Source organism: Lactuca serriola, chromosome 3 (genome assembly GCF_051521515.1).
Source record: "Lactuca serriola cultivar US96UC23 chromosome 3, Lser_US96UC23_V15, whole genome shotgun sequence".
Taxonomy (NCBI): domain Eukaryota; kingdom Viridiplantae; phylum Streptophyta; class Magnoliopsida; order Asterales; family Asteraceae; genus Lactuca; species Lactuca serriola.
This window is the reverse complement of record NC_136410.1, coordinates 304,584,711-304,656,799: the sequence shown is the minus strand read 5'-3', so window position 1 is coordinate 304,656,799 and position 72,089 is coordinate 304,584,711.

Sequence of the window (72,089 nt, the reverse complement as noted above, 5' to 3'; positions counted from 1 at the left end):
ATGGCAGATTTGAAATTTTCTGAAAACCACAACATACCTGCTTTCCTATTTGATCCACCAGCTGCACACCAGGAATTCAATTCCATGATTCATGGACTCAATTAATATTGTCTTGCGCATGCCTTCAGGACTAATCCGATCATCTGTTAAGACTTGATAAAGAAATTCTTGAACAAAGCCTCTGTCCAGAAAAGAGAAGATAGTGAAGATACAGTGGAATCAGTTATTAATGGAAAGAAGATTTTGGTGTCTGAGCAAACCATTCATGAGGTGTTGCAGAACAATGACCAGCCCGGGTTCCCAACTGAGATCTCCATGGAACAAGCAGAAGAAATTGTTGAATGAATGGGATACGAAGGAGTGTTTCCTCCTACCATGAGGAAGCTATTGCCTCCTTATTTGCGATTTCTTGCTCACTCCTTCATAATCTGCATCTCAGGCAGGAGAGTTGGTGCTGATGAGATCTCACTACTAAACGCTGGTGCTATAGCTGCTCTTGCCACGGGTCTTGATTTCAACTTCTCAAGATACATTCTGAATGAAATTATGAGCAATTTGGAAGGAACGAGGAAGGATAAATTTTTGATGTTCCCGAGGTTTCTACAAATGATATTTGACCGTAAATATCCAAAGCTAGAAAGAAAAGGAGGAACTTTGGACTTAAAGTCCTTGGCAGCAAATACTTTTGGGCTGATGATACGGAACCGCAATGGTACAAAATTTGATTTCAAAGGAAAATACCCACTGGAGAAATTTGGCCAGTTTGCGGAGATTACTGATGCATCAGAATTAGAAAGCTCATCTGATGATGAAGATATTGAAGACGATGTTATTACAGCCTCTGAACATGAAGAAGAACCCGTTCCACCTGTTGTAATAATTGTCGAGGAACATGTACAAATGACTGATGCGGAGGTGAATAATGATGATGATGATGATGAATATCATATGGATCTAGGTGGTTATCTATCTGGATATGATGATGATGAATTGTTCTTTGACTTTGAGCAGAATGATGATTTAAGGCTAAATAATGAGGATCTCGATGCTTTCTTTGACAATGTCCATGATGTTGTACGACCTGCAACAGAGATAGGGGGAGTTAGTAGTTTTCTCAAAGTGACGCCTCTAACTTTTGATCAGATGACCGACACTTCAGTGAATCTGGATACAACTTCAAGGGTTCCTCCCTTTCCAGTTGCCACTCCAACTACTTTGCCATTTGAAAGTGATCTTATTTTGACACAAGCCTCCCAGCCTCCAATCAAAAGGATAAAAGCCGACCCAAGTCTGGGAGTGCTGATCAGGGAACTAGCTCCGCCAGTCCAACAAGCTTTTGCAACTGCTGCACCAACCCAACCGACCCATGAAGAAAGTCAAGTTTTGAAATAAGGTCCAAGTGTTGCTTGATCTTCTTATGAAGTTGGGAGCTTTTCAGCTCCTCGGGGTTCCTCTCCACCACAACCTACGCATGATGTTGCCTCCGAGAGGCTTACCAGGTTGTTGGCCCAACAAGATTCATATCCTTCACCACAAGGCAAAGGGATATCTATCGGTGAAGGAAGTTCAGAAGGAGTGGACCCATCAATTTCAAAAATTAGAGTAGAGATTGGAATATTAAATCAAACGATTATCGAGAAGGATGTTTTGATTGGAAATCTCGATTTTATAGTTTCCGAACTTGAAGAAGAAAATACTCTAAAATCAAAACAAATTTCTACTCTATAGCTCAACCTTGGAGCCTTGACCACTGGTTACTTCGATCTGAAGAACAAACTGATAGCAGAATTTGGCGACAAATTCGAAACAGCTGTCGAAGAACCAAGTGCAGTCGAGACTTCTAGAAGTGCCCCTGCTAATACATCTCAACCAAATCTGCTTTATAAATCCCCACCAGTCAGAACCACAAGAATTGTTGACCAATTTGAGACAGAACCTACTCAAGCCAATCCAAGCGTTTCTCTCAAACAAGCTCAGAGACAGGTATCTTCACAAAAGAAGAGGAAGTGGCTCTTCATGAAAAACTCAGATCAAAATGTTCATGGAGACCAACCCCAACTGACTGTGATTGGTCTTGGAAAGAAGTGGTTCAGAGATAAATATGGTGATCGGTCAGGAATTGTTTTGTGAGGTTTTCATGACAGACTAAATTGATGGCCAGTGAAGCGAAAGAGCGGTAACATGGATTACTACAGGGACAAAAATGATTTTTCTTCTTTGACAAAGGTGGATATCACTGAGTTTTTTGAAGTTCCATTCTCCAACCCAGCCAATGATCCTCACATAACTGATTTCAAACTCTTTTTGGAGAATCAAGTTAGGAGGAAATTTGATGGGATGAAGACTGCCGAATCCTTTAAAGAGCCAAAGTTGTTGTTGACCCTAAGACCAACAAGAGCTTCAAGAATTTAATGTGGCCCCCTATAAAATAGATGACACAAATTCCTATTGTTAATAAATTTTGTGATGGATCACTGTGCAATATGGAATACTGGGTTTTTGATGAAGCCACAACCTCTGCTATCATCAAATTCCCAAATGTTGTTTTTCGCATAGTTTATAAAAGGGATTTTCTACAATTTGGTGAACGGGATATAAACACTTTGGCTCATCATTAAATCTTCTACAAGCATGAGATCTTTTAGGTTACTGCGAAAGAATTTACAAGCATAATTGCGGAGATTATTGAGAAGAAGATGTGGCTGGGTGTGATTGGAAGGTCTGATGTGCTGGTCATAGAAAAATATTGAACTTATGCTAGCCTCAAACCAAGGGGGAGACTATAAGGTCATATTTTGTTAGTTTGGGCTAGGCATCCATGTGTATAGGTCTTGTTAGTTTTTGTATGGGTATTTGGGGTGTTCACTGTTTGGTGAATCGAAAACATGTTGTTTTCGGTTCATGTGGTGTTTGTGGCTCCAATCTGTTTGCGTCCGTGAACTATTTTCAGTCTACTGTTCACTATAAATATGTGTCAGTCTTGTTAGAGTAGAAAATGGTTGTGTGTGTGTGTGTGTTCCATTGTACCTGACGTTTACAGGTTAATAGAATGTGTCCAATTTGGATCAATTCTGCTTCTACTCCTTGTTTTGATTGATTATGTCTTGTTCAAGAGTTTGATCACTAGCTGGTTCCAAATTTGGGGACTTACAGTAACCACTGCTACAAATTTTCTCTCCAAAAAGACACCTCCGTGACTCACATCTCTAAATACCCTAAACACTATCACCTCCTTATGTTGGGTTTGTTTGATTTTTTTTAGATAGATCAATATATTCATGTTAGAGTTTTGTGATGTTTTTGTTAATTGTGAGTATGAAATTGTCAACTGTTTCGTCTATATGGAAAGGATAGTTGTTTTAGGGTTATTCTTTTAGATATGACTATGATTTCGAGTATCACATACACACAAATTTATATAGATGGTAGTTTTGTGTTAATTATTTCATATTTGGCCATGGGATCTCTTTGTCTCTCACATTCATACTCCACGGATAGATATGGAGCCGTGTCTCCTCTTTCTCACTTTCTTTGTTACAGAAACGAGAAGTAACAATTAAACATGTACTTTATATTTAATTTTATATCTTTATTATAGTTCTTGATTTTGGTTTATTTTATGTCATCCAGGTTCAAACAAAATTAACAAAAACAACTAACAATAGGTATATTTCGAGTTCTATTTCTTTGTAATTATATTTTTCAAATAGAACAAATAGTAATACGGTGCAAAAACACAGGCATATGATGTTGAAATGTATCCAAATGGGAAAAGAAAGCTTATGGTTGTTTAAATGTATTAAGTGTTTCTGTAAATTTTTTAACTTTCTAAATCTGATATGCTAACCAAAACTCTAGATTTTATTGTAATATTGCTTGCTGATTTATTTCCATTTTGCAGGACCGTAATATGGTGAATAGTGAATGTCCCATGGTGATTTAAACTCCCCTGTCGTTTATCTTGATGTAATGACTTGCTTTGAAGAAAAAAAAACGTATTTTAGCTTTATATTTTCATTCCAAATATGCAATGTCACTTTATGGTTTGTGGGTCTTTAATAGATTAAGGTGCTGTTTGTTTTTTTTTGGAAAAAACCTCTCCATACCTCTTATTGTTGCGCGCCGCAGCACACACACAACACTTTCTATAAAACCCCGATTCTCAGGTATTGATTTTGTTGGGTTTTGAGCATTCTAACACTCCTAAGTGTACATGCAACCCTAAATACCTTGGATCTATGTTTTCTCTATTATACATGCAAATATGAACATCCAAGGTATTATCCTAATCTAGCATACAAAACAATGAATATAACAAGATATAATACATACCTCTTTGATGTAGAATGTCTTCATGAAGCTTGAGTGCCTAGTGCCCCAAGTGTGACACCTCAAATGGTTCACACAACATCAATTGGTTTTGGAATAACCTTGAGAGAAATGTAGAACACTTGAAATCAGCTAGGCCTTCCTAGAATGATACTAGTGCCCTTTTTGGTCAAGAATAAGATACATATATAGTTAGGGTTACACCATGTAAACCCTAATTGACATGGCCTTTCATTTCCATGATCCATGGGTACAAAAACACCATGGAGCATCCATGAAGCATCATATGGGTTTTAGCCCAACTAGATAATCCATGGAGCATTAGCCCACTATATAAGTATGGATGATTTACACAATCAACCCATATATTTAATTAGTCTTCTTTTGATCACTTAATTAATCCTAGATTAATTCTTGATCAATACTAATTAAATAATCTTATTAATATATTAGAACTTATAATATATTAACCAACCTTAAGTGTTATTTCTCTCATTATAGTCTATCCAAATGCATGATGTCATGCAACCCAAATGGACCATGCCGGGTCGGGTCAAGTTTTACCATTTATAGTTATGGACTTAGACATTAATCCAACAGATTTATGGTTATAAATTTTCATGATTCAAGGTCTACTCGACGAGTTTGTTGCCCTGACTCGTCGAGTAGCAACGGGTTGGTCCACGTGTTTAAGTGACCTACTCGCGGAGTCCAAGAAGGGACTCGACGAGTAGGAGTTGGAGGATGAAACCCTAATTTCAAGGTTTTGCACCCTATTTAAGGGATCATTAGCCTCCTTTGGCCTCCTTGCAGTCCCTTGAGAGCTCAACAAAAATGTTAATATGTGTGCGTGTGCTCCATTGGTGTGTTTTATGCTTTGGAAGAGGATTCTTGGTGAGAAGAGCTTGGAGAGCAAGTTACTAGAAGCAAGGAACATGTGGCAATCAGAAATCTACCTCAGTTAGCATCAATTGAAGGTATCAAGTCGTTAGCTTGTGCTCATTTACTTCTAGACCTCATTTGGGTGAAGTTTAGGGCTTTTCTAGCATATAAGGAAGCTTTTCTTGTGTATGAGCTAAGATCTGGAGTTGCAACTTTAAATCCGAGCTCTCTTGGGTCTCAAAGTTTATAAAGCTTCCAGCTTTTCCAAGTATGAAACTCTCCTCAAGTGTAAAACTCCATTTCAAGCTTGGTTTTGTCATTACAAGACGTTAGAGCCTTGCATGCATGTAATGTTTGCAACTTTACGTGATAAACATGCCTTGGGAAGATGGATCTGCAATATGGAACCTTAAGATGACTTAATAAGCATCTATATGGATATGGACTGAAGGGAGTTGGCGAGTTGCATGTCCAACTCAGCGAGTTCGATGAAGATTGTCGTGGGCTCGGCGAGTTAGTAGAGTGACTCAACGAGTCAGCTAGGGTTTTCCCAACCTTTGGACACGCATGAACTCGGTGGGTTGCAGGGAAACTCGACGAGTTGGCTAAGGAGCTTACGGCCGTAAACATTAGGAACTCGACGAGTCAGTCAAGTGACTCGGCGAGTTGACGAGTTATGCAAGGAACTCGGGGAGTGGCTAGTTGTACTCGATGTGTTGAGGTCAACATGGACTGTTGACCTTGATCATTGACTTTGACTTTGACCACGGGTTGACTATTTGACTTCTGGGGCATTTTCGGAAATTGGAAATTTAGAAGCATAGTTCTATGGTGAACATAGGTGGTGGAGTTTGTGCTGGTGATCCGAGAGTTTGAGCTTATCTTCAAGTCGACAGTTGCGAGGTGAGTTATCCTCACTATATCAACATAGTCTAAGTGACCAAGGCCGACCCTTTATGGATTGTATCCGGTTATGGCATGATATGTTTATTGGTTACATCCTGGTAGTTAGGATGGTGATATGCTTATGCTTAGTGACATGGTTAGGTTAGTGTCCTGGTTATAGGACAATGCTATGTTAGTGATCGGTTAGGTCTATAACCCCGTTTTGGAATGTTGCTATGATTAGTGATATGGTTGATCGACTGACTGTTATATGATATGAACTAGCTTATGATATTTATGTGCACATGTTTGTTTGATTGGGGGTCGGGTTGAGGCGGTCCTGCTTTATGTTGTAGGCGAACATTCCCGATGAGCGGTCTGGATAGGCTGTAGGCCCTGCAAGGCAGTCCAGTCATGTCGAAGGCTCGGTAGCGGTCCAGATAGGCTGTAGGCCCTGCGAGGCAGTCCAGTCAGGCTGAAGGCTCATTATGCATGTTGTTCTGTATTTTTCGATATGATATGATTATGGTTATATGAGGTTGGTATTTCGGGGAACTCACAAATCTTTCGGACTTACAGTTTCAGTTTATTATTTCAAGTACTTATAGTGATCGCAGAAAGGCGAAGGCATGATCGTACCGCTCCTCCTGCTGTTATGATTTTATGATTTGATACTAGGATACTCTGATATTTATTATTTTGAAAACAAACATTGTAATGTCAAATGGTTTTAAGTGTTTTAGAAAAGTTTAAATTTAGCATGATTTTTATAGGTGTTACACTTTTCATCTCGCAGCTATTTGTTTTTCAGAAGTCTTCGGATTAAATATGCATGTTGTTCTTGGCACAACACTTGTTTTGCCTCTTCCTATCTCTTCCTACCTCTTCTTCTTATTATTTTTTTTGCTAAAATATTATTTATATATTGCTGAAATCTTATTTCACATTTTTTTTTCTTTTTTTTTTTTGTTTATTCTTATTGAATTTTTTTATATTGAATAATAATAACTTGTTGATGAAATATCATTATTTGATGCTAAAATATCTTTATTTTTTGTTAAGTTATCATTATTTTTTGCTAAAATATCAAAAATTCTTCTCGAAATGTCATATATTATTAAATTTTCGGTATTAAAAAACTATTTTTTAGATTATAAAATCAGTTTATTTTAATTTTTTAATATCTGCAACAGCATGCAGATGTTAAAAAACAAACATGATTGTTACTACAGTCTACAGCCGTTTGGTCCACCTCTTCTACTGCAGAGGGTTGCATGGGTGGTCCGCAGACTTTATAGATTTTTGCTTCAAAAAAACAAAGAACACCTAAGTGTTTTTCCCAACACACGTTGTTATAATAAAATTTGATGTTATTTAGTATGTTCTTTTTAGTTTGTTTTGACACCTCCTCTGTGATTTGTGTTCAATGTGTAAGTATTTGTTTTTACATGACCGGAAAAATGAAGTATATCGGGCAATGACTATGATGAGAATCATATATACATCAGGTATGTTATCTTTCGGTCATGAAAATCTTTTCATTTATTTAATTAATCACATCTATGTATGTTTTATATGTGTCATTGTGTTTACGGGTTCTACCTGGTGGTCAAAAATCTGCATGGAGATTGAATATATCCACAATTAAAGATGAAAAAATGCTGCTCAATAACTCAATTTTCCAGTCCAATGGTCATATATAATCTTATATTGCAACCTTTCAAGTCCAATACTTATATACACAACTTTTTGTCATTTAATTTAATTTTTTCAATTGAATGCTCGTGAATTAGAAACATTTGTAGCTTGATCACTTTCTTTCACCAATATATCAACTTTTCAACCCTCATTCTGTTTCAGCTTTAAATTAAATTCTCTTTTTTTCCTCCTTGTAGCTCAGGCTATCCTGACAGTAGAAGATTAATATGAAAACCCATAAAAATGCCCCAAAGTCTATATTTGCTTCTATTTTGCTTTAATAATTTTTTTTCCATCTTTCAATAGAAATGTTATTATCTTTTTAGGCTAGAGTATGGTGTTCTTGTAAGACAAGAGTTTTCCTTTGTAAAGATTGCATTGTATGACGATGAACACCAATATTTTTGTGTATAACGAAGATAACATCTACACTTTGTATGAAAGAAAATGCAACAGTCCTGAGCATTTGTATGTGAGCATATTTGACTGTGAAAGTATTGATTGCAGTTTTCTTATCTTAGTTATGAATCCACATCCTTACTATCTTAACTGGAAAAAGTGGATTTTGATTTGATTTGGATCTTGGCAGATGATGATATGATACCGAAGGAAAGCAACTAGAAGAAATTGGATACTTTAATGTATAGCTTTGTTTATACTATCATTTTCAAATAGTATATTACTTCCATTTATTTTATTTCGTAAGTAAATGTTTGAAACTCATGTACTTTTATTTAGGGCTGCAGAGATACATGGTCCTACTCTCTCTCTTTGTTTGATGCAGGCCTCAATCTCAAAAACAACCTTCACCTTAAAAGCAACCTACAAGTAACCTTTTGGGAACTGTGTTGTTCTTGATACGTAACCAATTAACAGAATCACTTTTGTGTATAGATTTCCATTTCATCAGTTATTTTTTAATTGGCTAAATGCAAGAAATGGCAATATATTTTTCCATTTAGCCCCCTTTTTTATTGTTCCACATATGATATCATATAAGTGTATAGACTTTCAATTTTTATGCTCTATGTTTAAAGGCTGCAGGGTAGTTCGTCGATATGCATATCCACATTTTGAGTGCTTTATAACCATAGAGAAACATGTGGAATATGGAGGAATACGATTTTGATTTCAATATTTATTAGTGCTCATCTGTTTCAATACTAAAAAATAAGATTGTAGAAACTTTTAAGAATATTGTATTCCAAAAGTTATTAACTTGACGTAAGTTCTATTAAAAAGTAAATCATTATGAGATAACGATTAACATATATTTTTTTATAAAACCAATTAAAATCACAAGTTTAACATATGACGTGTTTGGAAATTTATAATAAGTAATTGTTTGATAAATGATTTGAAGACAGTAGCAAATTTATTATAAAAAAATATTCACATCTACCAAAATTGTTTGCCATTGGATTCATAAGTCCCAAAGCTTTGTTTTGAACATTAAATGGATATAATCGTGAATTAAAAAAAATGATATGTGTTGCGATCAGAAAGAGTATTTTGGGGTGTTGTTAGCTTTGTTGCCGATAGAAACACCATTTTTTTTACAAAATGGATAAAAAATTTGAAATAAATAAAAGCTTGGACATTGAAAATGACTTTATGTCACCATTTTTCTTTTATTTTTACAAAATGGAAAAAAAGTTAAAATAAATAAAAGTTTGGACATTGAAAATTGAAAATGACTTTATAGAATATCCTACTATATCGATGATTGTTTCTTTTAAATATAGATGCCTAGGGTTTAGATATAACTTTAGAAATTTAAAAGGAATTATAATTTAAATATAAAAAATGGAGTGATTAATTAAAACAAATTCGAATGACAATCATATCCGTGCATGTTAGATAAATAAATTGAGTACTTGCATACTACACGGTCTTCAATATTTGTGCTATATTTAATAGCTTGTAAATATATTTTTATTAAAAACGTCATGAAATTGTAATATTTAATTGTGCAGGATTATTACTTAATGAAATTTTATAAGATTTATCTTTAAATTGCTGAGATAAATTATTCACCAAATTAAATTGACCATCACTTCCACGCATTACCACATATTATATTAGAAATCAATTCGTAATGTACACGACAAAAGATCTAGATTTTAAGTTACTTTTAAGTTATTAACCGCCGCATCGAATAAAAACCAAAGCAAGTGATGACACCGTATAGGAACCTATTCCGACCGTGCATCTACGTATCTAGATAGAAAGTATTTGTAGAAAGGAATTATCTGACACAAAGAAATCCCTAAAAGGTTGAAACGAACTACCTAATATACAAACTAATCGCCGCATGAAAACTATCTATCGAAAGGAACTATCTTGTGTCGCGGCATAGAGCGGGTACCCTGCCAGTATATATATATATATATATATATATATATATATATATATATATATATATATATATATATATATATATATATATATATATATATATATATATATATATATATATATATATATATATATATATATATATATGGGGGGAGTTAACTTTTTTGACTATAAATGAATATTTTAAATGAATCCATTGAATATCATGAATTATGATTACTTATGAGGCATGTATGAAAGAATTTGGCCGCCTTATATTACCTTTTGACATAACAAAAGTACATTTTTTCTCTTTCGCTTTCTTTTATATGTCTTCTATTTCGTGTTGTAAAGTCGCTATGTTTCTAAATAATTTGTCTAAACCATGTAACGTATTACTTTAATTATAACGGACATGAATTATTAACAAAATTCTCTCTCGTTTTTAAAGAAGCAAACGTAACACATTGAATATATATATATATATATATATATATATATATATATATATATATATATATATATATATAGGGAAAAGGGAATATACATTATAGCCCCACCTAAGCTTAGGTACTAAACCTCTTGAAAATACATTGTTTTACTATATACGGTTAATGGATTCACAATTAATACTTCAAGATGTAAATTCAAGATCGACACAATATGGTTTAGGGTTTAGAGTTTAGGGTTTAGGGTTTAGGTTTATGTTTAGGGTTTAGGGTATAGGGTTTAGGGTATAGGGTTTAGGGTTAGGGTTTAGGGTTTAAGGTTTAGGGTTTAGCTTTAGTGTTTAGGGTTTAAATTTTGGGTTTAGGTTTAGCTTTAGTGTTTAGGGTTTAGTAATGTTCACTTGGATGAAGTAATAAACGATAATCGAGGAAAGAAAACGGAGATGATGAAACGATAATGAAAGAAAGAAATGTTATGGAGAATGATATATTACCAAGTGAAACCAAACCGGGTATATTTAGCATGTTAAAACGACATATTTTAGAGGTTTAGTATCTAAGCTTAGGTGGGGATGTAATGTATATTTCCTATCCCCATATATACATATATATATATATATATATATATATATATATATATATATATATATATATATATATATTTCTTTTTGCCGCAAAAGCTTCTCGCGTACCGGCGCGACGAATGAATGTAATATTCATATGTGACTATATTTTTTTACCGCAACCACTATTGTGCCATACTATTTAATGTGCATGCGTTAACCGTATCTTGTAATCGTTTTTTTGTCAATCATGTAAGCCCTACACAACCTTTACAGTAGAAGTTTTTCATCGAGCTCTTCTAAGACTGCAATTGTTAATCATTCGACACGTTTGATCTTCATTCTATGTTCTTACTTCTTTTACCTATTTTAATCTATTCGATCATTCAAGTTTTATATTCAACAAGTTTAATAAATACATTCACATGTTAAAACTTACATCTGGTGATGTTTGGAATCTTGGAGGTTGTATTAGATATAAGTTCGATACTCATCACAATCCTTAAAAAAACCTAAATTTACATTATTTAATAAAAGAATATAATAAAAACCCATTCTAAATTCATATTTATACAAAAAGCATGCATTCACAACTAATAGTGGATTCACAACTTAATATTTTATGCAAATATTATAACGAATAAGAAAACAAGCTTAGATTCATAACATAATAACAGTGGATTTACAGCTTCATAACTATGAATTCACAACTTAATAGTTGTTAAAACAAATATTAAAAATAGTAAACAACAGAAAAGGAATTAAAAAATCAAATTCATAGTTTAACATAAGAAAAAAACCAATCAAATAAAAACTCAAAATACCTGATGCAAATATGGTGTTGTTTCACTAAAGATCAGATAGAAAAAGATGGAGCTGTGTTGGCGGTGCTACATCGGAGCGGCAAGGCAGTAGTTGTGGTTGAAGTTGACATCGATATCAAATCTAGTATGTCAATCTCGTCAGAAGTTATAGATCTGAAGGCATAAATCATAGATCCTGAAGGGTCCAATTAGTGGTTTGGTCTAGGCTTTCCATTTAATAGGTTCTTTTGGTCATTTGATAGCTTATAGTATTTTGCTTGGAGTTTACGGTCACTGTAATGAGTTTATGGCCGTAAGCCTGTTTACGACCGTAAACCCAAGGCCGGCCCATGATAGTATATATATAGAGGTATGCTAGGTCTTTTGTGGTTGTTGATGCCTCGATATTCTCAGCTCTTGTAAACTGCAAGTTGTACCAGACGTGATTCTAATAGAAAAGCGTGTGCAAGCTTATTTGATTCTCTATTCTACTCGTTCTTATTTGATTAAGTGATTGTATTTGATGTTTGATCACTGGTAAGATCCTTTCAGGACCTTACAATTGATATCAGAGCAGAACCAGCGTCAAAAGCACTATATAATCGATTTTGGACCGAGTTGTCATCTGTTTGTGACTAAAAGTTGGTGATTACTGCAAAAGGGTTCTCAGTTTCGTCAAAAATCTGCAAATTCTCTCAAGTTTAAGAGCTTACGACCTTAGCTTACGGCTGCAAATTCTTCGAAGTTCTTGTACCGTAAATTGTGTTCTTGGGCCGTGAATAAAGAGTATTCATAAACCGGAAACTGATTGTTCTTGGACCGTGAACTTTTGACCGTAAACACCTTACGACTGTAAAGTCGGAGTTTACGGCCGCAAACACTCATCTGACCGTGAACTCTGTTTACGGCCGCAAATATTGTTTTGACTGTGTTTGACCAGAAACTTAATTTAATCATAAATAATTTAATTTATGTTTCATATTAATTAAATAATAATAATGGATTCTCAAAGTCAAACACACCACTACGAGTTGGATTTAGTTATGGGCACAACCACCCGAATTCATAGACTCTTATCCGCTGAAGGTTTCCCAGAATGGAAGTATAGAATTGAGTAGTACATAAAAATGAAGGACTTCAAAATCTGGAGAAGCATAATAAAAGATCCTGTCAGAATAACCACTACTGTTGCAGGGCAAGTGCTTGACAAGAAGACGGAAAACTACACTGATGAAGACTTCGAGAAGGTTGAAGAGCAAGAAAAGGCTTTGGCCACCTTTACCATGGCACTATCTCCAGACATTGCTCAAGGTTTCAAGGAGTACACTTCTGCTAAGGCTTTGTGGGAAGCCCTAATTGAGGTTTATGAAGGGAATGAAGATATGAGGGAGAGTCGCCAAGATATGCTGGACAACGTTTCAATATGTTCAACTACGTTCTTGGAGAAACTCTTGAAGTATAGCTGCAGATGTTCACATCTCTTAACACTGAAATACACAAAGTCTGAGATAAACAAGAAGCTACTGAATGCTCTCCCAAAGTCTTGGGACATGATTGTAGATGTCATCAAGAAGACTAAGGATCTTAGCCGACTCTCTCTTTCTGAAGTGATGGTTGTCATCAAGGCCTGTGATATTGATGACAAGCAGCGAGAGATCAACCATATGAACTCATACTCAGCTGCGAACCTTGGAATCTCTTCTAACAATGCTCTTTCATCTCTCACTTTTTCTTCTGCAGGTCAATCATTTGCTACTCAGCAAGCTCATGTTTAGTCCTTCCCCACTCCATCAACTTCCTCTTCATCAGCCATGCCTTTCTCACATAACCAATCGTTCGTGGCTGCTTAAGTTGCTTCCTCCTCCAATGTGGCTTCTTCTTCAAAAGGAAAGGAGGGTGATGAAAATCTCGCTCTTGCTACAAGGCTTGTCAATTGCTACAATGCACTCGTAGCTGGAGATCTTCCACCCCAACTATCATTTGCCGATCTTGATCAGATTCACCCTGAAGACGTCGAAGAGATGGATATTAAATGGCAAATTGCCATGGTAGTTTTTAGGGCGAACCAGTTTGCCAAGAAGACCGAAAAGGACAACTGGGGGATGAGTGTTGACAAGAAGGTTGGGTTCAGCAAGGGAAAGCTGTGGTGTTTCAACAGCCACGATCCAGGGCATTTTGCTCGTGATTGTCCACACCCAGACAGAAGATTAAATAATGACAGGACAATAGTTGCAGTTGGGAACAATCGAAGCGGTGCTCAGGTAAACAACGAGAAGGCTATGGTTGAACAATCGTTTGACTGGGAGGATCAGAGGCAGGCCCTGAACTTATCTGGACCTGAAAATGCCCACCTGGCACAGGTTAGTGATGATGCTCCGGCAGAGATTGTTGCAGCTGAAGATCAAATGATGGAGCTGCAGTTTGCGTTGAAGGTACCTTCTTCTCATGAACCTAATAAAAACGAGGTAAGTCTACCCTCATGCTCTCAAGCTTGTATTGATTATGTTAAAATTATGCATGAGAAAATTAAGACAGTAGGTAGCGAAGTAGAGAACCTTAAAATTCTCTGTGAACTTAACGACTCATTAAAAAGGGAAGTAGAAGACCTTAGATATGAAGGTTACCAACTCAGAAAAGGTCACAAACTTCTTAAAGCCCAATTAGAATCTAAAATAAAGGACTTTAGGAGATTTAGGAAGACTATAGTAATAAATGCGAAAATTATGACTATATAATGAAACAGAACACTGAACTAGTGACTGAAATTGAATCATTAAATGTCAAATTTGAAATTGCTGATTTTGACTTTAGAAAATTTGATGTATCGAGTGAGGTAGTTGCAAATATAATAGACCACTGCATGCAATTTAAAAGAAATCAGTCAAAGGTTCTAGGGTATAAGTGCCTCCTCCTTTCAATCATACATATCAATTTCAACCCCTATCCAAAGAAGAGATTGCTAATGAACCATTCATGGTTTATGGCAAGCCATCTGGTTTTCTTTTGTGAGGATTTATTAATATTGAAAGTACTAACATTTCTACTTCTCCTGCAGATCAATCCTTGAATCAATCAAAGCACGAAGTTGAAGGATCTGTTTCTAAAATTAAAACTGAGTCTGAACCTGAAGTTTTAGTTTAAAATAAAGAAAATAATTTTTCTGATGTTTCAAGTGACAATGTTTTTTGTGGTGTTTCTGTTTCTTCTGATACTGTTTTGAATGGTTTTAAAGTGTCTGATGCTAGTTTGAATAATTTGGTTGACAATTCTAATATTTGTGATGATAATCTTGAAAAACCACTAGTTTAACAAGCTTCTCCAGCTAATGTACCCTCACTTGTCTCACAACCTAATTCCTGTTCCTGTTCTTGTGAGAGAAGCAAGGGTTTTAGTATGGAAAACAAATGTGATCAATGTCGCACAACTTATAACAATAACAAACAGATTTGTTTCAACTGTGGTGTTGGTGGTCATATAGCTAGAAATTGTCAAAATCGTATGTTTGTACATTTCGAATTTCCAAGAGGAGAGAACGAATTCAGAGGAAGGTCTTTAACTAGAAAGTCCTCTAGAAATTATTCTCAGAATGATGATTGGAAAATTGATCGGAGTAGAAAATGGGCTGTTTTTCAAAAACATAAAAAGGTTTTTCATAACAAAGTCCTAAGCAGTTTGCCAAAACCGAGCATGGCCAAGCCAAGGTCGGTTTTGTCAAGAAGCAACAGTGGGTCTTCAACTAATTCAAGTAGAAAACCAAAATGCTTCAAGAAAACTGATAAATATTCGATTTCAAAACCACCCGAGACTGTTATAAACCTAATTGTCAATGGTTGCCCAAATTAGCTTCCATTTTATCATCTGTGTCCTCTGAAAAATCCATAAATGATAATAAATCTGAGAAGGCATCGGGACCACCCAGGAAAATAATGACCTGGGTTCCTAAATCTAATTAAACCCGCATATCTTGCAGGTAAAGTTGTGGGGGAATGTCGTCAGACCCTGGTTCGTCGACAGCAGCTGCTCCCGGCATATGACAGGAGATATCGCCGAACTGCACGACATTCAATCCTTTAATGGGGGATACATCTCCTTTGCGGGTGGAGAAGGTGGCAAAATCACTCAAAGAGGAACTGTCACAAATGGGGTTTTGAGTTTCGAAAATGTCAACTTTTCTCCGGAATTGAAGCTTAGTTTGTTGAGTGTGTCTAAGATATGCGACAAAGGCTATTCTACACATTTCACTGAGAAGGAATGTATGATTCTCAAGCCAGGATTTGTCATTCCAGAAGAGTGGATTCTTGTAAAATCTAAAAGGGATGGGAATGCCTACATCATTGATATGAATAGCAATCTTCCAGAAAGTTACGTGCCTCTTCTCAAAGATTTCCGAACAAACTGCAATGTTGTGGCGCAGAAGACTTGGTCATGCCAAAGCCAAGAACTTGAATCGTCTTGCAAAGAATGAGATGGTCCGTGGTTTGCCTGTCAAGGACTTTATCATGTTTGAGAAGTGTGTGTCATGTGTGTGACAACCCTAATTTCTCCCAAAAAGCATTGTAAACACTCGAAAGCTAAAAAGCAACGAAATTAACCTTGACAATAAAGTGTTCAAGTATCTAAGTTGGGATACATCAAATTTTTGATATCATGCCAAGGTTTCCAAGAACATAAAGAACGCTCAAAACCGGGTTATATTGAAGAAATTATAACCACTCATATATTTACGACACGACGTTAAAACATTATTTGACGTAAAAAGTAGAATCTCAATGAAATGCATTTTAGCCTTAAGTATCTAAACCAAAGTCATAGATCTCGTTGAAAGGTGAGCGTACATAAAAAGATCGCCCAAATTGGACCTCGTATAAAGAAGTTACGAATTTTCAAAGTTTCGTAACAATAGAAGAGGGCTAAAAACTCGGACTGAAGATCGAGTGTTATTTAGCTATCGCCACCTAAACGGAAGTTGAAGATCTCCTCAGTAGTAATAAAACGATAAAAAGACAGACGAAAACCGACGGCGAATAAAGAACCTATGAATTTTTAACGAACTTTAGGAGGTCCGGCCTATTAAAATTATATCATTAAAAATAAAGTCAAAACTAGCCAACGGAGTCTAAATGAAAGTTGTAGAGCATAATCTCACCTACGCGTGGATATAAAGAACGCGAAAAACGGAGCTCGTACGCGAAAGTTACGGAATTTAGAAGTCGGAAACAGGGATTACGCCCCGCGTACTAGACCCAGAGTTGAGTCCCATTGGCCCGCCCAAGCTACGCTCGGCTAGACCCAGGAGTCCCATCGACCCGCCCAAGCTACGCTTAGCTAGACCCGAGTCGTAAGCCATGACGCCATTTTACGCCTCGCGTACGAGGATTTCCAGCCCTATAAATAGAAGGCATAAGCTCGAGTTTTTGCACACCATTCACCATTCCTCAGTCCTTCTCCCACACCTCTAAGCTCCAGAAGACCTTTCCCTCACCTCGGTTTCCGCACTCGAGCCCCCGACGAAAGATTTACGTTGCAGAGATCCCCGAAGAGCCCGACGACGCAACCATCCGCGGTCGAAGTTCTGCTAAACTCTAGCCTCTCTCTTCAAACTTAACGAGTGAGTTCATACCCCTACTTTTCAATTCTTTTCATGTTTTAGGGGGGAAATACAAGTACATTACAAATCAAAGTATCATTTTTATAATATCGTTCTTATGAGACTTTGATACAAAAATAACCTTATGTTTAAAGGGCTATTATATCACCAAGTTGTTATTACCAAATGGGAAATACTTTTGAGAAACTATAATGAGTGTAGTATTCAAGTGATTCATACGTTTTACATATACATCTCCACAAATGAAATGCTTTCAAAAGAAGTAAAGTCTTTATTATCGTAAATCTGTTTATACCAAGTAATGTGAGACAGCTTCACGTATGTTCGAGTATGCATTTTAACTCCTGTATTATATACCATAATCCCTGGTAGGGGGAGCGTGATACTTGTGTATAGATCTATACGGGATTGACAATCCCACACCTAAGCTGTTAGCTACAGCTAGGCCGGCAGGCCTGGGGTGACAAATGTCATAACAGTTCCAACGCCTGAAGAACGTTGTTACAGGCCATCAATGTCAATAACATGGTTATAAAACTCACATAAAAGTATAAAAACAAGTTTGATTTACGAGATTCATATATGCATTTCAGTTTTCCATTTTATCGTTAACACAAATTTTATCAGTATTATTCAAGTATGGAAAACACAAACGCACTCCAACACGAGAAACTTTTCAAATCATTTATAGAAAAAATTGGATTTTTTGAAAACCTCGTTCATCGGTTTACTATCAAAAAGGACATACTTTTCAATGCAAAACACTTATGAACTCACCAACTTAATTGTTGACACTTTTTCGAAACCACTTGTATTTCTCAGGGAATCAGTAATACAGGTAACCACCAGCCTTTGGAGAAAGGAACACTAAGGATGTTTTATTATGGAACATTTATCATCTCATTGTAATATTCTTTTGCTATTATGTATAACGCAACAACATACGTTTTCATTATATATGTGATGGTTGTGTTACTGTCTTTACAATATTCAATGGTTGTGATACTACGTGAAATCATCCACCCCCGAATGTTTCCGCCATTCTGGTTTGGGGGTGTGACAGATTGGTATCAGAGCATTGTTTATAGTGAACTAAGTATATCGAACCATATACGATATACAAACTATAAATGCAAAGGGGACCAAAAACCCTCTGATGAAACATTTTCATGAACAAAATACATTCTTTTAAAGATATACATTTTTACAAGCATGCATTAATCTCGTATCATAACAAGTTTTACTAAAAAGTATTAAGGCAAGTTACGACACTACAATTGAGCCCCGAGGTATGTAATCAGGTCAAGAATAAATATTGCCTAATCAACTATATTTATCCTGGATTTGACCAACGTACGTCGAGGAATGGTCGTAGTGGACAACAAGCCAAGAACTTACCAAATACAAATCAATTTAGTTTCGCCAAATTGTAATATTATAGGAGTATTATTAAAAATAGTTGTACAAATTATAGTTAAAAATAGTAAGTCGTTAAATAGAATTTTCTTATAAAGTTCTCATACGTCTATCCTAGTACAGACAAATGGCCGGATTCCATTTACCAGGAGATCCCTACTACCCAAACCAAGGCAACGGCGGTTGGATAGAAGAAGACCCGGAGGAAGACCCAGAGGAAATCGAAGAAGAAGTCGGGGAAGAATTCGAAGTCGAAGTCGGAGAGGAATTCGAAGTCGACGAGGAGATCGTGGAAGTTTCTAGCGGAACAGACTCCGAGCCAGAAGTGTACGACCCTCCCATCCCTCATCCTCCCGAAATCAGACCATATCAACCGGGACCCATTCCCATGTGGGGAAGTCACCTCTACTACTGGAGCCGCCAGCAAGGTGTACGCCCTCCTTTCGGCATGTGCCGAGATTTTTACAATGTCAGTGGAGGAAGCTCAGCTGATCGAGCACTTCCTGTTATCGTGAACGCTATAGCTACCCAGAACTACGAGACGGACAGGCAAGCAACCAGAGTTCGCGAGGTCAATGTTGCTACCCAAGGTAACGCCGCTGACATCCGCCGTTCGAAAGGACTACATGAGAATACCCAAATCTACACAGGGACACTTCAGAACCAAATGATAACGGCTCTGGCAGAAATAAGAGAGATGAAGGAACAACAAGCAGATCTTGAGAGGCGACTGATGGGAGTCAAACGGTCGGATGCCGAATCTAGCTCCAAACGTCGCAAGTAGAACTTGTTCAAGCCCCAACAATTTTGTTATAGATTAGGATTTCGGATAAAAGTTTTTCCCTTATTTCCCTTGTTTTCCCTGTTGTATCCGTAATCGGAGATCTCTAGGAGGATCAAATTTTCCCGAACAAAATATGCAATGTAACACACCTCAGGTGTGACCTGTATGTATAAATATGAAGTATTTCTTATTATATACCTCTCAAAAATTTCGAGTTTTAAATTTCTATGCCTACCTTGAAACCATAAACTAAAGTCAAAACAAATTATAAGATACAACTAACACACGATTGTCAAAACATTAGAAACTTATAGTATTCATTCTTATTTTTCCCTACCAGAACATGCCTCCTCGTAGATCAACACGCAGAAACTCAACATCAACACCACCTCCACCACCTCCTCCAATTATGGACACCATTATGTTCCAGACTGCTGTAACCGCTGCTGTAACTGCAGCAATGGCACAAATGAGCAACAACAGATCGGGGGGAGGAACAAACAGTTTTACAAATAGCCAAGGTCAAAGCCGTTCAGGGGTATGCACTTACAAAGACTTCACCAACAGAAAACCTATTCCCTTTTACGGGACTGGGGGAGTATTGGCTCTATCTCAATGGATAGAGAAAACGGAAGCTGTATTCGAAATCTGTGCATGTCCTGAAGAAAGCAAAGTAAAGTTTGCCGCTTTTACTTTCTCTGAACGCGCCCTCACATGGTGGAACGGCCACGTCCAGACACTAACCCTAGTGGTGGCAAACTCCATGGCTTGGGAAAACCTGAAAAGAATGTTCCTTCGAGAATACTGCCCAAGAGGCGACATTCAGAAGCTTGAACAGGAACTGTGGAACCTCTCGATGGTAGGATTGGACATAGTTGGTTACACCAACAGGTTCAGTGACTTAATAACACTTTGCCCAGGAATGTTAACCCTGGAGAGCCAAAAGGTCGAGAGATACATCTGGGGACTATCACCCCAACTTCGAGGAAGTGTGCTAGCTTCCAGACCTTTGACTTTCGCCAGCGCCAAGGAACTAGCGCAATCTCTTGTTGATCATGGTGTCTGTCAAGGAGTCGCGGCTATTATGGCTGAACCAACCAAAGGGAACAGCAAAAATGAAATCAATGCCAACAACAACAACAAGAAGAAACTTTGGAACAAAAGGAAGGGGCAAACTTCGCAAGAACCTTCAAAGAAGCAAATGGTTGCGGTTCATGCTGCTACTACCCCCACCACAACTCCTGCTACCTCTGCGCTAACAAAACCATATGCGGGGATTCTGCCCAAGTGCAGCAAGTGCAACTATCATCACCATGGTATTTGTCGCGAGATGCACTGCAAGAACTGTGACAGGAAAGGGCACACAGCCCGTTTCTGTAAAGCACCGGCACGACCAATCACTCAAGTTTCTGGCACTGGAGTAAGCCGGACGTGTTATGGGTGCGGAGAGATTGGACACTTTAGGAGGGATTGTCCCAAGGAAAGGAATATTGGCGGTGTGGGGAGAGTGCTGGTAGTAGGACAGAGGGAAGCAATAGCGGACCCCACGGTGGTTACGGGTACGTTTCTACACAACAACACTTATGCATGCATACTTTTTGACTGCGGTGCGGAGAGAAGTTTTGTGAGTCATAAATTCAAACACCTACTTAATCAAAAACCCCAACCACTCAATAAAATATTCACTGTAGAAATGGCAAACGGTAAAACAGAACACGCAAACGATTTGTACATAGGGTGCACACTAAATTTAGACGAGCGTTTGTTTCGAGTCGGTCTTATGCCCATTTCCATAAGAAGTTTCGATGTCATCATCGGTATGGACTGGTTGAGCCTTCACCATGCCGATATCCTTTGCCACGAAAGGGCTGTTCGCCTAAATCTGCCGAACGGCGAAACTCTTGTCATTTACGGCGACAAACCTAGTTCAAATTTGCAAATCATTTCCTGTATTAAAGCACAAAAATATCTTCGTAAGGAATATCATGCCTTTCTAGCCCACGTAGTAGACAAGAAACAAGAATCGAAAAACATTAAAGATATTCCGGAAGTCTGCAACTTCCCGGATATTTTCCCAGAAGATCTTCCAGGAATCCCACCGGAACGTCAAGTCGAGTTCAGAATCGACTTAATCCCCGGAGCTACCCCTGTAGCAAAGTCACCTTACCGTTTAGCCCCAGCCGAGATGCAGGAACTATCCAGTCAATTAAACGAGCTGCTGAGCAAGGGATTCATCAGACCGAGCTTCTCACCATGGGGAGCGCCAGTCCTATTCGTGAAAAAGAAGGACGGATCCTTTCGCATGTGCATCGATTATCGGGAACTAAACAAACTCACGATCAAGAACCGATATCCCTTACCGCGCATAGACGATCTATTCGACCAACTTCAGGGAGCAAGCTACTTCTCAAAGATCGATCTAAGATCCGGTTACCACCAACTGCGAGTACTGGAGGGAGACATCCCCAAAACGGCTTTCCGAACACGTTATGGTCACTACGAATTTGTAGTAATGCCCTTCGGATTGACGAATGCTCCAACAGTGTTCATGGACTTGATGAACCGAGTATGTCGTCCCTTCCTGGATAAATTCGTGATCGTCTTCATAGATGATATACTCATCTATTCAAGAAGCCAGGAAGAACACAACAAACATCTCCGCCAAGTACTGGAAACATTAAGGGCAGATAAACTTTACGCAAAATTTTCCAAGTGCGAGTTTTGGATACGGGAAGTGGATTTCCTAGGACATGTTGTAAGCAAAGAAGGAATACACGTGGACCCTTCCAAGATAAAGGCAATAGATAATTGGACTACTCCAAGAACCCCTACAGAAATCCGACAATTTTTGGGACTCGCCGGGTATTACCGAAGATTCATACCGAACTTTTCAAAGATTGCCAAGCCACTTACCACCCTAACCCAGAAGAATGTGACCTTCGACTGGGGAGAAAAACAAGACAGCGCATTTCAGACACTAAAGCGAGCCTTATGTAGTGCGCCCATCCTAACCTTGCCAGAGGGAACGGAGGACTTCGTGGTCTATTGTGATGCATCAAACTAAGGACTTGGGTGTGTCTTAATGCAAAGAGGAAAAGTCATCGCCTATGCCTCAAGGCAACTAAAGACGCACGAAGTGAACTACACAATGCACGATCTTGAGCTAGGAGCAGTCGTCTTCACTCTGAAGATATGGCGACACTATCTCTACGGCACAAAATGTACCATCTTCACTGATCATAAAAGCCTCCAACATATCCTCAATCAGAAGGAACTCAACATGAGACAAAGACGATGGGTAGAACTACTAAGTGATTACGAGTGCGAAATTCAATATCACCCTGGAAAGGCTAATGTAGTGGCTGATGCACTCAGTCGGAAGGAGTACTCAGGTCGCCGAGTGAAGTCCCTAACTGTAACAATCCATTCACACCTGTTCACGCAAATCAAGGAAGCCCAAATAGAAGCCTTGAAATCCGAAAATGTGATAGGAGAAGCCCTAAGGGGAATGGATAAGAACCTTGAGAGCAAGAACAACGGAGTTCGTTATTTCATGGATCGAATTTGGATACCGAAGTTTGGTGGATTCAGAGAAATCGTTATGGACGAAGCCCATAAAACACGATACTCCATACATCCCGGCTCCGAAAAGATGTATCTCGATCTCAAGAAGTTGTACTGGTGGCAAAACATGAAAGCCGAAATTGCTACCTACGTGAGCAAATGCCTGACATGTGCCAAAGTTAAGGTGGAATATCAGAAGCCCTCGGGTTTATTACAACAACCAGAAATACCCGAATGGAAGTGGGAGCGGATAACCATGGATTTCATAACAAAATTACCCAAGACAACAAGCGGACTCGACACCATTTGGGTAATTGTCGACAGGTTAACTAAGTCAGCACATTTCCTACCGATCAAAGAGATGGATAAATTGGAGAAGTTAACAAGGACATACCTCAGAGAAATTGTACGACTGCATGGTGTACCCATATCCATTATCTCGGACCGAGATAGTAGATTCACCTCAAGGTTCTAGCAGTCGCTACAAAAAGCTTTGGGGACAAGACTAGACATGAGTACCGCTTATCACCCACAAACTGACGGCCAGAGAGAGAGAACTATACAAACCCTAGAAGACATGCTGAGAGCTTGCGTAATCGATTTTGGCAAAGCATGGGACACACATCTACTATTGGTCGAGTTCTCGTACAACAATAGCTACCACACCAGTATCAAAGCTGCCCCGTTCGAAGCCCTCTATGGCCGCAAATGCAGGTCACCGTTGTGCTGGGCCGAAGTGGGGGACACACAACTAGCAAAAGGACAAGCAACTGACAACACGCTCACTGGACCAGAAATCATAAGGGAGACCACGGAGAAGATTGTTCAAATCCGAGAACGTCTAAAAGCATCAAGGGATAGACAAAAGAGTTACACAGATAAGAGACGCAAACCCTTGGAATTCCAAGTTGGAGACCATGTCCTACTCAAAGTCTCACCTTGGAGAGGTTTAATACGCTTCGGAAAACGTGGGAAACTGAACCCTAGATACATCGGACCATTCGAGATCCTTGCCAGGATCGGTCCAGTGGCTTACAAACTTAGACTACCTCAGGAGCTCCACAACGTACACCCTACCTTTCACGTATCGAATCTAAAGAAGTGCTTATCCGACGAGACCCTTGTCGTCCCTCTAGACGAAATTGCAATAAATGAAAAACTTCAATTTGTGGAGGAACCAGTAGAGATCATGGATCGAGAAATCAAAAGGACTAAACAAAGCCACATACCCATTGTAAAGGTCCGCTGGAACGCCAAGCAAGGACCTGAATACACCTGGGAACGCGAGGATCAGATGAAACAAAAGTACCCGCATCTTTTTCCTAAAACTGTAAACTCTATCTTAGATTAAATTTCGGGACGAAATTCCCTTAACAGGGGGATGATGTGACAACCCTAATTTCTCCCAAAAAGCATTGTAAACACTCGAAAGCTAAAAAGCAACGAAATTAACCTCGAAAATAAAGTGTTCAAGTATCTAAGTTGGGATACATCAAATATTTGATATCATGCCAAGGTTTCCAAGAACATAAAGAACGCTCAAAACCGGGTTATATTGAAGAAATTATAACCACTCATATATTTACGACACGACGTTAAAACATTATTTGACGTAAAAAGTAGAATCTCAATAAAATGCATTTTAGCCTTAAGTATCTAAACCAAAGTCGTAGATCTCGTTGAAAGGTGAGCGTACATAAAAAGATCGCCCAAATTGGACCTCGTATGAAGAAGTTACGAATTTTCAAAGTTTCGTAACAATAGAAGAGGGCTAAAAACTCGGATTGAAGATCGAGTGTTATTTAGCTATCGCCACCTAAACGGAAGTTGAAGATCTCCTCAGTAGTAATAAAATGATAAAAAGACAGACGAAAACCGACGGCGAATAAAGAACCTATGAATTTTTAACGAACTTTACGAGGTCCGGCCTATTAAAATTATATCATTAAAAATAAAGTCAAAACTAGCCAACGGAGTCTAAATGAAAGTTGTAGAGCATAATCTCACCTACGCGTGGATATAAAGAACGCGAAAAATGGAGCTCGTACGCGAAAGTTACGGAATTTAGAAGTCGGAAACAGGGATTACGCCCCGTGTACTAGACCCAGAGTCGAGTCCCATCGGCCCGCCCAAGCTACGCTCGGCTAGACCCAGGAGTCCCATCGACCCGCCCAAGCTACGCTTAGCTAGACCCGAGTCGTAAGCCATGACGCCATTTTACGCCCCGCGTACTCCGGAAGTACGCGCCGCGTACGAGGATTTCTAGCCCTATAAATAGAAGGCATAAGCTCGAGTTTTTGCACACCATTCACCATTCCTCAGTCCTTCTCCCACACCTCTAAGCTCCATAAGACCTTTCCCTCACCTCGGTTTCCGCACTCGAGCCCCCGACGAAAGATTTACGCTGCAGAGATCCCCGAAGAGCCCGACGACGCAACCATCCGCGGTCGAAGTTCTGCTAAACTCTAGCCTCTCTCTTCAAACTTAACGAGTGAGTTCATACCCCTACTTTTCAATTCTTTTCATGTTTTAGGGGGGAAATACAAGTACATTACAAATCAAAGTATCATTTTTATAATATCGTTCTTATGAGACTTTGATACAAAAATAACCTTATGTTTAAAGGGCTATTATATCACCAAGTTGTTATTACCAAATGGGAAATACTTTTGAGAAACTATAATGAGTGTAGTATTCAAGTGATACATACGTTTTACATATACATCTCGACAAATGAAATGCTTTCAAAAGAAGTAAAGTCTTTTTTAGCGTAAATCTGTTTATACCAAGTAATGTGAGACAGCTTCACGTACGTCCGAGTATGCATTTTAAGTCCTGTATTATATACCATAATCCCTTGTAGGGGGAGCGTGATACTTGTGTATAGATCTATACGGGATTGACAATCCCACACCTAAGCTGTTAGCTACAGCTAGGCCGGCAGGCCTGGGGTGACAAATGTCATAACAGTTCCAACGCCTGAAGAACGTTGTTACAGGCCATCAATGTCAATAACATGGTTATAAAACTCACATAAAAGTATAAAAACAAGTTTGATTTACGAGATTCATATATGCATTTCAGTTTTCCATTTTATCGTTAACACAAATTTTATCACTATTATTCAAGTATGGAAAACACAAACGAACTCCAACACGGGAAACTTTTCAAATCATTTATAGAAAATATTGGATTTTCTGAAAACCTCGTTCATCGGTTTACTATCAAAAAGGACATACTTTTCAATGCAAAACACTTATGAACTCACCAACTTAATTGTTGACACTTTTTCGAAACCACTTGTATTTCTCAGGGAATCAGTAATACAGGTAACCACCAGCTTTTGGAGAAAGGAACACTAAGGATGTTTTATTATGGAACATTTATCATCTCATTGTAATATTCTTTTGCTATTATGTATAACGCAACAACATACGTTTTCATTATATATGTGATGGTTGTGTTACTTTCTTTACAATATTCAATGGTTGTGATACTACGTGAAGTCATCCACCCCCGAATGTTTCCGCCATTCTGGTTTGGGGGTGTGACAATGTGCCCAAGGTAAGCATCATAGAAAACCACACCTGCCAAAACAGGTCAACTCAATTAGTCAGATGCTTCAATTGCTACATATGGATCTGTTCGGACCAGTAAACGTTCTCAACATTAACAAAAATTCCTATTTTTGTGATTGATGATTTCTCACGTTTTACATGGGGTTTCTTTCTATCCAATAAAGCTGGAGTTGCTGATTTGATTAAGAAATTCATTGTGTTAATTAAGAACCAAACTAACAACAAGGTGAAAGTGCTTCGTACTGACAACGGAACAGAGTTTAAGAATTCTGTACTCGATCACTTCTGTGCAGAAAAGGGTATTATGCATCAATACAGCTCCGCTCACACACCTCAAGGACAAGTCTGTTGCACCAACTCCCAATCCACCCGCTGCTCCTGTTTTGGCTATTGGGCAAGGAAGGGGCAAGAAGAGGAAGGCTCTGTCTAAGAGCCACCGCAAAGGAAAGTCCCGAGATGGTTCCTCTTCTAGTGGGACCAAGGTTGATCCTGCTAAACCCAACCCTGACCCGAAGGAGGCAGAGTGCCACCATTGCCACAAAATAAGGCATTGGAAGAGAAGCTACCCAGAATACCTGCAAGCCATCAGGGAAGGAAAGATCAAGCCGTCATTTGCAGGTATTTACACAATTAAATCTAGTGATTCAGTTCATGCTATTTCTTGGGTCCTCGATACCGGGTGTGGTTACCACATTTGTTCTAAATTGCAGGGACTATGAAGAAATAGGGATGTGGAGCGTGGAAGAATAAATCTAATCATGGGAAACAGAAGATCGACGCCTGTGACCAAGATTGGAGTGTATTATTTAGAGCATAGGAATGGATTAAGTTTAGATTTGAATAATTGTTGCTACTCGCCATATATGGAAAGAAACATCATTTCATTTCATGGTTTGTTTAGACAAGGATTTAGATGTTCTTTTAATACTGAGAATGGTTCAATTTATGCTTATCTAAATGGTGTCTTATATTTTGAAGCAATACCGTGTAATGGAATTTATGAAACTGTTATGATTGTAGATAACCTAGGAAATGATGTTTTATGCATGGATTCTTCCAATAGTATGGATAAAGAATGTTTGTGGCATTGTCGTCTTAGACATGTCAACAAGAAGCGCATAGCCCAACTCCAAAAGGATGGAGTGTTGGAGTCATTCGACCTTAGGGAAGATGACACATGTGAGTCTTGTTTGCTTGGAAAGATGACCAAGTCACCCTTCACTGGTACGTGTGAAAGGGGTGAGGGTTTGTTGGATCTGATACATACAGATGTATGTGGACCCTTTAGATCCGCCACAATGGATGAAAACCGCTTCTATGTGACTTTCACCGATGATTATAGTGGATATGGGTATATTTACTTAATAAAGCACAAGTCTGAAACGTTTGAAAAGTTCAAGGAATTCAAACATGAAGTGGAGAATCAATTGGGCAGGAAAATCAAGATGCTTCATTCCGATCGAGGAGGAGAGTACCTAAGTCTTGAATTCCACGACTATCTCAAAGAATGCGGAATAGTTTCGTAGTTGACGCCACCTAGGACACCGCAGTTGTATGGTATGACAAAAATGCGTAATCAAACCTTGTTGGACATGGTTCGTTCTATGATGAGTCGTGCTTCACTACCTTTCTCATTCTGGGGGTATGCCTTAGATACTGCCGCCCATATCCTTAACCGAGTCCCTACTAAGAAGGTTGCCAAAACACCTCACGAAATGTGGACAGGGAAAGCTCCCTCGTTGGCACATATCAAGGTTTGGGGTTGCGAGGATTTCGTAAGACGAGATACTCACGACAAGCTTGAACCTCGTAGTGAGCAATGTATTTTCATCGGCTACCCGCAGAAATCCTTTGGATATCTCTTCTATAGACCGAATGACAACATTGTCTTCATTACGAGGAGAGGGGTTTTCCGAGAGTGAGAACTCATAAGCCAAGGAGACAGTGGGAGGCAGATCGAGCTTGAAGAGATTCAAGAATCGAGTGATGAAGGAACCTCCACCGCTGGCGCTCAACACGAGGAGGAAACTCTGGTTGAACCAATTGATGAGTCCTTACCTCTCAGACGTTCCGAAAGAGCTAGAGTTCAACCCAAGTTTTATTGTTTTAATATTACTACCGAAGGGGACACTTATATTAGTGATGGTACACTAATAAATCTAGATGAACCTAATAGCTATAAGGAAGCCATGGCAGGCCCGGAGTATGCAAAATGGAAAGAGGCAATGTACAGTGAGATTCAATCCATGTATGACAACCAAGTTTGGAATTTGGTTGATAATGTGCCCGGACGTAAGACCGTTGGGTGCAAATGAATCTTCAAGCAGAAGACCGACGTGGATGGAAATGTACACACATATAAGGCGCGATTGGTTGTGAAGGGCTTTACTCAAACTCCCGGAGTTGAATATGATGAGACCTTCTCACCAGTTGCAAAAATAAAGTCTATTAGGGTGATGCTAGCCATTGCTGCATTTCATGATTATGAGATATGGAAAATGGATGTCAAGACCGCTTTCCTTAATGGAAAGTTGGCTGAGGATGTTTACATGGCTCAGCCAGAGGGTTTTGTCGATACGAAGCATCCCAATAGAGTGTGCAAGCTTGAGAAGTCCATTTATGGGCTTAAGCAAGCGTCTCCCAGATGGAATCTTTGCTACGATGAGAAATCCACAGATTTTGGATTTGTACGAAGCGAAGACGAATCATGTGTATATGTCAAAGCTAGTGGGAGTATAGTTAGCTTCCTCGTTTTGTATGTCGATGACATACTACTCATAGGAACCGACGTCCCGACACTACAGGAGGTTAAGTCCTGGCTCGGGAAGTGATTTGCCATGAAGGACCTCAGAGAGGCTTCCTATATTTTGAGAATAAGGATAGTGAGAGAGCGAAGTAAGAGACTAATAGGACTTAGTCAGAACACTTACTTAGAAAAAGTACTAAAACGTTTTAGTATGGAAAATTCGAAGAAAAGAGAATTACCGATACAAAGTAATGCCAAGTTGAGTAAGACTCAAAGTCCAAGTACCGAAGCTGAGATAGCAGAAATGAGCCGAGTACCATACGCTTCCGTGGTTGGCTCAATCATGTATGCTATGACTAGTACTCGCCCTGATGTAGCCTTTTCTTTGAGCATGCTCAGTAGATATCAAGGGAACCCTGGCAGAGCCCATTGGATTGCGGTCAAGAATATCCTTAAGTACCTTCGGAGGACCAAGTAATGGTTTTTAGTCCTTGGAGGGAGTGATGACTTAAAGGTGCGAGGGTATAGTGACGCCAGCTTTGAGACCGACAGGGACAACTACCGTTCGCAGTCGGGTTGGGTCTTTACCCTTAATGGAGGAGCAGTAACTTGGAAAAGTTCCAAGAAGGAAACTGTAGCTGATTCAACATGCGAATCAGAGTACATTGCAGCGAGCGAAGCGTCGAAGGAGGCGATATGGTTGAAGAAGTTCATTGGTGATCTTGGAGTTGTTCCTGCCATAAAGGAGCCTATGAAAATTTTCTGTGATAATGAAGGAGCAGTTGCGTTGACCAAGGAACCAAGGGATCATGGTAGATCTCGACATATCGACAGAAAATACCACTTTATTAGACATCGATTAGAAGAAGGACACCTCGTGGTCAAGAGGATATCATCAGAAGATAACCTAGCAGATCCGCTTACGAAGGGATTGACTAGGGTTAAGCATTTGCAGCATGCTAGGAGTATTGGGCTGAAGGATGATATTTGTTTAGATTAGATAGTTTTAGAAACTTGTAATAGATAAATGTAATTGACATTTGATGATTAAATAAAGGAGTATTATTTATAAGTAAAGTTACTGTCATATGTTAATTGTTTAACTATTGTGTCAATTTGCATGTTTTGACTTCCTGAATGATTGAGTTTATTTAGAATAATCAAATTATTCAAACAGTCCACAATCGTTCATATGTTGGAAGTAGGTATGAATGAAGATTGTCATGAATTGGTATGTAGATTGTCTAAATGGTATTATACATAGCAAAGGGTTGCTACAACGTTCATGAGTGCTTACGATCTAGTTTTGTGCATTGGAACAAACTCGCGCTTGCCGGAATCACTTTAATGTATATGTATATATATATATATATATATATATATATATTATAAGTGATCGCAAGGTGATAATATCATATGGTTTTAAAACCTAGATATATGGTTTGTTATTTGTTAATTGGTTGTACATTGATGATGCGAAACCGCATCAGTAAATTGATGTTATAAAACACATTGTTGTGTATAATTGGTTAGTGAATAAGTAAATGCATATAAGTCAAAGTTTATCTGTTAATTTTATCCTAAGAGGGTAAAAGCAATATCTCGGCCGCTTGATGATTTGATTTGACTTATGTGTCGGGCCTGGTCAGAACTGAATCGATGTGTTCGATTAAGTTCTATGCCGAATAAATCTGAGATCGAGAAACTAAACGTTGGACAATGATTATGTCTGCGTGATGTCTGAACAGAGGAATATACGATCCCTTATCTAAAGGACAGGACTGATAAGATCAGAGTTTGACAGCATCTTTGAGAGCTACGATTGCAAATCGGATTGTGCTTGTATATATAGTTACTAGACTTATCCAAGTGGGAGACTGTTGGAATAGTGTCTAAGGCTGCAACTATATTTGGCAAGTATTTGACCCGGTTGTGCATGCTCCTTTTGGGTTGCCTTCACCATAGCAACTTGACATGATGATTTATAATGAGAGAAGAAATATTATTAATATATTATGAGAATAATATAAGGAATAATAATATTGTTATTTGATTAATATAAGTGATAAATTAATTATGGATTAATTTGGTGAGTTAAAGACATTAATAGAATAAAGGGGCATAAACTGTCAATTGTATGATAGTTGTATTTTGGGCTGTGATTCCTTATGGATAAGGGGTGGACGATTTTAGGGTTTAGAAAATCCTAGAAATCGTCCAAGGCTTATCATTAAGTAGATTGGATTTCTTAGGGACTAATTTATGCAATTAGGGTTTTAAGGGTGAAACCTTAGGAAGCTCACTAGTATAAATACACCCATAGGGTTGAGGAAATTGGCACTCTTGCATTTGAAGAAACCCTGGCTGATTTCTCACCCTCGTCTCTCTCTCTCTCTCTCTCTCTCTTATCACCCTCTTTCTTGTTGGTGTTTGTAATCCATTAGAGGAGTGACATTTGTGACTCTAAGCTCCAAGGACAAGAAGATTCAAGCAAACAATTCAAGGTAATCCTTTAGATCTGTTTTTCATATGTTATGATTGAATGTTTACACTAGATCTATCAATCAAAGTCTTGGATACATTGCATGTTCAATTAGAGAAACCTAGATCCAAGCATTAGGGTTTGTATGTGCACATAGGAATGTTCTTATGGCTCAAACCCATCACTTTGGCCACCTTGACCATGGCACTATCTCCAGACATTGCTGAAGGTTTCAGGGAGTACACTTCTGCTAAGGCTTTGTGGGAAGCCCAAATTGAGGTTGATGAAGGGAACGAAGATATGAGGGAGAGTCGCCAAGATATGCTCTGACAACGTTTCAATATGTTCAACTACATTCTCGAGAAACTCTTGAAGTACAGCTGCAGTGGTTCACATCTCTTAACACTGAAATACAGAAAGTCTGAGATAAACAAGAAGCTACTAAATGCTCTCCTAAAGTTTTGGGACATGAATGTAGATGTCATCAAGAAGACTAAGGATCATATCCGTCTCTCTCTTTCTGAAGTGATGGTTGTCATCAAGGCCTATGATATTGATGACAAGCAGCGAGAGATCAACCATATGAACTCATACTCAGCTGCGAACCTTGGAATCTCTTCTGAAAATGCTCTTTCATCTCTCACTTTTTCTTCTGCAGGTCAATCATTTGCTACTCAGCAAGCTCAGGTTCAGTCCTTCCCCACTCCATCAGCTTTCTCGGCATCAGCCATGCCTTTCTCACATAACCAATCATTCGTAGCTGCTTAAGTTGCTTCCTCCTCCAATGTGGCTTCTTCTTCAAAAGGAAAGGAGGGTGATGAAAATCTCACTCTTGATATAGGGCTTGTCAATTGCTACAATGCACTCCTAGCTGGAGATCTTCCACCCTAACTATCATTTTTCGATCTTGATCAGATTCACCCTGAAGACGTCGAAGAGATGGATATTACATGGCAAATTGCCATGGTAGTTTTTAGGGAAAAATAGTTTGCCAAGAAGACCGGAAAGAACAACTGGGGGATGAGTGTTGACAAGAAGGTTGGGTTCAGCAAGGGACAGCTTTGGTGTTTCAACTACCACGATCCAGGGCATTTTGCTCGTGATTGTCCACAGCCAGACAGAAGATTAAATAATGACAGGACAATAGTTGCAGTTGGGAACAATCGAAGCGGTGATCAGGTCAACAACGAGAAGGCTATGGTTGCACAATCTTTTGACTGGGAGGATCAGATGCAGGCCCTGAACTTATTTGGACCTGAAAGTTCCGACCTAGCATAGCTAGCGATGATGCTCCGGCAGAGATTGTTGCAGCTGAAGATCAAATGATGAAGCTACAGTTTGCGTTGATGGTATCTTCTTCTCATGAACCTAATAAAAACGAGGTAAGTCTACCCTCATTCTCTCAAGCTTGTATTGATTATGTTAAAATTATGCATGAAAAAATTGGGACAGTAGGTAGCAAAGTAGAGAACCTTAAAATTCTCTGTGAACTTAACGACTCACTAAAAAGGGAAGTAGAAGACCTTAGATATGAAGGTTACCAACTCAGAAAAGGTCAAAAACCTCTTAAAGCCCAATTAGAATCTAAAATAAAGGACTTTAGGAGACTTCAGGAAGACTATAGTAATAAATGAGAAAATTATGACTATATAATGAAACAAAACATTGAACTAGTGACTGAAATTGAATCGTTAAAGGGCAAATTTGAAACTGCTGATTTTGACCTTAGAAAATTTGATGTATTGAGTGAGGTAGTTGCAAATATGATAGACCACTGCATGCAATTTAAAAGAAATCAGTCAAAGGGTCTAGGGTATAAGTGCCTCCTCCTTTCAATCATACATATCAGTTTCAACCCCTGTCCAAAGAAGAGATTGCTAATAACCATTCATGGTTTATGGCAAGCCATCTGGTTTTCTTTCGTGAGGATTTATTAATGTTGAAAGTAATAACATTTCTACTTCTCCTGCAGATCAATCCTTGAATCAATCAAAGCAAGAAGTTGAAGGATCTGTTTCTGAAAATAAAACTGAGTCTGAACCTGAAGTTTTAGTTTTAAATAAAGACAATAATTTTTTCTGATGTTTCAAGTGACAATGTTTTTTGTGGTGTTGCTGTTTCTTCTGATACTGTTTTGAATGGTTTTAAAGTGTCTGATGCTAGTTTGGATCATTCGGTTGACAATTCTAATATTTGTGATGATAATCTCGAAAAACCACTAGTTTCACAAGCTTCTCCAGCTAATGTACCCTTACTTGTCTCACAACCTAATTCTTGTTCCTGTTCTTGTGAGAGAAGCAAGGGTGTTAGTATGGAAAACAAATGTGATCAATGTAGCACAAGTTATAACAATAACAAACATATTTGTTTCAACTGTCGTGTTGGTGGTCATATAGCTAGAAATTGTCAAAATCGTATGTTTGTACATTTCGAATTTCCAAGAGGAGAGAATGAATTCAGAGGAAGGTCTTTAACTAGAAAGTCCTCTAGAAATTGTTCTTGGAATGATGATTGGAAAATTGATCGGAGTAGAAAAAGGGCTGTTTATCAAAAACATAAAAAGGTATTTCATAACAAAGTCCCAAGCATTTTGCCGAAACCAAGCATGGCCAAGCCAAGGTCGGTTTTGTCAAGAAGCAGCAGTGGGTCTTCAACTAATTCAAGTAGAAAACCTAAATGCTTCAAGAAAACTGATAAATATTCGATTTCAAAACCACCCGAGACTGTTATAAAACCTAATTATCAATGGTTGCCCAAATTAGCTTCCATTTTATCATCTATGTCCTCTGAAAAATCCATAAATGATAATAAATCTGAGAAGGCATCGGGACCACCCAGGAAAATAATGACCTGGTTTCCTAAATCTAATTAAACCCGCACATCTTGCAGGGATAGTTGTGGGGGAATGTCGTCAGACCTCGGTTCGTCGACAACAGCTGCTCCTGACATATGATAGGAGATATCGCCCAACTGCACGCCATTCAATCCTTTAATGGGGGATACATCTCCTTTGCAGGTGGAGAAGGTGGAAAAATCACTCAAAGAGGAACTGTCACAAATGGGGTTTTGAGTTTCGAAAATGTTAACTTTGCTCCGGAATTGAAGCTTAGTTTGTTAGTGTGTCTAAGATATGCGACAAAGGCTATTCTACACATTTCACTGAGAAGGAATGTATGATTCTCAAGCCAGGATTTGTCATTCTAGAAGAGTGGATTCTTGTAAAATCTAAAAGGGATGGGAATGCCTACATCATTGATATGAATAGCAATCTTCCAGAACAAGTTACGTGCCTCTTCTCAATGATTTACGAACAAACTGCAATGTTATGGCGTAGAAGACTTGGTCATGCCAAAGCCAAAAACTTGAATCGTCTTGCAAAGAATGATATGGTCCATGGTTTGCCTGTCAAGGACTTTATCATGTTTGAGAAGTGTGTGTCATGTGCCCAAGGTAAGCATCATAGAAAACCACACCTGCCAAAACAGGTCAACTCAATTAGTCAGGTGCTTCAATTGCTACATATGGATCTATTCGGACCAGTAAACGTTCTCAGCATTAACAAAAATTCCTATTTTCTAGTCGTGATTGATGATTTCTCACGTTTTACATGGGTTTTCGTTCTATCCAATAAAGCTGGAGTTGCTGATTTGATTAAAATATTCATTGTGTTAATTGAGAACCAAACTAACAACATGGTGAAGGCGCTTCGTACTGACAACGGAACAGAGTTTAAGAATTCTGTACTCGATCACTTCTGTGCAGAAAAGGGTATTATGCATCAATTAAGCTCCACTCACACACCCCAACAAAATGGTGTTGCTGAGAGGAGAAACAAAACTTTGAAAGACGCCGCAAGGACGATGCTGTGTGACTCCAAACTTCCAGTCTTCTTTTGGGCTGAGTCGATAAACACTGCTTGCTACATTCAAACTCACGTGTCGATCAACAAAGCTCAAATGCAAACTCCGTACGAGATTCTATATGGTCACAAGCCCTTAGTCAGTCATTTTCGTGTATTTGGCTGCCCTTGCACCCTTCTTCACTTAGATTCCAACCCAAAGTTCAACGCCAAAGCCGATGACTGTTACTTCATAGGGTATGCTGCTCGCACCACTTATAGGGTCTATAATAAGAAGACAAAGCAAGTTGTAGAATCTTATGACGTGCGTTGGTTGGAAGAAAATGAGACGGATGCTCGAGTAGGTCCGGATTGGTTGTTTGATTACACATCTCTATTCAAATCTATAAATGTGTCTGTCGGTAGCTCATCTGGATCTATCTCTAGCTCGAAGAATGTTTCTGAAAACGGAGACGAAGAAGTTGTATATAGACCTCCAACGGTATCCTCTTCACAACCTGAGCAAGAGACTCCTGCTTCGCCTGAGGGGGAGTCCTTCGCTTCGCCTGAGGGGGAGTCATTTGTACATCCTGATAGTTCGAAATCTCCAGTTCAGAATACTACTCCTGATGCTGAAAGAACACCACTCACTCCTATAGAAAGAGAGTTCATGTCCAAAGACTCTTCCGCTACTACTTCAACATTTATGGAGCTACTCTTTCCTGAAGACTTTTCAAATGAGTTTGTGGCAGAGTCGTCTGGCGTGGCTCAATCAGGGAATGAGGGACGTGTCAATATTCACAATCTTCATGTGCCGCTTAATGACATCAGCCAGGAAATACCCTCAATGATTCAACGTGATCATCTGATCGACAACATCATTGGTCAGCTGGGCGACGGTGTTAAAACCAGAAGTCAGAGTGGAGATGTCAATACCTGTCTTTACTATTGCTTTATTTCTCAAATAGAGCCCAAGAATGTTGAAATGGCTCTGAATGAGCCCAGTTGGGTAGATGCAATGCATGAAGAGTTCCATCAATTTGAAAAACTTGGGCTTTGGAAGTTAGTTGAGTTGCCAAAGGGCAAAAAGTCTCTTGACACACGATGGTTCTATCGAAACAAGCAGGATGATTCAGGGGTTATAGTGCGAAACAAAGCTAGATTGGTGGTCTGCGGGTTTCGACAGGTCGAGGGTATTGATTACACTGAGGTTTATGCTCCAGTAGCTCGCTTGGAGACTATTCGTATCTTCCTAGCATATTCTTCCTACATGAACTTTACCGTTTACCAAATGATTTTGACGATATACAAAAACGATTTTGACGATTCAGAAAGGGCGCAACTTAATGGAAAACTTGATATCTATTATCACTCTTTGCTCCATGATGAAAGATTTTTCAACTTGAAGGGAATTGCCAACCTCTATCATTTGATGGTGGAAACCGGGAAGCACCTCTCTTTTCCTTTGGTTTATAGATTATTAAAACTAGCTTTGGTTTTGCCCGTCGCAACCGCAACCGTTGAACGTTGTTTTTCTGCAATGAAGTTCTTGAAGACCAATTTGCATAATAGAATAGGTGACGATTTTATGAACGGTGCTTTGATTTGTAGTGTAGAAAAAGAAGCACTAGAGAATGTTAAGACTGAAAATGTAATTACTCGCTTTCATAAAATGAAAGATCGAAGAGGTGAACTTTAAAATGTAATTTTGTTATGGAAATTGAACTTTATATCTAATGAAATTGCGGTTTTTATTTTTTTTTCGTTATTGTATATTAAACAAAAAGAAATTTGGGATACCCCTTAAGTTTGACCCTGGCTCCGCCACAGTAATGACGTATGGATAGGCCTATTCGGATAACAATAAAGACTAAATACATGCATAATCAATATTGACACAACACAATAAATATTCCAATAATCTCCCCCTTTGTTTTAATAAGGAAGGAAATTCTCCAGTGCTTTTTACGCTTCTCAACCTTGAACAGTTTCGGCATTAGACCAAGCAAGGTGTTGGGAACCTGAATGTACCATTTTATCATGTCTACGAAGCATTTCTTGGCAGCAACATTGTTCGCTTTGCACTTTTCATTTATTCCGAAACATAGTTTAGACATGACATGTAATAAAGTTGTTTGTCTGGTAATGTAAGGGTTGAAGTCTTGTAAAGAGTCGAATAGTGTTTAGTCTATTTTCGTATGTAACGTATTTACTAAGTTAATTTTGTACGAAGCGTAATAGTATCAGACTTAGTATTTTTTGTACTCTCTTGTTCCCTATAAATAGGGACTGAGCTTTAGTTTAGACTTTGAGAGCTTTTACTAGATTTCAAAGTCTATTTTTGTAACAGAGCTTATAGAGAGAGTAATAAAACTTCAAAGACTTATTTACTTTTTGTGTCCATCACATTGATCATTTTGTTCTTAATCGATTTCTCATATACAATTCTTCTACAATTGGTATCAAAGAAGGAATCAAACTGCAATGATCTGATTTTCGTTCTGAATCATCTGATTTTGAGTCATTTCATTTGTCTCAAAAGTTTCCGCGCTTTTTGTTCTGAAAATCACGTCTGATCTACAAATTTGATTAGATTATGCATTTAAATTGTATAATCGAATGATCAATTATAAGTTTCTGATCAATTTGTTTGATCAAATCTCAAATTAATCAAGTTTTCTGTGATTTCTGAATTTTTTCTCGTGTGTTCATCAATGGCGAACTTCAACATGAATAGAATGACTTCGTATTCTCATTTTCTCAGATCATCAACCAAAATTCCAATGCTGATTCCAGAATACTACGATCAGTGGGCTGATCGTATGGAAGACTACTTAAATGGTCTAGATGAAGAGTTATGGAATTGCATCAAAGGAAGAGCTCAACCTCCACCAAATGTTCAAAATATTGGTTCATCTAGAACTACTTCTGCTGTTGAAGATCAACAAACAAGACTGGAGAAACACGAAAAGCGTTGTATGAGGGAATTGAGAGGTGCTTTGCCACCTATTTTTTTATAACTACATTCGTGGTTGTAAAACTGCTAAGGATATCTGGAATACTCTCAAGGAAAAGTATCAAGGAAGTGAGAAGACAAAGATCAATTATGTTAAGCAATGTTTGGTTGAACTGAAAGAGTTCAGACAGAAGCAAACTGAAACAATTGAAGTTTACTATGATCGTCTAAATGAGTTGATCTACATATGTAATCGCTATGGAACCACGACGTCTCTAATGGATTATAATCTTACTTTTGTTATGGGACTCAGCAAGGAATGGAGGAGTGTTAGTATGATGATCAAAAATCAACAGAGCTTTGATATTTCTTCATTGAATGATGTTTACGATTAACTGAAGACACACGAAAGTGAAGTATCTGAGATAATGGAGGAAGTGAAACAAATTTTAGGAGGACCACTAGCTCTTGTTTCGAAAGTGTCTGAAGTGGAATTTACTGAAAAGGAGAATTCGGATGAAGAAGGTCTTCTTATGAATTCGGATGATGAAGCTATTGCTTTTTATTCAAATAATCGTGTTAAGAAGTTGAAAGGAGATTCTGGTGTAGATTGTCATTACTGTAATGGTGCGAATCATTTTGCAATTGATTGTATGCTTCGAAAGAAAGACGAGAAGAAGAATAGAGTGAAGAACGAAACTTACTATGCTGAAAAACTAGAGGAAGTTCGTGAGAAAGCCAAGTGTTTGTCTCTTGTGGCAAGAGGAGAGAATGAAGATAAAGAAAGTGGTACATATCAGATTTGGTCATCTGGGTCCGATGATGAGGAGATGAGACATCCTAATCATGGTGCCATGTTTGTAGAATTCGAGGAGGAAGAAAAAGAAGAGATATCTGGACATTTCTTCGTTTCAAAGTCAAGGGTCAAATCTCCAATGACTACAAAGGTACGTTCTATACTCGAATTTTTCAATATTCCTTTACATGCATATGATTCTGAAATAATTGCTTTTGATGATATTGTTGCTTACTTTGATGCTATTGTTTTGTCTTCTAGTAACGAGGCAGAGAGACTTAATATTTAATTGCTAGAAACTCAAAAGTTGCTAGACACGAAACGATGTAGGGTAGAGTATCTAGAGTTTCAATTAGGAAATGTCAATAATGATAGAGAGAATCTAGATAAAGATGTACGAATGTTGTTAGCTCAACGTAACATCTATTGTAATTCTACAAAACGGTTATATGCCAAATTAACTGCTTTACATCATTTGTCTGAAATTAGCAAAGAACAACATCGTAAACTATTGCCTTTTCTTGCATTTGAAAGAGAAAAATTTGATGTAATGTCATATGATTGTGAAAACTGTAAGTCCCTAATCTGCTTGTGTATCAATCAGATCCGTTTGATGGTGCGGAATCCCAATCAAACGAATGATGTCAGATCAAATGGAAGAGAAGGAGAAGAAGAAGATGATGATGAATCTATGTATGATATGATTAGAATGAAGATCCGGATACAAAGATTCACACACATAAAACTTCTCTCTAGTTTCTCTCTCTAGAACACCTTCAAATGCACAAACTTAAACTCCTTGGTGTTCATCAATCTCTTTTCCTCACACCCCTCACCCCTATATATATACACACTGGAAACATGGGCCGGTGGACATGGGCCGTAAGCAGGGTTTACGGCCGTAAACCTGTTTACAGCCGTAAACATACCCTTGGCCATAAACCTGACCGTGAACACATAAGATATTACATAGAAATACAATTTCCTAGAAAAGTAAAGTATAAACCATATTTTTGACCAAACAATCTCACCCTTGGTTTATAACTTTCTTTTCTTTTCTTAAATGACGCAACAAGCTCCCCTAAAAAGTAGCTGACTTTTCTTGTTAATCTTTATTGGGAACTTGGCTTCAACATTAATATTCAATGAATGACTTCATATTGAGCGGTTGGGCTTTTCTTCAGAATTTGGCTTTGAACGCACGTCGGATGAGGAGGCTTGATGTACTGATTCTTGAAAGATAGCGCTTTCAGCTTGAGAATCTATAGAGAGAGCATCAGAGAGAACAAATCTTCTGGATCACTTTAGCAGGTACAAAGATAACAGTAGACTGATTGAGGAAGATTCAATGCAATCTGTCACATATTCTTCAATTTCAGCTTCACCTTGCTTCTGGGGTTGAAGGATGGAATGTGGAAAGAATAATCTTTATTTCTAGGTCCTTCGAATGTGAATTCTTCGATGCTCACGGACGAAGCATTGGCTTAGAAATCTTCAACACAAACTCAATGAGTCTTATCTATACCTGAAATCACTTTTCAAGACAAAACAAAACTAAAAGAAAACTTAGCACACAAATTAAAACATAAACAAAATATTTTTGGATTTCTGATTTTCCTGAACAAGAAATAAAACAGAAATAACAATATTTTTTGATTTTTAATTTTTTTGATTTTTCTTTGATTTTTGAATTTTTCTGAATTATTTTTAATTTTTAATTTTTAATTCTCCGCTAATACTATGATATCTAACTTTAAGAGTGATTTGAGATCAATGTTTTTAGACAGCCTTTATCCGCTTGTCGGTACCTTCTATCTTCACATCTTTGTCTGGTCGATCGCCGGTATTGTTGTCTACTTAAACACGAAAAATTATGACAAAATTAGGACATACTATTAGTTATAAGACAAAGTGAACTCAAGTTTCTAGATATTATATCTGATCCTAAGTTCCTAGATATTATATCTTAGGGACCATTCAGCTGACGACGACCAGGGATATTGTTGTCCACCTAAATTGAGCAGCGAGATCTATAGACAATCTTTGAGTGTTCAATTTTATTGTACTAGAACATGTTTCCTGCTTCCTGATATGCCCCAACCATCAAGAACTTCCAGAGTACTCCTTACACTGGGTGAGCAGACAATCATTCAAAGAGAGAACAGATTCATATTGCTATTACTTATTGCTATTACTTATTGTTTCAGAGGCGTTGAGAAGTAGAAGGTTGCATATGCTGTGTACCAGGTCGGATTGGAAGTCACGCAAAGGAGACAACATATGGCTAACAGATAAGAGGAATTTCATATATATAACATGCAGAGAAATAGAGTTGCATATGTTGTGTACCAGGTCGGATTGGAAGTCACGCAAAGGAGACAACATATGACTAACAGACAGAAAGAAAGAAAACGATTTTCTACAGACCTAATTTATCGGAATTTACCAGTCGCCCCATCCAACCGAAAATAAGGACAAAATCCGCACATCGAGGAAAAGTTAAACCATGGTTCCAAGTACGGGTTCATTTAATGTGACAAGTGGATTCCCATATATATCTCCCTGCTCAACCTATCTGAGCGTCATATTGTCAGGCTGAACGGATCTAACTAGGTCAAAATTTGTCAAGACTAAGAATTTCTTAAGTTCAACTCTGCCTAGTCAAGTCCATTTAGAATCTTTCGTGCCTACCAACGCATCATACCAGAGCATAGACCCTTCAACTTTGGGTACGTTACGCAAACTCAGGTTGCCTGTTATCACTTGATAATATCACCTGCCAAAACATCTCCCTCAAGCACATTTCATAACCAACATATTTTTGATTTTCAGAATTTCTAATGTTTATTTTTTTTTAAATTTTCTAATTTTTGTTTTGTTTTTATTTCTCCCCCAAAATTTGTGCATAGGAGAGAAACGAAAGTAAATGCGCAAATTTAAACTATCCTAAAACAAAAATTTGTCTTTAAAGCGAATCAGCTAAAGAAAAACTCAGGAGTATAGAGAAGAATGTTGGATTAGTGTCTAAGTCCATAACTATTTTGGTGTGTACATGACCCGATGGTGCATGGTCCTTTTGGGTTGCCTTCACCAAAGCAACTAGATAGGATGAATTATGGAGAGAAAGGATTAATTATGATTTATTAATATATTATGAGAATAATATATTAAAGGAGAAATCATATTGTTTAATTAATATTAGTCAAGAATTAACTGATAATTAATTTTGTGGCTAAAAGAGATTAATTAAACTTAAGGGACTGCAATTGTAATTATAAGATAGTTGCAATTAGGCTATGGATAATCTTATAATATAAGGTTGGATGAATTCTATGGGGAATCCCATTAGAAATCGTCCAAGGCCTTTAAGGAAAGAGTCCATGGGTTGCGTAGGGCCTAAGCATCCAAATTAGGGTTTCCTTGTTAGATAACCCTAATAGCCTCACTATTTAAAGGACCCTTAAGCCCCAAAAACGTGATGAACTGAATCCTTAGGGTTTCCACACGTTTTTGAGTGTTTCCTTCTCTCCTCTTCTTCATCCACTTGCTCTTGGTGTTTGTGAACGATTAGAGGAGTGATATTTGTAACTCTAAGCTTTCTAAAGTCATTACAAGGAGGATTTGAGATTGTTACTGCTACATAACAATCAAGGTAATATCTTAAACCCATTCTTATCTTTATATTGGTTCTCACATGCTAAATCTAGGGTTTAAAGTCTTGGATGAATTGCATGTACAATAGAGAAACCTAGATCCAAGCATTAGGGTTTGTATGAGCACATAAGATGTTCTTATTGCTAAAACCAATCAGTGGTGTCAGAGCCAGGTTGGTTTCTATTGTATTGATGCCTTGCATGTTAATTCTTGTTGCAAAACTGAAATTTTGGCTTTCTGACTGCTGAACTCGACGAGTTCCAATGTGGACTCGGCGAGTTGGCTCCTACTCGGCGAGTCCATAGAGGAACTCGGCGAGTACGGGCGTCACAAGGAGGCAGTTTCGGGATTTCTTGCTGTTTTACTCAAAGATACTTGCCTTAACTGTTATGGGTCATTAAAATTCGAATTTTAATTGTATTTTTAGTGTATCCTTGATTAAACAAAATATAATTACCAATTGATTAGATAATAACTTCCTTATTTGATTAAAGTTTGATTATTTGTATTAATTGGGTAACTTATCTTGCAAGAAATTAATTTTAGGTCAAATTAGATAATAATTAGATTAATTGTTTAATTTAAGTTATTTTCTATTTGATCCTTGTGTTTTGAATCGTTTCAAAACTTGCCCTCAAGTTTCGGAATTTAAATTTTGATTAAAAGGTTTGATTTTGAAATATTTAAATTCTAAACCTTAATGTTTTGAAATGTTTCAAAACTTGCCCTCAAGTTTTGGAATTTAAAAGTTGATTAAAAGTTTCATTTAGGAATGTTAAATTCTAAAACCCTAGTATTGTTATGAAAAGTTCAAATCACACCCGTATGGTTTTATTAATTAATTAAGTTGTATAATTAAATGAGATTTAATAAATCCATATAGTTTTTGGTTTAGAATTGAATTAAAAGTATAATTATTAAATTTGACCACATAATATTTTAAAAGTGTAAAATACACCCTATACTATATATAACATTAAAAGTCTAACATTATATATATGTATGAGTAAAAGTCAGTCTTACCGTTAGTAGGCCTTATTCACGAAGCTGGTCTATAAGGGGTGTTTAAGGAAATTGCCTAAATAATGGCGATTGAATGGGTATCCACTCTTACACACCGCACTCTTGACTAGTGGAGGGTCGTTAGCCGAATGGGTAGGATAGGACAGAAACCTTCCATTATAAGTATAACGAAGTACAAAACTAACTAAATGTTTTTACAAAAAATCCCAATCTTAGTGTTGGGCTGAAGATTAGTTTGAAGATTGTGTCATTTGGGCTCGGCTGTTTATTTATTTATTTTGTATTCCGGTTTGGGCCTGTCCAACCGAGAGCCCATTATGTTTAATATTTAAGTATATGCTTGCATGCATATTAGGAAAACGATTAAGGATTAGAACGATAGATCAGAGCATAATGATAGTATTTTCCAGATTTCTTTAATCGTTCTTGTAACCTACCAATCCTCTACAGTTGATGTTCTTAATCGAGCTCTTCTAAGGATTTTGTTTAATCATTCGACACGTTTGATTCACTCTTGTCTCGTTCTTATTTTCGTGTTCTTACAGTTTTATAATTATTTACCTGTTTGAGATCTAATCGATCTTCAAAGATTAAGGTTTTAATCTCATCAATTGGTATCAGAGCAGGAGGCTGTGTAATCGATACACATCTTTTCTGTGAAAAGGTTTCAATTAGGGTTTTTCCGCAACTACCGATATTTATTGAGCCGTCATCTCATTATTGACGTATCTTGATATTTATTGTTTTGCCCTAATCTGCTTTATTACAAGTCTGATCTTTGAACAGGTTTTTTCGATCATAATGGACGAGTCGCAATCAAATCCTATTAATATTTCCAACAGCATCGGTTCGACGACAAAGATTCCAATCCTATATACCCATGACTATGAAGTCTGGGCGCATCACTTCGAAGATTACGTGATAGGATCTGAGGATAATGGATATCTCATATGGGAAGCCATCATTAATGGACCATTTTCTCATTCTGCAACGTCTAGGATTATTAAGACACAAAAGGAGTACAATGATCTGCTGAAGGATGTTAAGGATATTGCACAAGATGAAAAGGACAAGTTCCAGTGCAATATCAAGGCGTTAAGGTTGATCAGATTCGCCCTTCAGTCCGACACCTTTAGGTTGGTCAGCTCATGCACGACGGCAAAGGAAGTTTGGGATAGACTTCGCGAACTGTATTCTACAGACGAGGATCTTGAACATTCTATCCAAACCTTGCTTTTATCTGAGTTTGGAGAATTCAGGCAAGGAGCCGAAGAAACGGTGACCCAGACTTTCGATCGCTTCAATCATCTTCTCAGCAAGATGATCAAACATGACATCGAAAGGAAGCTTATCGAGCAGAAGTTTACATTTTTAAATGGTATGAGGTCTGAATGGAGAGCAGTGGTGTCCACAGTCAAAGCCCATGAGCAGTTTAAATCATATTCTCTGGCGAAACTGGTGGGTATTCTCAAGTCCCAGGAGAAGATTGTACTGCAGGAGAAGAACGTTGTTTCAAGCCTTGGTTCGTTGGCCCTCCTATCAAAGAGTAAAGCTGTGATGGAGGATGAAGACCTTAACTTGGAGGAGTATGACCTCACATCTGAGGATTATGCTATGATGGTATCTAACCCCAAGAGGTTCATAAAGAAGAGATTCCCCAGCAATAAAAACCGAAACTGGCAGGGGAGTTACAGTTCAGAAAAAGTTAACAATGAACCGAAGGTTGAAGAGGCCAAGAAGGAACCGAAGATGGATGGCGATTCCGGAGTAAGCTGTTACTACTGTGGTGGGAAAAACCACTATGCTAAAGACTGTGTGCTTAAGAAGATGGCTGAAAAGGATGAGGAAGCTGTGTTGCAGAAAAGGCTGGATGAGTTGAGAAAGAAGAAGTCTACCGCTAACCCTTCTATTAATGCTCTTATTGTGCAGGGTTCGGTTGCTGATGACGAGTTCGGTAGCACGGAAGTTTGGTCTACCGACTCAGAAGATGATGAAGTGAGGAAGCCTACTCATGGAAAGGCTTATATGGCAAAAGAGGAGAGCAGTGGAGGAAGATGCTTCATGGTGTCTGATGTATCTCAAATGAGGGGATATAACACTGATAGTGGAAGCAATGAACCGAAGGTACAGGAGGACATGTGCTTTACGGCCAAACCACTCAGCCAGCAGTTCAATGAGCTTGATGAACTGATAAAGAAGGTACAATCGGTTTTTGTTTCATTTAAAGTACCACAATCCTCATATGAGAAAGAACTAAAAAATGTTAATACAAGAATTTCTCATCTAGATAGTAGCTTGACTCAAACTCGAGTCACCAATTCTAACCTGACTGATCAATTAAGCAGGGTGTCGTCGAAGAGTGAGGAGCGTCGCATGTGGATCGAGTTGAAGGAGTCTGAATCAGTTAAAATAAAAGACGAAAACATTTATTTACAAAGAGACAATTTAAAGTTGTTAAAACAGCGGAATGTTTTTTGTTTAATTGCAAAATGTCTATATTCTAATATTACTCAGCTTCACTTGGACTGTGAAATAGGCCAAAAGATCCATCGCATGATTTTGCCCTTCCTTGAGTTTAAGGAGGATGAAATTGATGCCGAAGCTTATAACTGTGAGAGTGTGATATCATCTGATGATGTCAATCCGACCTACATGTATGGATTGGACAAAATTGAATCTTTCATTAAATCCAAGGACCACAAGGATATGCTTAAAAACCTTTTGGATGAAAATGATAGACTTAAACTGAGAACCGAAACCATACAAAAATTTGACTCTTTAAACGCCAACATAAGCTCAGAAAACAAAATTGATGTTGAAAATGCATCTGAGCTTAACGAGGACGACAACATGAGTGAAATTTCTGTAGAGGACACGGTTGACTGCTCAGAATTTGTTAAAAGCGAACCTGAAAACCGCAAGAATCTTATTTCTGAAAATTCAGTGGAGTTCGCTCGATTGTCCCAACAAAAGTCCCCGATCTTAGCAGAGAAAGCAGTTGTGTATCAAAAGGTCAGGACCACTCCAAATCAAGTATATAAGGTCACTGGAGTAACCGAACATCAGACGGCTGAACTCACAGCTATTGTAAACGAAGACAATGCTGATGGCTATGATGAGTACTTCTGGTCAGCTCCAATAGATAATACAAACGAAACGGTTGGCTTATCTGAAAGAACCTCCTGGATGAGTAAAGGAAGATACATACCTGAACCCTTGAATAAGCCAGATAATTTTGATAAGCCAAGCACCAGTGGTACGAAAGACATTCCTAAGGAGGATGAAAGTTCGGCAAAAGAAGACGTTCCCTCTACTCCCTCAGCTCAAAGTGAAACTCCTTCAGTTCAAAAGGAACTAGCCAAGGAGAAACCGAAAACGAAAGCTAATGTTCATCATCAACCAAAGCAGATGAGGAATAAGAAGAGAGAGAGGAACCAAAGATACAGGAAGAATCTCTCTGAAAGGAGGCAATTCTGGCAATCCCAGAATGCATACTTCTCACATCAAGACAAGAATCTGAAGTATGAAAACAATCCTGTTGGAAAGCCTGAGGGTCACAACAACCGAAAGCCAAGGTTCGGTTCACAAGAGGATACCAACCGAAAGCAAAGGTTAGGTTCTGAGAAAGACTTCAACCGAAAGCCAAGGATCGGTTCACAAGACGATTCCAACCGAAAGCAAAGGTTCGGTTCTGAAGTCAAAAGAGATCAAAACTCTAAGGTCAGTCCCTCCAATGATCAAAAGCAAAAGGGTCACCTAGAGTCTCCAGCCAAAAAGTCCTCTCAATCTAAATCCACTTCTTCTAGTTCTTCTAATTCTTCTACTTCCACCAATTCATCTCCATCTTGCTCTAAAGCTAATTCTGTTCGTTCTCAAAAATCTCATTCGTCAGCTGAACAAAAGGGCAAACAGAAGGTCAATGAATCCAAACTAGAGTCCAAACTGAATGCACCCAGTCCTAATAAGATAAAAGTTTTTACCATTAAAAAGAAAGATGAAACAACACTCATAAAACGAACATATCTAGTTGACATCTCTCTTACTGTTCCCGTTCCCATGAAAAGCTCACGTGGACCCAAGAAACTTTGGGTTCCTAAATATGCTTAATTTTGCAGGTTATAAGTGACGAGCAGTTCGACGAAGAATGGTACATCGATAGTGGCTGCTCACGTCACATGATAGGGAGGAAAGAAGAGCTCAGGGAATATAGATCTCTTGCAAATGGTGGCAATGTCAAATTTGGAAATAACTCTTTCGGCACCATAAAGGGATACGGGATGATAACAAATGGTGACTTTTCTATAAGGAAGGTGGCTTATGTGGAAGGACTCCAACACAACCTCATCAGTGTATCTCAGCTTGTTGGAGGTACAGGTCTCAAAGTCTCATTCGATGATGAAGGTTCTAAAATTATTGAGAAAAAGACAAAGAAGGTAATTCTCAAGTCGAAGCGAAAGGGTGAAATGTTTCCTCTAAACCTCAAACCCATCAAAGGAAACCCAGCTATATGCTTGTTATCAAAAGCTCAATCTGACGAAAGCTGGTTGTGGCACCGAAGACTCTCTCATCTCAATTTTAAAGATATCAACCGACTTGTCACTGGAGGTCATGTTAGGGGACTTCCATTGCTCAAGTTCGACAGAGATCATTTGTGTGCTGCATGCGAAATGGGGAAGCAGAGTCGTCAAAGTCACCCATTTGTAATTAACACAAAAGTTGTTGAACCGCTCGAATTACTTCATATCGATTTGTGTGGTCCTTCATCTATCGAAAGCATCGGTGGTAGCAAGTATATTCTTGTTATTGTTGATGACTTTTCACGATTTACATGGGTGTTCTTTCTAAAGCTCAAATCTGAAGCGACTCATAAGCTGAAAGTGTTCATCAAACAGATTGAAGTACAGCTAAAGAAGGTCGTTCGCAACATCAGAAGCGACAATGGTCTTGAATTCAAGAACAGCGAGTTTGAAGAATTTCTTGCAGAAAAGGGAATAAGTCACAACTTCTCAACTCCTTACACACCTCAATAGAACGGAATTGTCGAAAGACGAAACCGATCTTTGTGTGAAGTTGCCCGAACTATGCTAAGTTTCGCTTCCTTACCTCTTTATTTTTGGGCCGATGCTATTTCTGCTGCTTGTTTTACACAGAACAGGTCTTATCTCAACAAGCGATTCACGCTCACACCTTATGAGATGCTAAACAACAGAAAGCCCAATGTGAAATTTTTCCATGTGTTCGGCTCACGGTGTTTCATCTTTAACTCTAAAGAATACCGCAACAAGTTCGATGTCAAAGCCGACGAGGGAATCTTTCTGGGCTACTCTCTCACATCCAAGGCGTACAGGGTCCTAAACAAGCGTTTGAGAAAAATTGAAGAGACATACTATGTGACCTTTGACGATAGCTATGTCAAAAAGCTACAAGCCAAAGAAGACATCGCTGGGGAAATCTTTCCTCAAACTGGCCAAGTCACAGTCTCGATCGCTAATCTATACGACAAATTTCTGGAGCTCTTTGACGAACCAGAGAAAGCTTCTCTCTCAGAAGCAGGTGCAGCTGATAACAAGGTCGACCACATGAAGCAAATTGTCGAAGAAGCTGCCAGGAGGATGAAAGAAGGAGGATCAACTTCTGATGAACCTCCATCCAATGATGCTTCAGTCGAGGGGGAGCCAATCTCTACAACTGCAACCGAAGGTGCCTCTCCAACCGAAGGCGCTTCAACGCATGCAAGTCCAGCATCACAAGAAACCCCTGAACCTCAAGTTTCTCATAGCTCTTCAGTCGAGGGGGAGCCAATCTCTACAACTGCAACCGAAGGTGCCTCTCCAACCGAAGGCGCTTCAACGCCTGCAAGTCCAGCATCACAAGAAACCCTTGAACCTCAAGTTTCTCATAGTTCATCAATCGAGGGGGAGCATGATGATATGACGCTTGACTACGATAGCCAATCTGAGCCAGAAGAAGTGATCAATGCTGAACTAGACCCAACCTTTGATCCGAATAACCCTCCTCTTACCAAATGGACCAGAGATCATCCTATCTCTCAAGTAGTTGGTGATGTATCTGAAAAGGTTCTGACCCGATCACAACTGAAGACAAAACAGACATCCTTATTTTCAAAGGTTGAGTTTTGTATGTTTAACTCATTCGTATCAAAAGTTGAAACGAAGACAGTTAACACTGCCCTCGATCACTCTGATTGGGTTCAAGCAATGCAAGACGAACTGAACGAATTTGAAAGGAACAAAGTCTGGCGCTTCATTCCAACTCCTCCAGATGCTTCGGTTGTTGGTATCAAATGGGTCTTCAGGAACAAAATGGTCAAGGAAGGGAATGTAATAAGGAACAAGGCTCGTCTGGTAGTAAAGGGATACTGTCAGGAGGAAGGGATAGATTATGAAGAGACTTTCGCTCCAGTAGCTAGGCTAGAATCCGTTAGAATATTTCTGGCTTATGCTGCTCACAAAAACTTTGAAGTTTTCCAAATGGACGTCAAGTGTGCATTTCTCAATGGAGAACTCGAAGAAACTGTGTATGTGGAGCAACCTCCTGGGTTCGTGAACGAAAAATATCCAAATCATTGTACATTCTGGATAAAGCTGTGTATGGCCTTAAACAAGCTCCGAGAGCCTGGTATGAAACGCTAACAAAATTTTTGAAGATGTCTAAATTCAAACAAGGTTCGGTTGACCCAACCTTCTTTCGCAAAAAGGAAGGTAACCACCTTATGATTGTTCAAATTTATGTCGATGACATCATCTTTGGCTCAACGAATCCTAGCCTAACAGCTGAATTCAGAAAGCTGATGGAGACTAAGTTTGAAATGAGCTCAATGGGTCCTATTAACTTTTTCCTTGGTTTAAATATAAGACAGGGACCCGAAGGCATCTTTATTAATCAGGAAGCTTACACGAAGACTCTCCTAGCAAAGTTTGGCATGATGGGAGACTCAAAAGTCAAAGTCCCAATGGCATTCGGCACCAAGCTAACTCCATCCCTAGACAAACCGGCTGTTGATATCACACTCTATCGTCAAATGATAGGCTCACTAATGTATCTTACTGCTAGCAGGCCTGACATCATGTTTTATGTATGTTATTGTGCTCGATTTCAGGCAAACCCATGCGAACCTCACATGCTTGCAGTAAAGAATATCTTACGCTATCTTAAGCGAACCACCTCCTTAGGTCTATGGTATCCTTCCAACTTAGGCTTCTTCGTTCAAGCCTATTCTGATGCTGACCTTGGAGGATGTGGACTCGACAGAAAAAGCACAACTGGTGGCTGTCAATTCCTTGACGGGAAGTTGGTCAGCTGGCAATCCAAGAAACAAACGTGTGTGTCGTTGTCTACTGCCGAAGCGGAATACATTGCCGCTGCATCCTGCACATCACAAGTGATTTGGATCCAGAGTCAACTTCGAGACTATGGACTCAATATGAAGAAGATCCCACTATATTGTGACTCTGAAAGTGCAATTAGGATCTGTCATAACCCAGTGCAACACTCTAAAACCAAACATATAGCACTGAGGTATCACTTCATCAAAGATCACGTGGAAGATGGAAACGTCGAAGTTCACTTCGTAAGAACCACTGATCAACTGGCTAACGTCTTTACCAAAGCTCTTCCTGAGGCTTCATTCAACAGAATATTGCAAGGGCTAGGTATGATGGAATCAGAGTCAGTACCTTACACTACCTCTCAACCTCAAACGTAAGAAGCGAAACCAACCGAACGTTCGGGTTCGGTTAAACCATCTGACTCGCTCATCACTTCAAAGGTAGTTTTTCTTGGTTGTATATTTCTTGTAAAATTTTTTTTTTAGTGTTAAAAGTATTTTCCAATTGCATGTCTAAATTCCTTGGTTTCTTAAAATTTTCCAAAACCGAAACCTACCGAAGGTTCGGGTTCGGTTTTTCAAAATTTTGTTGAACCAAAACCAACCGAAGGTTCGGGTTCGGTTTTTCAAAATTTTGTTGAACCGAAACCAACCGAACGCTCGGGTTCGGTTTTTCAAAATTTTCTGAAACCGAAACCAACCGAACGCTCGGGTTCGGTTTTTCAAAATTTTCTGGAACCGAAACCAACCGAACGCTCGGGTTCTGTTTTTCAATTTTTTCCAACCGAAACCAACTGAACGTTCGGGTTCGGTTTTTCATATTTTTTTTCCAAGTTTTTTTCAGTCTTATCTTTTTCTTACTTATTTTTTTTTCTCTTATTTTTTTAATAAATCTTAAAAACACCAAAAATATTCTTCTCTTTTATTTTTTCTTGTGTGTTCGTTCGTTTATGGGGATATAATTGATGAATTACTTAAGTGTCCCTAGAAGCATGCTGCTGTATGTGTCCCAAGCCTCATAAGATTTTGAATAATAGCTTTCATGACCTGGTATACACAAACCTTGTCTTCCCAATAAGGCTAACACATTTATTCTAATCGTGAGCTACCTCACTCTATTCTCACATGAGTTAAGAGTTTTTCTGCTTGGTCCTTATTTTCGCAGCAGAGGTACTTTATCTTCTTACACCATCTCCATTATATTTCTCCATTACATTCGTTTCCTCAACGTAACCCTTGAGACTCTCAGAAATTACCACTGAGGTTTACGGTTACACAACATCTGTGTTTATGATCTTAGGTTCGTGCCACTACGAGCTGAGTGAAACCCAAAATTCAACACCAAATCTGAATTGACGGTGAACAATTAATTTGCTCAAGTTTTCACTAAAGAATTGACGAATGTACCCTCATGAAATCTCAAATTTCCTTTTGTGTGATTCCTATGAAATTGTTACACACCATAACATTTCTTCTCTTGGGATCCAATTCTAATTTTTTTTCTGAGATTTTATATTTTTCCAAGCCAATTTAAAATAAATTACTACCTACTTGTTCAACAGGCTACACCGGTCTCACAAGTACCTTGTTCACTTTCTTTCTTATTTCAAGAATAGAATAGCTGAATCAAAGCGAAAGCCACCCTTATTTAGCCTAATTAAAAGAAGCCTTTCAACATTTCTTAAAAAGTGTTTGATCGTAATTCAACGGGAATCCACATTAACACTTTAAGGTCTCTCTTGACCTTGAAGGAAGAGATTCATGCCCGGGATCATCAGTTTCGTGTCATTATTGACATCACAGAAAATCCTTAAAAGAGTTGCTCTATTTCTTTTCCTTTTACACTCTTTGCACGAAAATCTTTGATTTTCCAAAATTCCGTTACTAATTAATTACAGGCTGTATTATTATTTTGGTGGTCAATTATGAAGTTGTGGTCAAAAACAATCCACGTGGGCATTTAATTCAAAAGATGCCATTTAAAAAGATAAGACGAAAGGTTGCTGACTCGGCGGGAGTTAAACGGATTGAAATTCAAACGACGGTAAAAAAGGGGGCGCGTGTGAATTTGAAACGCCCATGCTTTTATTGACATTATGGACGCGTGTGCGAAATCCAAGCGACATCCCTCTGGCATTTAAAGGCGCGTGAGGATTTGAACCGTTTTTCTTCTGAAACGACGCTTGTTGGGTGGCGTCATCCTAGGAATCTGACACTATCTCTCCTACGTGATCATCGCATAGAAGATTTGAAACGATTTTTCTCTCTCCAATCCCTCACTATAAAAGGCAGTCTACACTCTCATTTACCTTTTTACTGCTTCCGGATTTTCTAGAGAGCAAAAACTCCCAAAGCTTCACTGTTCATCTTCTTCTTCTACAACCTTCAACAATGGCGGAATCATCCTCTGTCCATGCTACCTCTCAAATCCTTCCTATTCGTCCGCAACAATGCCTGGTGATCGATCTCAACCCTCTGGCGTACGACTCCTACATGTCGCTGATCATCGAGTGCCTGAAGTACTCCCAAATCGCCACCGCTCTCTCCAGGATCGAATTTGTGCCCATGGTGGCCCTATCGCAGGTTTATGCGACTGCCTATTACGACAAAGCAGTCGACCGGGTGTTCTTCGAGATTGCTGAACACAAGACATCTGTTTCTCGACAACGTTTCTGCACCATGCTTGGGTTGGCTGTTGACCCATCGAGAATAAATCTGGAGACGATTCCGGTTGGGTATCTGTACAACATGTTTTACAATATGGGGTACACGGAGGTTCTCACCTCCGTCGCAAAATTCAAGAAGTCCGGCTTGCCGCCACAGTGGAACGGCATGTTCATAGTCCTCTTCAAGGGCTTGTCAGAACGGAGCTCAGGGTCCGACGGTGCTAGTCGACTTTTCTTGTCGATCATGTATGCAGTCTACAACGGGGTCAACTTGGATTTTGGGTTGGTCCTCTGGCAACAGCTCATCCAGAGCCTTTCTTCATCATCACGACACTCGAAGGTGTCGTTGGCCCGGTTCTGGATTTTGATCACTAAGTGGGCGATGGACAAGTTCGACATTCCCACTGCTGCAGGTGCATCGATGTCTTCAATCGGTACGTTTCATACAAAGAAGATCATCGTCTCGGATGCATCTAAATTCTCTTTCATTGGCTCTATTCCGGAGACAATGTATGGCGTCGTTCCCTCTGACAGCAGACTAATCCGGACGATCAAGGAATTCAGGGCAACTGGTCCTAGGGAACTTACACCGGATATGCTCAGGTCCATTCACGATGCTGACAAACCGGTGAACAGGGGCAAAAAGGCGGACAAAGGGAAGCAAGCGACCAAAGCTCCTACCGGTCCTTCTCCCAAGAAGAGGAAACAGAAAAAGGCTACACAGTCCCCACAACCGAAGAGGAGGAAGACTCAACCGAAGCGAAAGCTTGTTATTCCCTCTTCTTCGAGTGAAACAGAGCACGAGAGTTTGGGTTCGGATGGCTCTCAAGGAGGCGAAACCCCTCAACGAGGCAACACACCACCTCGGTCACCTACCCCAGAGATGGAACTTCATAATTCACCAGTTCCTTCACCTCCTCTAACCATTCCTACTTCCATTCCGACCATAATCCCCACTACCACTATTCCACCAACATCTTTCCCTATACCACCACCCATTTTCACACCCGTAACCGAACCACCACAAACCGAAACCCATACAACCGAACCTACCCACACTCAACCACCACCCAAAACTACCCCACCCCATACTCAACCTCAACATACCCCAGCCACAACACCCCCAACTTCACCACCCCCTCCATCTCCAGAAAATGCCTCTGATGGAGATAACCCTTACCTTGGCGGTGATAACATGAACTTCGATTCGGTCTATTATAGTCCGTTTCAGGTTCAGAGTGATGAAGAGGATGATGCTCCAGTGACAAAGAAGCATCTCAAGGAGCTCAACGAGAAGGTTGACCTACTTCTCGCCTCATCTTCCAACCAACAGTCCTCTCTCTCTGAAGCTGCACTTCAAAAGATTGTTGATGCCTTCTCCAGGGCTCAACATGATTCGGTAGCCTCAGCCACTGCCGCCATTGACGCCTCAACCAAAGCCTATGAGGCTGCGATCGAAAAAGTCGATAAACTATTCTTCGACGCTTCCATCCTGTTGAAGTCCTTAGAGGAAAGCGCCGACGCCACCAAGACAACTTTGGAACCGATTGTTCAGCAATTGGCAAAGTTTGTTTCTACGGAGTTGACCTCGTTCGCTACACTTTGCCAATCCCTAAGCGACGACAACTCGGCCCTTCCTGCATCCATCGACGAGCGCCTCGCTAAGCTTCAGGAGGATCTCGCAGCTGAAAATTCATTGATGGACGTTCTGGCGAGTAAAACAACCGCCCTCAAGATCAAGAGCACGCAACTTTCAAACTCACAACAACAACTAGAAGCTCTTCGATCCGAAAGGGAGGTTATCAAGACTTGTGTTTCGGATGTACACGTTGCCTTATCAAACATCCTAGAAGCACATGATCCCATTCTCAACCATTCAGTGAGGCGAACCCTTGCTGAAAAGCTTTCTCCTGCCATGGACCTACTAAGCAAAATAGAAGGCTTACCGAGTTTCGTGTCCATTCCGAAACAAGGGGGAGAAGAGAAGAAGACCGGATCGAAACCACCTCCTTCCTCCAAAGCTACTCACACAACCGAACCACCTCCGACTGGTCAAGCTTCGGGTTCGGGTGTGAAGGACAAAGGGAAAAACATAGCTGAGGAAGAAGATGAAGATGAAGATGATGAAACCATTGCTGACATGTTGAAACGAAAGAACAGTCGCAATGTTGATGAAGATGTAAATCGTGTGGCGCGAGAGGCTGAAGAAGCCGAACGCAAGCAGAAGGAAGCCCACGATCTCCTCGAGAGCAGGAAGACTCTCTTCCCTGCATGGACTCGGGAGCAAATGATCAAAGAGGCCATAGATACTCCCAGCATCTTATGGCTCGAGCCGGTTATCTCGTTCGATTGCGATAATACTGTCGACTCGCAGTTCGACATGCCGCTGACTCGAAAGGCGTTTATTTTCCACGCCTTCTCAAATATCTTTGAAGTCCCTCATCCAAACGCTGAGCTTGACAGGGAGCTCATCGATTTCTATCTGAAGGCTGCTCGTCCTGAGTACCTAACTTGGAGCGCCCAGAAGATAGTGAATGTTCGGGTACTGAAGCCTTACGCCGAAGGAAGGTTCATAAACGTTCGGTTCAAGGTGATCCGGGGATCTGCAAAAACTGCACATCATATCTCCCTGGTAGATCTACCGAACTTAAATCCTCATGATTGGATTGTCCTGCATAATATCCTTTTGACTAATGAAGCCGAATATGGTCCCATTATAGACCATATCAAAAGGATGTTAGTCTGCTACATCATGGAGGTTGCCCTAATGGATCAGGAGGTTGCCACAGTCTTCAAGAAGAAACCGAAGATAGCTCCTGTGGGATCGGCCAGTGATCTCAACCAAATGCAAATGGGCAGGATCGACCCGAGACGTAACTCGGTTATGTTCACTAGAGCAGAAGGACAGAAATGTCTCTTTGCTTTAGCTGACAAACACCTTTACACCACTGCTTGTTTGGAGCATGTGTTATCGATCATCAGAAGGTGTAAAGAGAATTCGGCTGATGATGTCAAGTACTTCGACGACATGATCCAATGGTACATCCGGTTTAGCTGCTGGCCCAAGTAACAAGTGAAGATCTCGCTCCAATTGACGCAAAGGGGGAGATTGTTGGGCTGAAGATTAGTTTGAAGATTGCGTCATTTGGGCTCGGCTGTTTATTTATTTATTTTGTATTCCGGTTTGGGCCTGTCCAACCGAGAGCCCATTATGTTTAATATATAAGTATATGCTTGCATGCATATTAGGAAAACGATTAAGGATTAGAACGATAGATCAGAGCATAACGATAGTATTTTCCAGATTTCTTTAATCGTTCTTGTAACCTACCAATCCTCTACAGTTGATGTTCTTAATCGAGCTCTTCTGAGGATTTTGTTTAATCATTCGACACGTTTGATTCACTCTTGTCTCGTTCTTATTTTCGTGTTCTTACAGTTTTATAATTATTTACCTGTTCGAGATCTAATCGATCTTCAAAGATTAAGGTTTTAATCTCATCACTTAGTTACTTTAGGCAAAAGTGAATTGATGCAATTCCATGAAATTACACTTTGTGCCCTTGCGAAGACGTTAGTGGAGCGTGTGTGGTTAACTGGCACACTAAATGGTTCTAAGCAAAGGTCACAAAGGGTGACTCAATGTTTGACATAGTTCGGTGGAGCGTGTGTGGTTAACCGGCACATCGCATAGGTGACTGTAACATGTGGGGGCACCATGTAAGTTTGCATGGTTATTAACACACGCTTTGTGACCCTCGGCATCCTAGTCACAAACTAGAGGGGCATATTGAGATTTAAACATGCCATTGAAAAGTTCAATGAATCTCATAGGATCTAGGAGTTTTCAATATATTTAAAACTTAATCTGCTTTTCGTTTTTCATGGTGGAAAATTAGTGAATCCTCATTCACTTACCTTCAAATGTTCTGCAATTTGGGTTACGACATCCCTCTCCTAATTTGTAGAATGTTGTGTTGGGTCCTAGCCTTAATATCTCATTTAAGTGATATATTAAGGACTCAATCAATCAACTAACTTGAATTTATTTTCTCCCATTTTGTAGATGTCAAAGTACGACAGCTATGGTCTTCCCAAATCCCGTGGAACAAGCATTCCACATGAAGATGATATTCCACGATTCAATCGAGGAACAAGAGATCATGCTTCACTTCCTCCACCTCCTCTGATTATTCTCCCTAACCCACAAGATTGAAGAATTGAAAGGTTCAATGTCACTAAAGCCCTATTGGAAATGAAACATGAAGATGGTAAACCCGTGTGTGCCCACATTCTAGGAATGAAATCACACATCGATAGGTTGATAATGTTGGGTGCGTCATTCCCTGATAAGTTGGTTGTGGACTAGGTTCTGCAGTCACTCCCTGAATCATATAATGAGTTCAAAAGAAAGTATCATATGATGGATCATGACGCAAGCCTCATTAACTTAACTTACATGCTCATTGCTGCCGAATCAGAAATGATTTGGCAAGGAAAAGGAGCATATTTGTTGGGAAAGTCAACCAACCATGCTTCCGAGGACGTTCTAGGAGAACTAACCTGCGTTTTCTGCCAAGAGAAAGGGCGTTGGATACAAGTCTGTCCTAAGAGCCTGAAGATGGGAGAGTCAAAGAGTATGGTTGTGCTTCTAGTAAAATCCACTATCTAACTCCATTAAGTTCCTATTCATTGATTCTTAATACATAATGTGATAAGATTGCATTTGAATGTTTTGCAGGATCAGTGAAAAGAGAGGAAGCCTAATGGAAAAGCAAGATGAGTTTGATCATGAAGAGATGGATCTCGATCACATGGATTTGAAGATTAGATTTTGAGCTTAGAAAGTTATGATAGAGTTGTTAGGAATATTTGATTACATAGCCTTTCAGTTGATTTTGATTTGTAAGGACAAATGTTTTCCGCTGCTTTTATGAATAAAATAAATTTTGTTTGATGTATTTATTTATTTATTTATTTCTTTGCAATGAAATCGTTTTGAAAAATTGATGTTTGCATATTTCTACAACGAATGGATGTGATTCTTAATTATGTTATTTGTGGAAAGGTCAAGAATTTACCAAATAGGGAGAGTTTGTCATCGCCCAAGTTTCGAATGGATAGAAACTTGGAATCATGCAACTTGGTTGCACGATGAATGAGAAATTTCATATTTGGAAATTAGACTAATTCACTGACAAAGTGTCAAGTGAAAGACTAGGAGATCGAGTACACAAAGTTGTGTGTTGATCAAGTCCACCACAAGAGTAACTAAGATATTCGTCATGATTTACTAAAGGTTTATTATATATGATAAACTTATAAGAGTAAGTGTAATTCTGAATTGATTTAAAAAGTTTAAATCAAAAGCAAAACGAATAAGAAGAATCAAGTAGGCAAAAAGATAAAAGTTTCTCTATTCTAAGAAGAAGGGAGAGTACCTTTTATTATGTTTCATGATAGGTCTTAATGATTAAAAACCATATCTCAATTGATCCTCTAAGTGAGTCTTACTACAATTGTATGTCTGAGAAGAGAAATCAAGAATTGAAGAAATGGTTAAATCAAGAAGTCAATCATACTTCGTTCCAAAACAAGTCTTAAAGTTAAGATTGTGATATCGAGTGACAAGTCTTAAGAAGGTTTATAACATTCATCAAATGTAGAATTTGGAAAAAGGTTTTCTTATTCTTGCACATTTGAAATTGGAAAGTTGTGATGTCTTGGATAAGACAAAGACCAACTAGGACCAATTTATGAAGTGTTTTGTCGTGATCAAAGCTACACTAACTCTTGAATATTTGTTTGTCAAGAAATGCTTATTGACAAGAGAATCGTATATGTCAAGGAGTCAGTGGGAGTCTTAATGGTATTGAAAGGTTTCAAGAATATATCAAAATAAACTTTATCGATCATCACTAGCACACGAGTTGAGGTTTACAACCTATCGTGTTGACATCATCTTGTTTTCTGTACCGTTCCAATTGAGTTAATTATGCATGTGAGCCCTATGAGTTCTCATTTGAATACATGAAAGGCAAGGACCTTGATCAATGAAAAGTACATTGATAGGAAAGGGTGAGCTGCTTAACTACTTGGAAGACATGGTGGGCAGCCGTGTTACCATAAGGCAAGAAATCAAGATTGAGAAGGCTTGGTTCATATGAGTTTGAATTTGTCATAAACTTTGCTTTTAACAAATTCAGATGGATAGGAACACATGCACCATTAAAATCGAAGTGTCATAAGATTTCCTCCTTCATTAAAATGGCTGTGAGTAAATGCTTTCACTAAGAAAGATTTTAAGAAGATTGTGAAATTGTATTCTCGAATTCGATTATGGTTACAGTATCCCTTTCCATGATTCAAATTGTGTGATTTGGCAATTAGTCTGAATTTTTTAAGACACACATATGAGCTATCTAAGGCAAAGGTGTATAATTTTAAGAAGCCTTGATAAAAGATTATCAAAGCATTGAGTACTAGAAATATAAACTTAAAAAAATTCAATAGGCATTGTTTTTTTTCTGAAAGTTAAGCTGTTTCTGAATACGTGTCAAAGCTAGTGGGAACATAAGTGTTATGTTTATAATAATCATCGTAATAGTGGGAGAATAAATGTTATTATTGCATGATTACTAAGGCAAGTATTGAAAGTTAGCAATATTAATTATAGAAAACAAGAGTCATACTTTGCAAAGTTGCAAGGGTTGAATAGTTGTTTTTCTATAATTAAGGGAGAGAATATTATGCTTCATTTCAAAACTAAAGGCTTTGGTTATGGAATGTTAATAAACTTAGTCAAGGATACATAGTGCGTTCTCAAAATTTTGATTATGATTATGGCATCCCTCTTCATAATTCGAATTATAATAACGTGACACATTAGATATTATGGCAGAAGATTGATAAAGTATCGTATCTTTATGTAAGACCTTATGCATCGTGCCCCATACGCTTCGGGTATAGGATTGATTGCAAATGCTATAATATTTGACCATTCTAAAGTTTTCCAAATGTCTAGCGCATTATGAGGGAAAAAGGACAAGAATTGATTTTGACTAAGATAATTAAACAACTATCAAAGGACGATCCAAAGTTTGCCGAGGATTGTTCGCTTGTGAGTAGTTGGAACTATAGTATTGGATGGACCATATCGACATTATTATGAATAGATAAGATTCTATTAAGAATGAGTTGTCATATGGAAAATATGGAAATGGTTCCATATTAGGAGTTGGATATTGAGAATCTATTTCTAGATTAGAAACTTTTATGCAAAAGGATGTTCAAAGGAATGTACTTTGAGTGAGAGAAATCACATCTATGGAATTGTCTTGTAACAATCTCTGATAGAGGACTCTGTAATTTCATTGGCAATAGTCATTGTGACTTTAGTGCAGTGATATTACGAAAGGATCATTGCATAAAATGTTAGAATCTAACATATTCTATAAGTGGCAAGAATTTGATATTCTTTCACTTGTGAAAAGGATTGGGAATTGTGAAATGAGTAGAATTGGAAATGTGTTCATTTGATCTATTTCACAAAGTAAGAACCGTAGGTAAACATTGTGTGCATGCTAAGAGCATGGGACAAGTATTGTAATAATTCAAGTAAGAAGTTGATTACCCGAAACAACAAATAATGAGTAATCGATATGGTGATAAATAAAAGGTGTTTTATTTATACCTAAAGGTTTGAGGCCATATAGGACTAGTATTATTCTTGTGTTTCACTTTGCATGTTTTGACTTCCTGAATAATTTAATTGATTCAGAACATTCAAATTATTCGAACGGACCACAGTCGTTCATATGTTGGAAGTAGATATGAATGAAGACTGTCGTGAATTGGTGTGTAGATCGTCTAAAGAGTGTTGGACATAAGCAAATGTTTGCTGCAACGTTCATGAGTGCTTATGAATATGATTTGAGCACTGGATTAAACCCACGCTCACTTGGATGACTTCATGAATTATATCACGAATGATTGGTGAGATGATAACATCTTATATTCTAGAAACTGAGATGTGTGAGTTGTATCTTGCGAGTCGGTTACACATTGATAATATGTAAATGCACCAGTAACTTGGTGTCATAAAACATATTGTTGTGTGTAATTCGGTGAGTGAGTGCAAGCGAGCATTGAGTCAAAGTTTATTCGTTCCTTTTATCCAAAGTAGGATAAAAGCGATATGATTGGGCCCCTCGATGATTTAGTGATGGCACCAAAGAGCTTGGCCAAGCCTGGACTAAATTGATGTCTTCAATTGTAGTCTGTTGTCAGTCATCACAAATCGGGAATCGGGAAACAGTATAGAAAGAATGACTAAGTTCGTGTCTCATATCTATACGATATCTAGAATGGAGGAATATATGATCCCTTATCTAAAGGATACGCGTATCTGATAAGATCAGATTTGACAACGGCTTTAGAAAGCTATGATTGCAGATCAGAATCTGAAGTCATACACAAAATAGTTGTTAGACTTATCCAAGTGGGAGACAGTTGGATTAGTGTCTAAGTCCATAACTATTTTGGTGTGTACTTGACCCGATGGTGCATGGTCCTTTTTGGTTGCCTTCACCAAAGCAACTTGATAGGATGAATTATGGAGAGAAAGGATTAATTATGATTTATTAATTTATGAGAATAATATATTAAAGGAGAAATCATATTGTTTAATTAATATTAGTCAAGAATTAATTGATAATTAATTTTGTGGCTAAAAGAGATTAATTAAACTTAAGGGACTGGAATTATAATTATAAGATAGTTGCAATTAGGCTATGGATAATCTTATAATATAAGGTTGGACGAATTCTATGGGGAAACCCATTAGAAATCGTCCAAGGCCTTTAAGGAAAGAGTCCATGGGTTGCTTAGGGCCTAAGCATCCAAATTAGGGTTTCCTTGTTAGATAACCCTAATAGCCTCACTATTTAAAGGACCCTTAAGCCCCAAAAGCATGGTGAACCGAATCCTTAGGGTTTCCACACATTTTTGAGTGTTTCCTTCTCTCCTCTTCTTCATCCTCTTGCTCTTGGTGTTTGTGCACCATTAGAGGAGTGATATTTGTGACTCTAAGCTTTCTAAAGTCATTACAAGGAGGATTTGAGATTGTTATTGCTACATAACAATCAAGGTAATATCTTAAACCCATTCTTATGTTAATATTGATTATCACATGCTAGATCTAGGGTTTAAAGTCTTGGATGAATTGCATGTACAATAGAGAAACCTAGATCCAAGCATTAGGGTTTGTATGAGCACATAGGATGTTCTTATTGCTAAAACCCATCAAAGAAAACTCAAACTGTAAGTCACCGATTGAATTTGCATCCAGAAGGTCTGAGAACAGCACGCATAATCTCAGAACATATCTGCTTTCATACCAATTGTAAGTCCCTACTCTGCTTGTGTATCAATCAGATCGGTTTGATGGTGCGGAATCCCAATCAAACGAATGATGTCAGATCAAATGAAAGAGAAGGAGAAGAAGACGAAGATGACGAATCTATGTATGATATGATTAGAATGAAGATTCGGATACAAAGATTCACACACATAAAACTTCTCTCTAGTTTCTCTCTCTAGAACACCTTCAAATGCACACACTTAATGTAACACCCCAATTCTGGTATGATATTTATATATATTCTTTTTATTCAAGTTTTAAGGGGAACTTGACGATTCAGTAGCTGGACTCATCGAGTAGAGTCGGGTTTTCGAGCACGTTTAAGTTGGCGACTCGACGAGTCCATATTCCGGACTCGGCGAGTCTGCCAGTCTAGATGAAACCCTAATTTCAAGGGTTTGCACCCTATTTAAACAACTTTTGGGGCCTCAAGTCAGCCCCCATCACCCCTCAAAGCATCATTCTCGAAACCCTAGAGACCTCTTTGCATTTTTGTGTGATTTTGGTGTGTTCTTTAAAGATCTTGAGAGAAAAAGGAAGGTAGATCAAGAGGAGAAGAAGGAGATCCTAGATCCTTGAGGAATTTCAGAAGATAGTAAGGTATATCTTGGCCCTTTTCTGTTTCTATGCTTAAATCCCCTTTTTGAAGCCATTAAAGCTATTCTTGAACTATTTCTTGGCTTAGTAGTAGCATAGAGGACTCATGGAGTTGATTAGCCTTCAGATCTAGCTAGGTTTGAATTCTAGAAGCCTAGGTCTAGCACCTTTATTGAGCTATTTTGCATGAAAGCTCTAGATCTACTCTTATAGTGTGCTTTGAACCCAAAAACCTTCATTTGATGTTATTTACACGTAAAGTTGGAAACTTTACGTGTTCATCTAGTCCCAGGAACCCAGATCTATGAATGGAATGGACTGCTTTCAAACAGAATCGAGTATATAGTGTTTGCATGTATACGACTCGGTGAGTCGTTCTTCAGATTCGGCGAGTCAAGTCGCGAGTCCCCTGTTTTTCCCTTTTTCGAGTTATGCCGAGTGGAACTAGTAAGTGAGAGATGGACTCGGTGAGCTAGAGGGTTAGACTCATTCGTGGAAGAACTCGGCGAGTCAATTCCCTAACTCGGCGAGTCCAAGGCAAGCTTCATGCCTCAAGAACAGACTCGACGAGTTGTTCATACAACTCGGCGAGTCACAGCTAGAGTGTTCATCTGATGAAGGAGAACTCGACGAGTTGTTCATACAACTCGGCGAGTAAGATGCAGATTGTCGGAGTGATAGTAACAAAGAGGAACTCGCCGAGTTTGTGCCAAAACTCGATGAGTAGTAGCGAGTGGAAGCAAGAAAGTAAGAGTAAGGACTCGACGAGTTGGTGGTTCAACTCGACGAGTCAGGTCAACTGAATGTTGACTTTGACCGTTAGGTTGATTTGGACCAGGGGTAAGAGAGTCATTTTACCATCAGTATTATTATCAATATTTTATTGATGGTGCTTATGGAAATTGTAGCCAGGGTGAAACCGGAGCCGCAACAGACAGATTCCGCAGCAGTCCTTTCAGCAGCTAGGCTAAGAGGTGAGTTTCCTTTCAGTAGGAATGGGTTTACGGCCACAATGCCGGCCCATTTAGTTAGCAGTAGTTTCGAACCTCTGTCCGATGTAGTAGTTAGGGTGCTTGATGTCTTTGTGATTCAAGCATGTTTGGTGTTATGTGTTCCGGACTATGTTCCGATGCAGTATGCAGTATATGTATCCATGTTAGCTGATATGTTTATGCTTTGTTATGTTCAGTCAGTTCCAGACTTCGGTCCGATGTAGGAGACAAGGTCCCAATTAGTTCCGGACTTCGGTCCAATTCAGTTAGTTCCAGGCTTCAGTCCGATGCAGAGGGCAAGGCCCTGGTTAGTTTCCGGACTTCGGTTCGATGCAGTGGGCAAGGCCCAGTAGATGCTTTATATGTTATGTATGGTATGTGGTAGTTTGGAGGAGCTCACTAAGCTTTGTTCTTACAGTTTCAGTTTTGGTTTCAGGTACTTCCGCAAGTAAAGGGAAGAGCTCGGGATGATGACATCGCACACACCACAACTTCAGTCTTTTTTCTGGGAGTTTGTTTTGATTCATAGTTTGATTTGGCATGAATGTTCATGACATTTTATTATGAGTTGAGATATTTGACACATGGTTTTATTATGTGACGATCAATATATGGTTTTTATTATTATTAAAACAAAGATTTTTGGGTCGTATTTCTGGATGTTACAAGTTGGTATCATAGCCTTGGTTTGAGGGATTCGGGCATACTCTCGGGTGTGTCTGAACTCAAACTAAGGAAGTGGTAAAATGTTTTTAAAAGAAAAGAGTTTTAGAAAGGTGAAAAGAATTTTTAGAAGGAAATGAACTTTGAAAAGAGAAAAGGGGTGTGGTGCATGCGATCAGTCGGGCTCAAGTAAGTACTCCCAAATTACCCACACAAGTTTATGTTATGAGTTATCAGTTTCAGTTTCAGTAGAATAACATGCTAGAATAGGACTAAGGTCTAGGAGGATGCCTTATGTGCCTGCTATATGTGCTTCAGCTTTATGAGAATTTCATACTAGTTGAGTGGGCAGCAGTAGGATAGCATGTTTAGGTTATGCCTGATATCATGAGCTTAGCATTGTATGCTAGTATAGGTCCTTGTTATGAGGATAGAGTTGCTTGAGTAGTTTTCTGTGTCTAAATGTTGCTTGCTTTGTGCTTTGTGGGGCTCTGAGTGATGGGAGTTTGACATTAGGTGAATACGTTACGTCACATGTGAACAGGGTTGAATAATCTCAAAGTGCTAGATTTGGCCCCATTTCGCAGCTCTGGTGTGAGTTTGACCGTAGTAGGGACGGGTCTTTACTCAAACGATTACCTGAGCCTCGCCACATGTGATGGTATTCAGGTAATGGCTAATTCAAATTATGTAACGCTCGTGTTTCTAGGCTAGGCATTAATGTTGACATAATGGTCTAGGTTAACCTTTGTAACTCATTTAGAAGAAATGAAAAGGAACTATGTGAATTTTATGTGAATTATGTGTTTTATGCTTAATTATTAGGGTTTAATTAATTAAAAATAAAAATAAGTGTCAAAATTAAAGTGTGAGATAAGCCCGACATCTTTACATAAAGTTGTAGTGGTCGAAACAAGGATTCGGGGATATAAAGAATGCCGAAATCCGAGTTATAACGAAGAAGTTATGACTTGTTGAAGTTTCGCGACAAAACCGGCACGGTGCCGAATGTCGTAAAAAGTGAGTTTTCGATAAAGTACTTTTTAGCCTTAGTAATCTAAACGAAAGTCGTAGTATTCGTTAAACCGAGAAGTTCGATAAAAAGAACGCCCAAATCTGACTTCGTATGAGGAAGTTATGATTTTTCGAAGTTTCAACTTAGCAGTACACAGCTAAATAACTCGAATTTTAGATCGAGCGATTTTTAGCCGACACAACCTAAACGAGAATTGAAGGCCTCGTCATTAGGAGTACAACGGTAAAAAGTCTGACGAAAACAGACGTCGGATGAAGAAGTTATGAATTTTTAACAAATTTCCTGTCCTGGTCTGTTAAAAATAATAATATAAAATTTAAAGTCCAAATTAGCCGACAAAGTCTAAACGGAAGTTGTAGAGCGTAATATTAGCTATGTGTGCATATAAAGAACTTCAAAAACGGAGATCGTATGCAAAAGTTATGGATTTTAGAAGTTTTGGCGCGAAAATCATGAAAATTCGCATAGTCACGAGTTGCCACGTCACCCTCGCTGAAAAAGTGCCATGTGTCCTGCTGAGTCACCGAAGCTGCTGAGTCATGCGAAGGGAGGTCCAATCTGAGGCTCACATATGGACCGAACCTCGCACGTAGCACCGAGTCTCGCATGTGTGATACGACTCCGCGGTCCAATCAACGAGTGCCACCGAGACCCTCGCACATGCTGACCACCTGCGCATTGGACACACGCTTCGGACCAATTACAAGAAGCCAGCAGCCCTTCGCACATGCCACCCTCGTGCGAGTCTCCCCCTGCGAGCCCTCGGATCTGCGACACGTGGTTCCTTCTCAGCCGTCCGATCAGAAGCTCCACCCTATAAATAGAAGGCTGCGAGCCTTCCCGGGTAACTTTGGAAATATGCCACTTTTCACCCTAAATCTCATATTTCATTCATATTAGCATCCCCCAAAGCCCCGATATCGATTGTAAACCCCGGAATACTCCACAAAGTGCCCGTGAAGCCCAGAAAATTTATCTTTTCGGTTTTGAAGCCCGACCTTTCGCAGAGCTCAATTTCTCAATAAAACTCCCGGTTTTATTAGAAACGATCGTTTTAGGAAACGACTTGCTGCCCGAATATTATCAAATCAAGTGAGTGTATATTGAATTCAAATTTACACATAGATATGAAGTATTTACCTTAAAATATGTGTTACGTGTAAATATATTAATTGTTTATTTGAGGTGACTGCTGTGTTGATATTCTATACAAGTTTTATATTGTATATATATTTTTATCTACTAATATGTTGGGTAGAACATGGGTAGATAGTTGGTGTGTGATAAAATAAAGTGATGAGAGGTATCGATGTTTAAGATGATCTAGTCATCTAACATAGTATAGACAACATCCACAGACTATTTTAGATAGTCTAGTGGAACGTTAGTAGACTCGTAATCGGTACATATGTTTGAACTATATGTTCATAAAGTGTTCTTGAACTATATGTTCCTTAGGTGTTTTTGAACTATGTGTTCATCCGTTAATTCTTCTTTTTGACACTATTATGTGTCGGGGTACGGGAGCGTACAGGAGTACTTTATTAGTATTTTCCCTATGCTTTTATTTTGAAGAGATTTGGAGTCTTCGTTTCTTTTGTGAAGTGACTGGACGAGCTTCATGACTCAGTGTTTTCCTTTCCGATGCCGGATAGGGGTGAGTCTGGGGGTTCAGACCACAGCCTAGGCATTAGTCAGTGTTTTCCTTTCCGATGCCGGATAGGGGTGAGTCTGGGGGTTCAGACCACAGCCTAGGCATTAGTCAGTGTTTTCCTTTCCGATACCGGATAGGATTGAGTCTGGGGGTTATATACCTCATGATATTCAGACCACAACCTAGGCATTAGTTAGTGTTTCTATTGCCGGATAGGGTGCGTCTGGGGGTTATATACCTCACGATATTCAGACCACAGCCTAGGCAAAGTTCGATGCTGGATAGGGTGCGTCTAGGGGTTATATACCTCACAATATTCAGACCACAACCTAGGCATTAGTTAGTGTTTCCATTTCCGGATAGGGTGCGTCTGGGGTTATATACCTCACGATATTCAGACCACAGCCTAGGCAAAGTTCGACGTTGGATAGGCTACGTCTGGGGGTTATATACCTCACAATATTCAGACCACAACCTAGGCATTAGTTAGTGTTTCCATTGCCAGATAGGGTGCGTCTGGGGGTTATATACCTCACGATATTCAGACCACAACCTAGGCAAAGTTCGATGCTGGATAGGGTGCGTCTAGGGATTATATACCTCACGATATTCAGACCACAACCTAGGCATTAGTTAGTATTTCCATTACCGGATAGGGTGTGTCTGGGGGTTATATACCTCACGATATTCAGACCACAGCCTAGGCAAAGTTCGATGCTGGATAGGGTGCGTCTGGGGGTTATATACCTCACGATATTCAGACCACAGCCTAGGCATTGATAACTACCCCTGACTTAATTGTCTTGTGGTTCTTTCTTTTACGAACAAAGGTTCTTAGTTAAACTTAGTCCATTCATTCAATATCTTTATCGATCCTTGTTTACTGCTATAGGATTTCTGAAGCAGTTTCATAGTTAGTTATTCATATCGATCCTTTAGGCTAGATCTAGTAAGATCACAGTATAAGGTTAGTATGTGGGGATCAATGTTGTTAGTTCCTATTAAGTAAACCTTGGTGATGATGTGACTTCGTGCCTATTAGGTAAACCCTGGCAAGTATGAGACGTAGTGCCTATTAGATAAATCTTGGCGACGATGTGACTTCGTGCCTATTTGACCTAAATTGTTGTAGGAAAACAATGTTGTCACCCCTAATGAAAATCCTTAGGCTAGGTCCCTTGTGATAGTTGTTTTAGGGACGAAAGGTGAGGATAACGGGAATGGGTAATTGAGGTAATTTGGTTGACTGATTGATGTTTAAACATAATAAATTTATGTATTGTGGGTTGAAAACCCTATATGCTCAACAGGCTTCCAAGCCTGACCCACTCAGGTTTTTATGATTACAGGTAGTGGACCCCAAGCATAGTCGGATGATGATGATGAGTGATTTTGGATTATAGGCCATTAGTTATAAATAATTGTTGTAAGGCTTATAATGTCTTGTTTATGCTTTTGATCTGTATCGGAACATGACATCCCGAGGTTTTGTAATGAAATAAAAATATATATTTCTTAAAGCAAGGTTTTGATAAATTTTTATCATGTTTGGCTTTGGGAACAAATTCCGTAACACTTTTAATCAAATGATTACTCTGAAATTATTTTAAAAGCATCTATTAAATCGGTCTTTTCTGGCCGTGAAATTAGGGATGTCACAGTTGGTATTAGAGCATTAGTTTAAGCGAACTAAGAAATATCCTACGATTTCTAGACTTAAACTTAGAATGCTAAGTGATGATTGTGAGATGAGTGTCTACCATAATTTAGACATGAGAACTAGTTTATTTTAGGAAGGATGCCTAAAATGCTTCTATGTGCTAAATGTTTTGTGCTATAGCTATAATGGTGCTATTATTTGTTTGGATCTATGGTCTATTTCCGACCAGATCTGGAAACCTTATATGTGTAGGATTCTAAGCGTACAACTACGATATTAGAACTAGCATATAAACGTTTCGAAGTGATAAGGAGATTTATACGTATATCGTAAATAAGGCTTTCTTATCTTAAATTCTCGCCTGGTACACCGAACGTCTGCTTGGATGTACAAAACATTATGGTGGAGACTCGTAGAGAATTGAGTAAATAGAGGAAATGAAAGGCTTATGATAGTGAATGAAACCTATCAGAAGATAAAGTAAGAGTGGTATCTTGCCTTTAGAATATGTCTAATAAAATAACGAAACGTTTAGAGGGGTACGTTACGTCTGAAGTACACCTTTGATTGGCAGGATGATGGAACGTTGGGTGTAATTCTTGAAGTTGTCCCATTCTCTGGAATTTCCATCACCAACCAAGTTGAAGTTGAACTGATGATTGAAGATACTCGTGGAAGAAGTCCTAGTAGAGTCTAGGAAAATTCTATGGTTAATTGGACACATTCGTATGTGTTAAATTGTTTTGTGATTTTAGAACTTGGGGACTGCGAGACAGTACTTGGGACGAGTATGAGTAGGTGTGAATAGTAGTAGAGATCTATACTACTGGACGCACAGGACTCACACTTGGATCAGGGAAAGTCACAAGGTTACCAAGAAACTAGTGATTGATTCTGTTTTATTCGGATATGTCATTACCATCGTTTCGGTAATGACTAAGAAGATAATTGTTATTCCGACCCTAGTGGTCATATCGAATTGAGTCCGACTACGATGAGTTGGTTATGTGGTTCAGAGAACCAAGTTCAATGTAGCAGTTGACTTAAGCCGAATTGAAGTAAAGGCTGATCAAAGCGATCAATAGAAGTATCGCATTCGTTGTTAAAGAAGTTGGGTTAGGTTGTATTCTGACCCAAAGTGATGAAGTGATAGCGTATGCACTGATGCAACGACGCTGGCTAGAGTTACTCAAGGACTACGACTGTGAGATACTTTACCACCCTGGTAATGCAAGTATTGTTGCTAATGCTCTCAGTCAGAAGGTGAATCTTGAAAAGAAAAGGCCAAGAGCGTTGATAATTGAAGTTGTCTCTACAATTGTGGGAAGTATAAAAGAAAGCTCAAGAGGAAGCTTTAGAGAAAAATGACCGAAAGAAGGAACATTTGGGATAAAACGTTGGTGTTTGATACAAACGGTCAAAGACTGAAGGTATTTAAAGATAGGATTTGGGTACCTAAGATGGGAGGAGTAAGAGGATTTCTGATGGAAGAAGCTCACAAAACCATGTACTCGATTTATCCAGGGAATACGAAAATGTATAGGGATCTAAAATCCTATTACTGGTAGCCGACGTTGAAGCTCCAAGTTGCTAAAGTATGTGGCTCAGTGTGTAACTTATGCTAGGTTTAAGGCACAACATTAGAAACTATATGGGAGTTT